We start from the raw sequence: 63,167 nt of genomic DNA, 5'->3' as shown, positions 1-63,167 counted from the left end.
GTAAATTCTGTAAACTGGACAATTAAATATCTGTTCATTTTTAGCAGTAGCAGCCCTGTAGCTATAAGAAATGAGAGATTCTATTTTTTCTATTTTTTAAGTTTATTTATTGTTGAGAGAGAGAAGTGGGGGAGGGACAGAGAGAGAGGAAGACACAGAATCTGAAGCAGGCTCCAGACTCTGAGCTGTCAGCACTGAGCCGGATGCAGGGCCCAAACCCATGAACCATGAGATGATGACCTGAGCCGAAATCAGATGCTTAACTGATTGAGCCACCAAGTGCCCTGGGGAAATGAGAGATTCTTTTAAGGCTGTCATGGAATCCCTCCACCTCTTTGATGAGACTTGAGCAGAGAGTATGAGGACTCAAGGTTGGTACTTTCTCTAAGTGCTTTAGTGTATTCAGAAGAACCTATTTATCACCAGTTGTCATAGTCATTGTTACTGTTCTAACAGTCAAACACGGCAGATAGACTTGTTTCATTAGGCACTTTATCCCAATCAACTACAGGTGATGACTTAATTAATAATGATACTTCTGCATGACATGGGTTACCAGTATTCATTTCCTATTAGCAAGGAGCTCAGCACTACATTCAAGCCGAGCACAAGCCAAGCTAATGGCCAAATCCCACTGTTTAGGGTCTGTTTCCTGGGAGTACTCCTAGCAACAATTTCTGTGCCAATCAGAGTCCAGTTAGGAGACAGAAACCACGCTGGTTATTTGCTTAAAGAGAATTTAATGTAAATAAATACTAACTATGCAAATAAAAGGTTTTTAAAAAATCCTCTAAGGTATCATGGAGATAGCTACTGCAGGAAAGGCAGAGGGAATAAAGGGAAGAGGCTAGAATTATTAAAACCTAGAAAATTAGAGGGTTCCCCCCACATACACACCAATAGCTAAACTCAGACCTCTGAGGAAGAGATGCTGCTTAACTGGAATCTTTGATACCTGAATCTTTGAGTTCAGAGGAGGCTCCCCATAAGCCTGGGATCCAGAGGCTCTGTAGGCTGTGGGGAGCATGTTGAGACCAGCTCTGCGAGTGACAGGAAAACTGCCAACTGCATTCAGCTGCTGCTATAGGAAGGGCTGGCTGCTTCTGGGGGGAAGAATCATTGCTGCAGAAATGCTAAGAGGAAGCAGACACTAAGGGGCATTTCTCCTCCAGCTTTGCAGTCTCCCTAGCACCACCAATGGCAGAGCCTGATGGAGAGCCAGCTGGCGAAGCAGGAATGTGATTTGCAAGTCACAAGCACCAGCTTCACAAAGTGGAATAGGGAAAGATAGTCCAAACCTACTCTAAGGTTTGGAGCTGAGAGACAAAAATTTAATAACTGGCACTCCCATCTTCCTAAAAGGAACCATCATCCACCAAGCTGCTCACCCTAGAAACCCAGTAATGAGTCATTCTTAGGGCTTCTCTCTTCTCTTTGGCCATCGATAAGCTCCTAAATATCTCTGAAGTTTGAACCCGCTGCCATCATCATCATCCCTCACCAAGACTACAAGTTAGAATACAAGCCTATTTAGTCTTCAGGCTCGATAACTACATCTGTGCTCCTGCAGTTCGCTCTCTACACAGGAGTCACACAGCAGCCACAGTGATTTTACAAAATTGCAGATCTAATTGTTAGGATTAAACCCATCTCCTGCCTTATTCTTCTTTTGGCTCTCCTTGCTCTATACTTATGATTGACTTTCTCTAATTCCTCAAACACATCCTCTCATTTCTGGATCCTTGCACCTGCTCATCATTTGACTTATTATAGGTTAATCTTCCATCCCCCACAAACCCCATCCCCCTCTGCTGGCTAACTTCTTCAAGTCTCAAATAAAATAGAGAATCTTCCGTGAGGTCTTTTCTACCCAGAGACTCATTAACACCCATTCCTGCATGCCTCTTAAGAGACATAATCACTTCAGTTACTAATTGAAATATTCTTTTCCTACTTTCTGCCTATTGCCTTCTCCTTACCATAAATGTTCAGACCATAATGCATAGGCTGTTGTTTACTGCAGGTGGTTGCTATTGAAATATACTCAGAACATAGGCTGCAAATTCTCAGATTCTGTGCTTAAAACTCAATGGTGCATAACGATTTTAGAAAAAAAACTTTTTCCCCTTCTTACTCCTTTTAAGCCAGATAAACCCCTTCCAAAACATGTCCTTGTATAGTCTTCCCCAACTGAACTGATGAAAAATCTATTCTTCCAATTGTTTAGGCCCAAAAGCTCACAGCCATCTTTGACTCCTCTCTTTCTTTAGCTGCCCACATCTAGTTCTTAGCAAATCCCATCAACTCTATCTTTAAAATATATCCATATTCCAACATTTATTACTTCTACTGGCATTCTAGTCCAAGTCACCATATGTGCTTGCTAAAATATTATAATTTTTTTTCTGTAATGGTTTTTCTTCTTCTATCCTGGACTCACCTTTCCCTATTAGTCTTTTCTCCCCAAACCACCCAAAGTGACCTAAAAAAATAAATCAAATGTCACACTTCTGCTCAAAATTATTTAATCAACTTCCCATCTTACTCTAAATAAAATTCAAAACCTTACAATGACCTACATGGCCTTACATGATCTGGCCTCTTGTTACCTTTGTGACTTCATTCTCTGCCCCCTCACTCCACCTCTCTTCAGTCAGTCACAGTGGCCTCCTTGCTTAGAACACTCAAAGCACACTATACCTAAGGACCTTTGTACTCATTGTACTCTTCCTGGAATACTGTTCCTCCAGATAGCCTCATGGCTCATGATATCACTTAATTCAGGTCTTAAATGCCATCTTATCAAAGTAGTCTTCTCATCACTGAAGAAGGAAATGAAAGAAGAGCTAAATAAATAAAGAGCTATTCTGTGTTCATAGATTGGAAAATTCAATATTGTTGAGATGTTAATTCTCTCCAAATTTATCTACAGGATTAATGTAATTCCTGTAATTAATGTAATGTAATAATATTCCATTGTAGATATATACCACATTTTCTTTATCCATTCATCCACTGAAGAACATTTAGATTGATTCTATATATTGGCTATTGTGAATAATGTTGCAGTGAACATGAGAGTGCAAATATCACTTTGAAATTCTGTTTTAATTCTTCTCTATATAAACTCATGTCATTGCAACTAGACAGTATTATGCTAAGTGAAATAAGTCAGAGAAAGACAAATACCATATGATTTCACTTATATGTAGAACTTAAGAAACAAAACAAACGATCATAAGGGGAAGAAGAGAGAGAGGAAAGCCAGGAAACAGGCTCTTAACTATAGAGAACAACCAATGGTTATCAGAAGGGCAGTGGGTAGGGGGAGGGGTGAAATAGATGATGGGGATTAAGCAGTGCACTTGTCATGAGGAGCGCTGGGTGCTGTGTGGAAGTGTTGAATCACTAAATTTTATACCTGAAACTCATATTACACTGTATGTTAACTAACTGGAATCTAAATAAACACTTTAAAAATTTTTGAAAATCAAATCAATAACCTAATTTTACACGTAAGGAACTAGAAAAAAATTGGAAAAAATTATTTTACATAAATACTCAAAAGTGGGATTGCTGGATCATATGGTAGTTCTATTTTTAACTTTTTGAGGCACCTCCACACTATTTTCTATAATGGCTGCACCATTTTACATTTGCTTCAACAATGCACCGGGTCCCAATTTCTCCATATCCTCACATTATTTTATTTTTGTTTTGTTTTTTATAATAACCATCCCAACAGGTGAAGTGATATCTCATTGTGATTCTGACCTGCATTTCCCTGATGTTGAGCATCTTTTCACATGTTGGCCATTTGTATGTCTTCTTTGGAGAATGTCTGTTCAAATCCTTTGCCCATTTTAAAAAAAATGTTTATTTTGAGAGAGTGTGTGCATGTACTCAACGCTAGTGGGGGAGGGGCAGAGAGAGGAGAAAGAATCCAGAGCACGTTCCACACGGTCAGTGTGGAGGTGAATGTGGGGCTCGAACTCACAAACCATGAGATCATGACCTGAGCCGAAACCAAGAGCTGGGCTCTCAACCAACTGAGCCACCTAGAAGCCCCAACTAGTTTGTTTTTATTATTGATTAATAAAACACCCAAACTCATTGTAGTGCTGCTACAAATATGTACCCTATAAACCCAGAAATTCTGATAAGTTCTATTTTGTATGATTTCCACCTAAACAGAAAAAATATACAGTTCCTTTTTTAACAGTATACACATTATTGAGTTTTTTGCCAACAAGAGAGAACTTTTGTTTTGACTAAGTATTGAGGAGACTCAAATTCCCTACTAATAATTTTATTTGTCTGATGATTAGAGAAAGGTTTCATTGATAGTTTCCAACTCTGTATGTTTCATATCTTGGTTCTCCTCATCCAGTCACACACTTTTAGAACTGGCCACTGTAGGACACATTTTATTTCATGATACGTCCTCTGGACATGTAACTTTGTGTCACATGGTAGATAAAGTACTATAGTAGACAGGAGAAGTATTCTAGAAGCCCATTCCTACATTAAAACAGCTAAATAACTTTATACGAAAGTGGATGCATACCACCTATATATATCCTACCAAACCCAGACCATATATTTCTCACTCAATTTCTCCATACAAGAATTCTCGAAGTATTTTCTGCCATTCAAATGTCATCTGATACAAGGGGACGCATGATGATGGAAAAATTGAGGTGGAAAGAGACAACATTCTTCACCAATTACAGCTAAAACATCTTCTACAAATTTTATTTTTGGTGCTTTTTTGTTTTTTATTTTTAAGAGAGAGAGAGAGAGAGAGAGAAAGAGAGAGAGAGAGTTCACCAGTGAGGGAGGGGCAGAGAGAGAGCAAGAGAGACAGAGGATCTGAAGCAAGCTCTGCACTGAGAGTGCAGAGCCTGATGTGGGGCTGGAACGCAAGAACTGCGAGACATGACCTGAGCCTAAACCAAGAGTCAGATACTCAACCAACTGAGCCACCAGGTGCCCCTCTTCTACAAATTTTATAAAATTTATAAAGTATATAAAGCAGAGAAACATATTTCTAGGGCCTCTCTTGGAGCCTTAGAAAAAGTTCATACAAATGAAGGGCATGAAGCTAAAGTTTCATGAACTTCATAACTCAGGTCTATAAGAGTGGAGGATTTTGTTTTTGTTCAGAGCTGTATTCTCAGTAACTAGAATCAAAGCCATATTGTAGGCATACAATAAACATATGTTAAAAGAGTGGAAGGAAAGAAGAAAGAAAGGGAGGAAAGGAGGGACAGGAATGAAAGGAAGGAGGGGAGGGAGGGGAAAAGGAGAAAGCAGAAGTGGAGTAGTTCATTGCATAATTTCATTACAGAAACATGTGGTTTCCCCATACTTGGCAGAAAATAACTCATTAGAGTTATTTCTGTTGGAAGGAAAATGCATTGGGACAAACAAGGTAGTCTAGAATCTTAAACTCCACATTTAAGATGACATGTCAATACAAGGAGGTTATCCGGACTCAGAAATATCTGGACTCAGGAATGGGTAGAACTATGAGATGGCCCAGGACAGAAAGGTTCTGGATGGAAACTTGGGTAGAGTCAAAAGAGGAAGCTGAAGTTAACTTTTTAGGTTTACATACATATGTCCATCCAAGCAGGCATCTCTAAAAAAATGTTGGGGTACTGCAGTCTTCTCTTGATGACTCTGGAAAAGCCAATGCTGTTGATAAGTCACATAGCTGTGTGTCCACATTGCCTCCTCAATTCTACTTAGGGTTAATGAATATTAACTGACTAGTAGCCTCTGACCAGTCTGACCAGCATGGCCACTATGTAGTTTGAATATAGATATATTTCTATAAATGCTGGTAAAAAGTAACTTCCCTAGTTTCTCTGAGACTTGACCTACTGCCATGGTCACCCTAGTCTCTCCTCTGGAATCCCCCAGACCTCCCCACAAATCAGCAACCAAAGGAATAAGTCTAGGAGTGACATCCTGCTTCAGCCATAAGTTTCATTGGCCAATGCCTGTACTGTGCTCATCATTAAATATTTTGCATAAAATCCCTGGTTCTACTAAACAATCAACATGCTGCATGGGAGAAATCATGACTTTGGAGGAGGCAGAGTCTTGCCCTCCCAGTGCCTTGTGGGTTAGATAAGAATAGAGCAACACAACCTTATTGCTTGGATTGATTGTTCTCCCTAGAGTTGAGTTTTCCCAGGGTGGGGCATTGAACAGGTAGCCAGTTTCCCCATAAAACTACATCAGGGCATAAGTCAAGTCTATTCTAGTCACTGTTAGATTTCCAGCAACTAGTACAGTGACGGCACATAGTAAGTACTCAATAAACTTTTTTTTTTTTATTATTATTAGAAGATGAAGAGTAAAAAAGAAAGTAGAATCTAAAAGGTCTAGATCTAAAAAGATTATCTAAAATCTTGGGGAAAAAAATCACTGAAGGTTTTCCCTGGTATTCAAGGTGGGTAATCTGAGACTTGACAGATTGAAGGTCTTGCCCAAATAACCATGAGTTATTAACAGAACGGATTGTAGAGACCTGGCCTCTTGCATCTCCATCCAATGCTCTTTTCACTACACTGAGCTGTCTCTCTTATATCCAAGGAATCAGCTATTCCCACTTTGGATTTCTCATAGCATGGAGAAATTCAGACCTGATCAGTACTGCCACCCACATGGGAACTGGAAGATTTAAGTAAACTCCAGAATTACATGAGGAAGTAATCTCATACTACAGCTGCAGCTGATTCTGCTTTCCTCCTATTCTTGGAACTGGTGGGCAGAGTGAAGTCATGATTTTGAGCAGAGTGGGAGAATTTGGAACAGCCACCATGAATTTGTGAAGAGAAGTCAACGGGAGTTTAAAAGATTTCTGAGAGCTGAGAGAATGAGGTTGACATTCATTAGGATGACTGTGTGTGGACCAACTCAGCAAGGTGGTTGAATTTTCTTACCAATCTTGGCAGCAATTAAGAATTATCCAGCCCAAATGTCAATAGTTCTGAGTTTGAGAAATCCTGTCCTGGAAACATTTTAAGTGTATAATGGCCACAGGTGGCTAGCAGTTACTATATTGAACAGTACAAATATAGAACATTTCCATCAGTATAGAACATTGTACTGGACAGCTCTCACCCAGAAGATTTTCAAGATCCTTTTTATCTCTGAAGTCTCAAGCAAATTGGAACAGAGCAAGATAGTAAGGATGATGATGGGGAAAAAAAAACACCAAAAGAATGAACACAATGGTCTTTAGGGGCATCAGTTATAAGTCATTGTCACTAAAGATGGATAATTCATACCTGACACCGAGAGCCCATATTTTGATTGCAGTTCACACAAAAGTATAGTATCGGGATCAAATTAACTATTGATTAAATTTTAACTAAGTATGTTGACAAACTAAATGCCACTTGGGAATCTACATTGTGGCTACTTGTCCGACTAGTTCTTTGTCTCTTTCTTGTTGTCCTCCCACGGCTATGGCTATAAAGGCAGTGCCCTACCTCTTTTCTGGGCAGAGAACATACATAATGAAGGTTTTCTTTAGAGTGAAGGAGGCAGTAAATGGGATTTACATTTAACAATATCCCCTCAGCTTTAAAAATGATTGGTTTTGATTCTCCCTTGGAGAACTGAAACAAAACACTTTCCTGCTCACACTGCACCTGGGTCTAATCCTGGGCACCTGACTCCTGGAGTAAAATGAGATGTGTCCGTATCTTTATATATCCAAAAGGCTTCCAGGCAGAAGAAGAAATGCTTTTCAAAAGTATCCAATATTAGAAATAAGAAAGGTGATTATTGGATATTCTTTTAGTGGAATACTGGGAATTGTCAGATGGATTCTCAATGTATTAATTAATTCTTAAAAGGGTATGCACCCTAGATTGGCTTTCTAATAGAAAAGCGGTCTTGTGGAAAATCAATTGCGAAGCAAATGATTCTTGTGTATAGCACAGATAAATTTTAAATGTTGAGATGTAATTGATTTCCCTCCAGTAGAAAAGATAACCCTAAAGCTTTAAATTTATTGCCCTGTAAGATATTAACCAGTTTTACATTTATTAGCATATTCACTTTAACATTCTTTCGGCTAACTTGACTACATAAATCTGTCTTCACATTTTCCTTTGAACTGGTTTTAACATCTTATTCTTTACTCATTAATGAATGGGTTGAAAAAAATCCTTGGCATATGTTCATTTTATATTTGTAGGAGAGTCATGCCTTTTAACTTTTTGAAATTATACCTAAAAGAAATCTAACTTAGTCAAGTAATCCTGGATCAAGTGGGTTCAGTGGAAGCCACAGATTTTTAACTTACCATAATGAATACCCTGCTAACAGTGTGTGCTCAATATCTTCCAAATGATTCTCAAGTTGACTCATAACCCAGCTCTGTGCCCTGGGAGGTTGATTTCCATGGATTTCATCAGTGGGCTCTCTTCACCCAGGGTTGGGACTAGATGAGGCAAGAGAGGCACCTAGGGCACCACATTTAAGGAGGCACTCACTCTCAGTGCTGATGCTGCATTTGCATGGCCCTGACAGGAAGTATCTCCTTGTATGTTGAGCACTAGGCACCTTGCTCTAGTCACTCCACTCCAGTCTCAGCCCTGTCTTAATGGCAGACTTTTGATTGACTTTAGACAATGGGAAGGGCTATAGGCACAAAAGAGGGCAAAAGGAAAGTGAGGTCCCAGGGTATTTATTATTACCCTGGCTTCCTCCCTGGGATGTTACCATGGGCTAGTATCACATGCTTCTCTCTCTGTCTGCTTTCCTCTATCCCCTCACCCCTTCCTTTCAGCCTGTAGACCTAGGGTGGTTACTAGCTCTGGAGCTCTGCATTATCCCTTGTAGTTTCCTTACACTGAGCTGATACCTTGGTAAGCAGCCCCTTATTAAGTTCTCCTCAAATTATCCAGTTTGTGGATAATTTTGACCATGAGATTCCTGTCAAGTCCCTGGGTGATACACAATTAGCAAGACCTGAAAATGGCATGGGCTATTTTGAGAGGAATGGCTTTATTGTCTGCTAGAGGTGTTCAAGCCAATGCTAGTCAGTGAACACCAAAGCCATGAAGGAGTTCTCTGCTCTGGAGGAAGGCATAATTATGTGACTCTGGTTTTCTAAATAGGGAGACTGCACAGTCTCTCACGCACACAAAAGCTATAGTCTGTGTGTGTGTTTGTGTGTGTGTGTGTGTGTGTGTGTGTGTGTGTGTGTGTGTGTGTGGTGTTTGTAGGAGTCATGGGGATAGGGACAGAAAAGAGAAAGTAAAACAGGAGAAGTTTATTGCCTTACTAACAAATATGTAGTCAAGGGAGATTTGTTGGTGATACCTGGAAGGAACATCGTGGTTAGTAACAGAGAATAGTGGAGTTAAGGGAGAGATTTTGTACTGTCAAAATTAGCAGAATTTTAGGTCTGCTCTTTTAAGATGTGAGTACCCGGCTATGGACTCCTGGTAAGAGTATATATATCTTGTGTTATCAGGTAGAGATTTAAATTGGGCAAGCTAAGTCTCTGTTACTCTATGTAACAGAAGGAAAAGTTTCCAAATGTGGTGCTTACAGTATGGCCAAGATGGGACAATGCCATCTCAGATTTAAAGCACAATATATATTCTCCAAGAAGGCATTCCTTGTTGGTAGATAGCCCAATGCTACATTTCCAGTCACCATGCTGGAACAAGCAGGAGCCTCAGTTCAGTCCAGACTGGTATTTCAGAAGCTGTGGTTGACATGGAAATACATGAGCCCCAGGGTATTATACTCTGAGTTCCAGGAAAGTGTGGCTCAGGAAGAAAGGGGAGATTGATGGCTTGAAAACAGTTTCAATTGCCCTGCCAGTTCTCTCCTTGCCACTCCATCTACATCCACACTCAAAGTTATGTGATGGAATCAATATCCTTGACAACAGAACTTTCAGGAAAGTACACTGGAAAATATATGTTGGAATTGGAGGGGACTAAAAAATAACTCCCATCTTCCTCACTGGAGTTTGAATTTGAAAGCAACAGAGAGATAAATGCAGCAGGCAGATTGATAGCAGTCATAACACAATTTGAGCCATTTGGAGAAAATTGCTTAGGTTTGAGTGCTAAGTGGACTTGTTTAGGACTGTTTTCTCCCTCCCTGCTTCCAAGTGTGGGATTGCCTACCCAATGGAACATTTTAGTCTGCAGAACAGACACACTGCATTTATTGCTGTGTCCTCTGAATTGGGGCAAAGAGGGAAGAAAAGAATAAATTCCTTAGTGCTTATCATCTTTTAATAGATTAATCTTACCCAGTCAAGAAACATGGGCTAATTGCTGCCGCCCCTAATGAGGCATCTCGCTTCTCAACGGGGAAAAGTGAGTAATGGATGGGCCAGAAGACCATAGGCATTACCATAGAGAAGTTCCTACCTCCACAGGGAAACATGAGGAGCAGGGAAATAAGTATTCTTCCCTAACTTTACCTTACCTGTTGAACTTAGTCATTCAGTTTATGGTCAGTCAGGGATGTGGAGAGGAGATTTGCAGTTATCAGGGCAATTCTTCTTACCTTTATGAGATTTCATCTTTTTGAATTCTCCTAGGAATGCTGGTCAACTATGTGAATTTTGCATCCAGAAGACTCTAAAATATACATCAGCCATTATATATATATTTTTTAAATGTTCATTTATTTTTGACAGAGAGAGACAGAGCATGAGCGGGGGAGGGGCAGAGAGAGAGAGAGAGAGAGAGAGAGAGAGAGACAGAATCTGAAACAGGCTCCAGGCTCTGAGCTGTCAGCACAAAGCCTGACATGGGGCTCGGACTCACAGACCACAAGATCATGACCTGAGCCGAAGTTGGACACTCAACCGAATGAGTCACCCAGGTGCCCCCCATCAATCATTACATTAATTAACTCCAAGCCCATGATGTATCAAAATAAAAATTTCATTTCCTGTTTTATTTCCATTCTCACATCATGGCCAGGCCATTGCCCAGCATGATTCATCAGAGGTTCTGTTATGAGATTAACATACTCCATTAATAAAATGCTAACAACACAGAGATGCCCAATTCTGAATTTAAACCCCCTCCCATTATAAAATTTCTTGTGAGAAATTCAAAGATTAAAGTCAAAAATAACAGTGTGTCAGAAGGTAGAAGAGGGTCAGTACTGTGTACTCTGCAGACTTAGATGTCACTTTAATACCAGGTGTCTCCGTGGCTGAGCTGGTTAAACATCTGACTCTGGATCTCAGCTTGGGTCTTGATCTCAGGGTCTTGAGTTCAAGCCTCATGTTGGGCTCTGCACTGGGCATGAAGCCTACTTAAAAACAAAAACAACTCCCCCCACCCCCCACCAAAACTGGTAAAACGAATTTGGGGAGCCTGGGTGGCTCAGTCAGTTAGGCAACTGACTCTCGATTTTGGCTTAGGTCATGATCTCATGGTTCATGGGATTGAGCCCCATGACAGGCTCTGTTTTGTAAGTGCCAGAGACTTCTGGGGATTTTCTCTCTCTCCCCCCCCCCTCTCTGCCCCTCCCCTTCTTGCTCTTTCTCTCTCAAAATAAATAAACTTTAAAAACATTTTTTAAAAAAGTCACTTTAATACCAAAAAACAAAGCAAGCCACTCCATACCATTTATATAGAGTTTTGTTCAGGATACTTTATTGACAGGGGCAATCAGGTTAGTGAACAGATGATCCAAGTGGTACTACACAGCTATTCTCCACTCCATATTTGCTTCCTGCTCTCCACATCTTAACCCCTAGCTTTTATGGAGCAAGGAACATGGTGGTGAGGTCACAGGGTAGTTATCTAAAGTGGTGCCATCTGTGTGCCAGAGGGGAGAACAAGATGGAGGGACAAAGATGAAGTCAGTATTGTCAGATTCCTACATTGCGTTAGTCTGTTCTTGTTGTGGAAATAACCCCATTATTTTAGTGACTTACAACATCAAAATATTATTTCTTGATCATGTTACATGAAAGTCATGGGTGGGCTGATGCTCTTCTGGGCTTTGCTCAGCTGGTCTGAGATCTAAATTTTTTCTTATATGGGCATCCAGGCTCAAAGAATGGCCACTATCTGAGGCATGCTGTTGTGATGGTGGAAGACAGGAGCAAAGTTAAATCATGCTAGTCATCTGTACTCACATTTTATTTGTTAAAGTAAGTAACATGACCAAGCCCAAGTCAATGGAGTAGGGAAATACACTCCAATTATGCAGAAGCATAGCAAAATCATGGAGGAAGTAAGTAACTGTGAACAAATCGGAAGTGTTGTAAATAACAGTGCTCAAAACTTTTGCCTTTATGAAGTCTCCAACCTCAACTTCTAATCCATCCTTCTTACCTTCTCTTCTGCCACATCTTTCTGATTTCTGCATTCTTCTGCTTTTAAGGGATCATGATTACATTGGGCCCACTGATAACTCAAAATATTCTCCATATTTTAAGGTCAGCTGGTTAGTAACCTTAAATCCTTATGTAAAGTCCTTTCACAGCATCATCTAAACTAGTGTTTGATTGAATAATGAGAGGTCTGAGTCTTGGGATGACAACTTTGGAATTCTGCCTACCACACTGGCTTCAATAATAAAGGAAAATGACTTGCGAATTCAATCTGGTTTTGGTGAATGTCACTGTTTTCTGGGAAACTGGTCTATTCCAAATATCCATTCCTTGGGGTCAGTTTTGATCATGTCCTTTTTGATAGAGGAGATCATCCACTTTTTCCTGGATTTTTCAAATTTGTTGGCTTGCATGTAATATTATGATTCTTTTCCTCTTTTCTATATCTATGGTTGTTTCTTTTATCATTCATATTCCTTTTTTCTCCTTTCCCTTAAGTCCTTTAATACCAAAAAACAAAGTGAGGCACTCCATTCCATTTACACAGAGTTTTATTTAGGGTAATTTATACAGGGGAAATCAGGCTAGTGAATAGACGTTCCAGGTGGTACTACACACCTATTCTCCGCTCCATATTCTCCACCCATTCTCTGCATCTTAACCCCCAGCTTTCATGTGTATTTTAAACAAACACACAAAACAACTATTGCTTTTATTTATCCTTTTATACTACATTTTTATTTCTACTTAAATATTTGTAGTGTTTCTCTGTGTTAATTTCCTATTCATACTTTCTTGTGTATTATTTTATGCTTTTTCTATTTTCCTGAGATGAGAACCTTGGGATCCTTTTTACTAAATCCTTTCCAAGAAGAAAGAGAACTAGGAGCGGGTGGAAGAGGGAGAAAAATGAAAACTTTACATTTTCTTTTGAACTAGTTTTTGCTGTTATGCCACAGGCTTTGGAATGAAATGGTTTCCTTTTCATTTTCTACCTTATAATTTGAGTTTTGGCCTCTTCATCCCTTATTTTCAAATAGTAAATAAATTTAGAATTTTCCTTATGCTTATTCTTAATTTTATTGGATTTTTTAAATCCCTATATTTATTTTTAAAAACATTGGGTATTTCTTGGGGTGCCTGGGTGGCTCAGTTGGTTAAGCATCTGACTTCAGCTCAGGTCATGATCTTGAGGTTCGTGGGTTTAAGCCCCATGTCGAGCTCTGTGCTGACAGCTCGGAGCCCAGAGCCTATTTCAGATTCTGTGTCTTTTTCTCTCTGTCATTGCCCCTCCCCCACTCATGCTCACTCTCTGTCTCTCGCTCTCTCTCAAAAATAAACATTAAAAAAGTTTTAAAAAATATTGGGTATTTCTGCATAGTCCACAATACAATCAATTTTCTAAGAACAAAACCCAAAATTTATTTTCTCTGTTGCAGAGAAACTGAGGTCCATATCCATTACATCAACTTTATTAATTAGATTGTATAATTACTCTGCATCCATATTTTTGGGGTTTTGTTTTATTTTGTTTTACTTGTTTAACTCTGAAACAGATGAACTGAGGTCTTCCACTATAATTTTATTTTTATTACATTCTCCTGGGAATTCCAGTAGTTTTTACTTTATATAACTAGCCACTTTCTTCTTTGGCATATACAAAGAACACCAAAGATGCTGTTTTAATATATTGTATTTTCATTATTACATAACATATAAGATCCTTATTTATTGTTTCTAACCTTAAATTTTAGTTTATCTGATATTAATAATTCCACTCCAACTTCTTTTTGTTTCATTGGCTTGGTATCTCTTTCCTCACTACTTTATTTTCAAGATTTCTTTATTGCTTTAACTATATTTCTTATAAACAGTATATAGTTAAGTGTTATTTTTTTAACTCAGCCTGAAAGTCCCTGTCTTTTAATGGGAAATTTCAACCTATTCAAATATAGTATCAGGACAGAGACTTGATTTCAATATTTTTATGATTTATTGTATATTGGTTCTTTTTAAAATTTTCCTTGTTTTTTCATAGTAATCCCATTCCCCTTTTTATTTGGAAATCTTATACATCCTATTCAATTAATCATTAACTCTTCTATTAAGATTATGCTTGAAAGTAATAACAAATCCAACCTATATCTTAAGGAAAATAGTATAGTGAGTGTGCAAGTGTGTGTGTGTGTGTGTGCATATAGTGTGCTATACTTGAATCTCCTTAAGTATTTGTATTATTTTTCTTATCAAATTGTTCCTTGTCTCCTCTAGCAGCTCTATGTGTTCTGTTTATTTAATCGCTGGTTACTGAAAGAGTTGGACTTAGCAGGGTTAGCAAACAGGAAGCAACTTTATTTTTTCTAATGATTTTTCTCATTGCTAATCCTACAAAATTATTGTGTTTACCTATTCCTCCTCATCCCTGAAATGATATTTCTGTCAATTTTCATAATTTTGCCCTTTTTCTGTTACAGTCCTGCGTGGCTGGCCACTGTCTGCTGCTGGGCCCCTTTAGATGAGTTATTACTTTTCTTAGTTGGCTCAGGGAAGTACAGGTCTGTTTATTGCCATGTCTAGTAACTAGAGTACTGTTGAGTGGTGGAAGGTAAAGTCTAACCCATTATGGAATGGTGCTTTAGAAGCAAGCAGACCACAATCCCCTGGTGAAGCATCTGAGGGAAAATTCACTGATCTCTGACTTCCCAGTGTTCTCACAGGCTTGGTGTTTCCTTCCTGGCCTCTTGGGACCAGTGAGACCAGAAACACTTTTATTAGACCAAAGGCAATCTTTCCCTCTGGTAATCCACAGATCCCAACAGCCAGCTGGTCTCAGGACACAGCACAACCTCCGTCATTGCCTTGTGACTCAGAATCTGGTCTCCAGGGCCATAGTCAGATCTCAACATCAGAAGAGAAACCATGTCTAACCTTGCACCCCGCTGCTTGACGATCTCAGCAGCTGTCTGGCTTAGAAGATGACAGATGGAAGCTGAGAGTAGAAGAGAAAGGTACTGAGCTTAGGTCACTACCTTCCCAGAATCCACTGCTCCCAGCTGTCCAGTTGTTTTAATGGAGAATTCTCAGCCAAATGGAATTGTTAAGTTGATTTAGTTCTTCCTAAAAGATAAAGCTCACAAGTTCCAGCAGAAACTTCCAAAAACAACTAACATAAAAATCTTCAGTTCTAATCTGCATCTACTTTGGGCTAAAGTTCAAACACTGTAGTTAGGTCCAGCATTTAATTTAGAAAAGATTGGAGTGAGAGACTTTTGGGAACATCTTTTGAGATGTTATATTAAGAGCAGGGGAAAGGGTGAAGATAGAAAGGGAATTTTTAATGAATGCTTACTATGCTCAAGGCACACCACATTAATTTTTTAACACTGAAAATAATAATACTATAATAAGGTACTGTCCCATCTCAAGGCAAGGATACAGTAACCCAAGGCTCAGACAGTTTACATTGTTTGCTCAAGTTTAGTCATATCTGCCCACATTTCATTACCTTATAGTGAGTATCACGAAAAACTACCATCATTACTTGTGCTATTACTAGGTATGTGTTCTATTTCTTATTGTTTTTATTGTTAGTGATTTAAAAGTTTGTGTTTTATCTTCTGAGCCAGCAGGGTAGTTAGGGATACTGTTTTGCTTTGCAGTGAGCCTGGGAGGAGGGAAAACGAGGATGGGGCGGGAGTGGGGAGTGAAGAGAATGGATGACAGCAAGCCAAGAGAACAAGAGGATCAATCCTTATTTGCTGGAAAAGAGACACATGACTTGAAAACTTTGACCTGCTGCTGTTGCTACTCCTCTAGTAACCAGAAGAAAGGTAAAGAGCCAGGATGCATGTATGCATCTCCTCTACCTCCTATATACCTGAGCCCATCACCCTATCTTAAAGCTCTTGCCTTAGATAAAAGCCCATCATCTTATCCATCACTCTTGCTCTTCCCTCATTTACAGAGTTTCCATTTGTACTTCCCCATCCCCTCCCCCACCTCCATTTTCTCTCCTTGCCATTCTATTTTAGAGCCAAAACCTGACTCTACTTGGAAAGAGGTGCCCAAGAGGAGCATTGATGGAGCACAGTAAATAAAACCTCCAGTCTGAAGTGGAAACAGAAACCTTGAACATATTTACGTCCTTGCCTTTAAAAGTTTCCAGAGACCCCCAAAGCCTTCCTCTAAAGGAAATGTTTCTAATTAAACTTACTTCTCCTCATGTACTAACAGTTCAGATTAAAAAAAAAAAGTTTAAACAAATGGATTAAAAATGAAATTTTGAAATACAACTTCTTGAAAACAGTAGGACATGGTATCAAAAAATTTTTAGCTTATTGTGAATAAGTTATTCTTTTAAATTATTTAACAATTCCAAAAAAAGTCAAAAGTATACTTGAAAAAGGCATTGTATAGGAATGAGTTCAATGTCTATTAACAAAAAGCTATTTTAAATTTGACAAAGTCTTTTTAATTGCATGAATCACTAATGTAATCCTATTTTCCAATGATTATCCAAAATGTTGATATATGATTAATTCCACATGCATCAAGTTAATGGTGCATTTGTCTTATTTGATATTCAATTATTGAGCAAGGTTATGGTTGCTGTTTGGCTTCCAACAGCAAATTTCCAGAGATGGTGAATGCCATTCTTGGTCCCAAATCACACTTTACTGTAGAAATGCTGATGATTGAGGAATCTAATTGAGTTCATAAAAATTCATGTATTAGTCCCTCTTGTGGATAATTATTTCCTAATTTTGTCCTTTTGTTTACTAAAAATTGTTGGCTTTTCTTGAACAGATGACTGTTGATTTATAATTGCAATTTCTATGTTATGCTTTTTTATACCATCCACTAGAATATTATTTAGGTAACAATTTCTTCTATGATCTTGGAGCTTCACTATTTTTCTTTTTGTTACCTAAATATTGCTGTAAAACAATATTTTTTGAGGGGCCTAATTTTCACTTGACTAGTTTAACAAATCATCCAAGGGTGTTACATTATTTAATTTATGGACTTTGAGTATATTTTTTAAAGGCTTTAAACAATATTTGACAGGTAAGGTACTGAATTTGCTAATTGGTTTTACTGTAGAAAACATTCTTTCAAAGTTGCCATGTCTAGCACTCATTTCTTGAATAACAGTTTTATCAAGGAAGCCCATAAAATTTTTTGTTAGGCTGGAAAAAGTCTGTGAGAAATTATAGAATTTACTCCAGGATACGTTTTCAAATGTCTTCTTACTAGTTTTCTTCCTTAGCTTACTCTCTACAACTCTATGGCCCACATCAACAGATATTGCTTGTATATTTCTTTTCCATGCTGTAGCCATAATCCTTTTAGGTTTGGAAGGAATAATAAATTGATCCCTAATTAAAGATTTGAGGGTTTCACAATTTCTTTCTAAGACAAAATCTGCTCTTTTATGTGGGTAAATGTTTTCATCTTCCATACGATGGGGAGGAAGCCGATTTTTTGTCAAAAGTAACATTTGCACATATCCAGTTTCATGGAAAATTATGGGATTTGTGTCATTTTGTTCCTGTGGATTAAAGAAAAGAGTACTTAGTCATCAGTCTAGTGAGACAAGAAGGCTACATATATTTTTAAACGTGAGAATGAAATGGTAAAGTATCCTAAAAATGACTACAGAGACGTTTTTAATGTGAACAATAATGGTAGTGAAACACACAAAAAAGATGTGCTTATATGTGGCACACTTCCTTCTCTTAATATTCTGTCAAGATGTTAGGGGTAAAATCTGAACTTTTGGCCTATGAAAATCCTTTCTGAAATAAAGTGAGATATGACAAAATAAATACATTCCTTAAATGTCTGAGATGTTGTCATTGGGAAAATAGGATCATTGGTGGGATGGGACATTGCTCTGGCATTTCTTAGGTTTCCATGTCCAGAAATAAAAGGCATACCAAAAAATGAATTGAGTCAAAGGTGATAAGCCAAATTTAAGCCAAAATTAAAGTCTGCATACCGTTATAAATAATTCCAGGCATCTAAAAGTATCTTTATAATATTATATTTATTCTGATACTCCAACCCTTACCACAATACTTAGCACATAAAAAGCACTCAATATATATTTGTGTAATAATATAGCCAAAGTAATAGATTGACTTAAAAATAGACTATTTTTGTTACAGGAATAGCAAAATTTGTATGAATGAGCTACTTATTAAACTCTTTCCCATATTTCCATTATAGGGCAAAAAGATTAACTCCAAAGAAACAGGTCAAATATGCATATTATCAGTTTTTACTTTGCAAACTTTAAGTCAGTGATTGCTACCTTTCTTTTAGAAAGACAACTCAAGACATAAGAAACCAGGATCATCTAATTGTACATCAGTATACTTAGTGAGAAAGGTATATTATTGCTTATAATTACTAAAAAGATAATGAAAGATCTGGTTTTCCAATCCATTGGGATGTCAGTGATACCTGTTTAGCCACAGTAGTGAGGATTTGTTCTATTTTTGGTCTGTCCAATGCCTCTGGGAATTCTCCACCTTACAAATCTCTGTACTCTTACATAGAGGCAGAAACTAACTTTATTAGCCTTCCTTGAGGTTAGGGCACAGGCATGTGACCCAGGCTCTGCCAATCAGATACACCTCAGATAGTCTTCAGTTCAGAGAAAGCAAGCACTAAAGGTAGGCTATTTGAAAATGACTCTAGTGAGAATGTAGCACATATATCTGCTTTGAAAGGCAGCAATAGCAAGGGTCTTAGAAATAGCATCTCCTGCCCAGCATCAGAGTCATAAACTGTGTAACAAAAGCATGGGTCTGGGTGAAGCAGTCTAGGGTTACAAATGGGTGACTCCTAACTGGATAGCTCTCAGGCCAGATCGTCTCTCCAGCCTTCCTACAGTCTCTGTGAGCTACCAAATAGCCTTAATGTATGTATTTTCTCATTCAGTTAGCTAAAATAGATTGTTAGAAAAGTGAAAAGCAATGCAGTCATTTAAAAAATACAAAATCTGTTTTATATTTCTTTTATAATCAAGAAAGTTTGACAAAGCCTTTTTCATAAAGAAAAACACAAAATTTTCAGTTGATGCAAAGGCATCCCCAGTTTTGGGTTGGCAGTTCTAAAAAGAGCACTAAGAATCTAAGGGTGGTTGTCACTTTGTAATGCAAAACCAAGAAGTAAAAATAATTTATCAAAGATTCTAGTCACTAGAATATAAGATTCCTGCAAGTAGTACTTATGCACATATTTCCTGAACAATAGTAGGTATTATTACCATGTGAGAAGTTACTGTCTTTGCTGGACTAATGTTGATTATCTTGGCATTTGGCTTTTTTAATTCATCCTCAAAGCATAAGGGGAGCAAGCTTTTCTTTCTTGTTGAACAATATTCACTTAATTGGTCATTTATGATGGTTTTGTTTTCTTTTGTGCTAAAATCATCCATCTGTGGGGGAGATTTTCTTCTGAAAATGAGCACAAGTTCAGCATAAATAAAGGGTTGATTCTAGTTTGTCAGTTCTTGCTTGTCTCCCCGATCCCCGAAAGTCACTGACAACATCTTCCCCAAACTCTCAGCCACACACTTTCAATCTGGCAAGAGTATTCCTTCCTGCCTTTTTGGGGGAATTAGCAAAAATGGGGGGAGAGGAGTATATATATATGTAAATATATATATATATATATGTATATATATATATATATATATATATATATATATATATATATGCGTGCCTCTTTGGCTTTTGAGTGGGGAAGATGTATCTTATGTAGATTGAGAAGAATACCGAAGATAAAGAAGTATTTGCCACATCCTTTGTTGAGATTCTGGGAAACAAGTGTTTTGCAAGGCAGCTTCCTGACAACATAGGGTGGCCCCAACTTTGCTAACAGAATGCAATGGCATGGTATGGTTATAGTCAGAAAGAGGATATAGTTTTCATTCCATATTTCCTATGGTTCACATGTGACATAGGACATTGAGTTTGGCTTACCAAAGTGGTTGCTGTGTCAGGGGTGAGGTAACCCACATCAAAGGCCTGGCACAAGTGAGGCATGGACAGTCTAAGGACAGATGAAAGTCATGATGGAGGCTCAGAGGGTTCTACCATAGTAATGAGAGTTGAGAATGGAGCCTATTCAAGTTCAGAGAGAATAGACCATATATTCATGAACCACAGACGTCAGCAGCCACAGAACACCTAGAAATGAGACCAGCAGTACAAGGACATTGACCAAAATACTTGCTCAAGTACCTTTTCCTCAATGTCACAAAGTCCAGTGAGCATCTCATTCACATACTCAGATAACCATCTTAAGAAAGGAAGAGAAGGACTGGAATAAACTTAAAGAGGCTATACATTATTGCTCCAAAGTTTAAAACATGCTGGATTAATATGATTTTACTCAGAGTCTGAGGATCTGGGAAAGATCAGAACTTTATACAAAACTACAAAGCTGTTTTTCTTAAATCCATATTGTAGTAAAATTAATCTTGTCTATACAACAAAAACACAATGTATTCTCTCCATTCATTTTCCCATGTTCTTCTTTCCATTTGCCTGTCAACTTGAAGCAGATAGAGCATGTGCTCAAGGTATGAATGTATAATAGTAGGATACTCTTAGACCAGTCACTGGATTGTAGTATGGGCCTAAATAGGCCCATACTATAATAATAGGCCCATACTGTAAGTAATAATAAGCCAGAATAAATTCATTCCAGTCCAGTAAAAAATAAAACAAATAACTCTTCCTATTAAAAACATTGAACACAATAAAATATGAAAAATGTTAAAATAAATTACCTTTTATTGACAGAATCTTCTAAGTGACCAGCCAAATCAGATGATTCCCTAGGTTTTTTTCCAGTTTGAGCTGAAATTATAAAAGATTTTCATATATCATGGCATTTAGAAAATACCTTCTATAAAATATTTTACAGTGTAAAATAACAATAGAAAGCTTCCAGTATAGTGCTTGATCTGTACTAGCTACCCAAGTTAAGAATTTCTTAAGTGAACAAGATAGAACTGGAAACAACTGCAGCCAAGGATCTATTTGGCTCAGGCAAATCAAACATAAAACTGGCCTTGGAGATTTTTGTGGAAGAAAGACATTCTCAAATTTTCAAATCTCTCTAACACGTAAGTCATTATTAGCCAGTAGGAAGCCTCAGATGGTTAAACACTGTTGGTAAATGGGGAGGTTGGGTAGCACAGGTCAAACAGATCTTGCCACCTAGCAGGAAGGAAGTGTCTAGGGTTGAACTCTTCCAAATATGCCTGGTGGACACTTCAATATTTCCCTACTTTCTTTGAAGTGCTCCCAGACACCTATGATGTGAGCAGTAAATTCAACTTTTCTCTTGTCCTGAAGTAGTTTGTATTCTAGTGCAGTGCTTCCCAACATTTTCCACATCATGGCAAACATACTAATTAATATTCTTTTATACAGTACACTGAGGACAAACACTTGAGTATTCTTGTAGCCAGACTGACATAAGGCCAACCCTTGCATTCTTGAAGGCTGAAGGATTAGTATTTCAGCATAACAGGTTACCACAGAAGCTCTATTCTAGAGAAAGGAAATAGTCAACAAACAAGCAAATAAACAAACACAAAAATACATAAAATAATTTCAACCACTTGTAAGTATTATAAAAACATATACCCATGGTACTTCACCTATGGTGGCTATAGAGGCTTCTCTCAGGAGGGCATATTTGAGTTGAAGTCTGAGAAAGAAGAGGCAGCCAGGTGAAAAGCTGGGCAAACAGACTACTAGACAGAGGAAAACAGCAAGTGTAAAGGTTTCAGTGTGAAATCAGCTTGGAATGGTAAAGGAGCTGAAGGCCAATGTTGTTGGAGTGTAGTGAATGAGGGGGAGAGTGGAGTAAGATGAGACAGGTAGCAGGAGCCAAATTATAGAGAGCCACATAAGCCATACCAAAAACTTAAGACAGTATTCTGATTATAATAGAGGTGATTTAGAAGGTATTAAGCAGAATAAGAAAGTAGTTCGATTTATGCTTCAGGAAGATCACTCTCTGTGCTCTGCTCTGAGCTCTGCTGGCTTCACAGAATGAGTCTGGAAGTTTCCGTTTCTACTTTTCTGGAACAGCTTGAACAGAAGATGTATTTACTCTTCTTTAAATGTCTGGTAGAATTCCCCTGGGAAGCTATCTGGCCCAGGACTCTTGTTTGTTGGGAGATTTTTGGTAACTGATTCAATTTCTTCACTGATTATGTCTGTTCAAATTTTCTATTTCTTCCCATTTGAGTTTGGGTAGAGTGTGTGTGTCTAGGAGTTTGTCCATTTCTTACAGATTGTCCAGTTTGTTGGCATATGATTTTTCACAGTATTCTCTTATAATTGTATGAATTCCTGTGGTGGTGGTTGTGATCTCTCCTCTTTCATTTCTGATTTTATTTATTTGGGTCCTTTTTCTTTTATTTTTGAGAAGTCTGGCTAGGGGTTTATCCATTTTGTTTAGTCTTTTAAAAAAATCAACTCTTAGATTCATTGATCTGTTCTACTGGGGTTTTTTTTTTTTGGATTCTATATTTTTTTATTTCTGCTCTAATCTTTATTATTTCTCTTCTTCTGCTGGGTTTGGGGTTTCTTTGTTTCTGCCTTTCTAGTTCTTTTAGGTGTGAGATTTGGTTATGTATTTGGGACCTTTCTTGCTTCTGGAAAATACAATGTATTTTCTTCTTAGGACTGCCTTTGCTGCATCCTAAAGGGTTTAATGCCATGTTTTCATTTTCATTTGCTTCCATGTATTTTTAAATTTCTTCTTTAATTTCCTGGTTGACCCATTCATTCGTTAGTAGGATGTTCTTTAACCTCCATGTTTTTGGGGCTTTCCAAATTTCTTCTTATGGTTGATTTCAAGTTTCATAGCTTTGTGATCTGAAAATATGCATAGTATAATCTCAATCTTTCTGTAACTGTTGAAAGCTGTTTTGTGACCCAGTATGTGATCTATTTTAGAGACTGTTCCATGTACACTTGAGAAGAATGTGTATTCTGCTGCTTTAGGATGAAAATTTCTGAATATATCTGTAAGTCCATCTGGTCCAATGGGTCATTCAAAGACGTTATTTCCTTATTGATTTTCTGCCTAGATGATCTGTCCATTGTTGTAAAAGTGGACTATTAAAGTCCCCTACAACCATGGTATTGTTATCTATAAATTTATTTATGTTTGTGATTAATTGATTTATATATTTGGGTTCTCTCACATTGGGAGCATAAACATTTAAAACTGTTAGCTCTTCTTGATGGATAGACCCCTTAATTATGATATAGTGCCTTTCTTCATCCCTTGTTACGATCTTTGGTTTAAAATCTAGGTTGCCTGAGGGGCGCCTGGGTGGCGCAGTCGGTTAAGCGTCCGGCTTCAGCCAGGTCACGATCTCGCGGTCCGTGAGTTCGAGCCCCGCGTCAGGCTCTGGGCTGATGGCTCGGAGCCTGGAGCCTGTTTCCGATTCTGTGTCTCCCTCTCTCTCTGCCTCTACCCCGTTCATGCTCTGTCTCTCTCTGTCCCAAAAATAAAAATAAAAAAAAATAAAAAATAAAAAATAAAATCTAGGTTGCCTGATACAAGTATAGCTACTCCACCTTTCTTCTGATGTCCATTAGCCTGATCTATGGTTCTCAATCCCCTCACTTTCAATCTACAATTGTCATCCAGTCTAAAATGAGTCTCTTGTAGGCAGCATAAAGATGGCTCTTGCTTTTTTTTATCCATTCTGATACTCTTTTGATTGGGGCATTTAGTCCATTTACATCAAAGTGATTATTGAAAGATATGGATTTAGTGTCATTGTGTTATCTGTAGATTTCTTGCTTGTGGTGATGTCTCTGGTCCTTTGTAGTCTTTGCTGCTTTCCACTTACTGGGTCCCCCTTAGAATCTCCTGCAGGGCTGGTTTAGTGGTCATGAACTCCTTTAATTTTTGTCTGGGAAAACCTTTATCTCTCCTTCTATTCTGAACAACAGCCTTGCTGGATAAAGAACTCTTGGCTGTATATTTTTCCAATTCAGCACTTTGAATATTTCCTGCCACTCCCTTCTGGCCTGCCAAATTTCAGTGGATAGGTTTGCTACTACCCTTATATATCTACCCTTGTAGGTTAATGCCCGTTTGTCCCTAACTGCTTTCAGAATTCTCTTTGTATTTTGCCAGTTTCACTATGGTATGTCATGGTGTTGACCTGTTTTTGTTGACTTTGGAGGGAGTTCTTTGTGCCTCTTGGACTTGGATGCCTGTTTCCTCAGCTATAATTTGTTCAAATAAACCTCCTGCCCCTTTCTCTCCCTCTTTTTCTTCTGGAACTCCTATGATAAGGATACTATTCATTTCATTGACTCCCTTAGGTCTCTAATTCTCCCCTCATGGTCTAATAATTTCCTTTCCCTCTTTTTTTTCAGCTTCATCACTTTCCATAATTTTATCTTCCGATTCTCTCTTCTGCTCTTCCGTCCTTTCTGTCACTGCATCTACTTTATTTTGCATCTCAGTTATAGCATGTTTTAATTCATCGTGACTAGTTCTTAGGCTTTTGATCTATGAAGCACTAGATTCTCTGCTGTCTTCTACACTTTTTTCAAGCCTGGCTATTAGTTTTATGACTATTATCCTTTTCATATATATTTTTTATATCTGTTTTGAGCAATTCTCTGGATGTCATTTCTCCCTGGAATTTCTTTTGAGGAGAATTCTTCCGTTCTGTCATTTTGGCTAGGTTTCTGTCTTTTACGTGTGTTAAATGCTTGTTATGTGTCCTGCACCTGTGAGAACTACTGTATTATAAAGGGGTCATACACTGCCCAGGGCCTGGCACTTCAGGAAGTGTTTTTGTAGTGTATTGCGGGCACTCTGTTGGCTGCTCTATCCCACTGGTCAGTCTTCTACAAAGCTGCTTCTTACTTATAGTGGCAGATTGTTTAGACCTTCCACCAGACGTGCTTTGATTTGTTCATTGAAGTAACCCAGGAAGAAAGGAAAGGGCCAGGGACCTGATCCCATACAAAGAGAAAAATGAAAGGGGTGAAGAAAAGACCAAGCAGAGAGAATCAAAGAAACTATAAGGCTTAATCCAGAGAGAGAGAGAAAGGAAAATAAAGGAAATAGAGAAAAGGTGTGAAAAGAATAGAGTAACAATGCCTGATTACACAGACAAGCAAAGCACAGAAAGAAAGAATATATATTTTATATATAAAATAAGAATTGACCAAAAATCAAATCAGAAACTTTGAGACTGATTCCAAAGGGGGGAAAAAAGAAAAGGGTAAAAAGAAAAAGAAGAGAAAAAAGAAGAGAAGGAAAGAAAAAAGAAAAAAAAGGAGCAACAGTCTAACACACAAAACCACAGGACAGTTATCTGTTGGTGCCTGGGACTGGTGGTTGTGCTGGTCTGGAGGAGAGGCCATCTGGTTCCCTCTTTGTCAGTCTCACTTGACTAGATAAACAGTTGCCAGGCTCAGAGGGGTGGGGTTTGGTGTAAGTGGGTCCCGCCTCCACTGGGGGCTGCTGTGCTGCTCCCTGAAGCCCCACCCTGTTGGTGATGGGGAGAAAAATAGCGACACCCCAATCTCTCCTCCCCAACCAGGGGGATTGCCCTGCTCCACAGTCTCCCGTGCCTCCTAGGCACTCAGCTGGGATTCAAAACCCCATGTTTTAAAGGATCCCACACTGCACAGACCCAGTTCTGGGGTAGCACCAATCTGCCCTGTAGATGTGGCAGGTGCCTGCAGGGTCTTTTGTCCTTGGGGGGGCAATATACACTCTTCCCCCAGTACTCAAGGGAGGGCACTGTCCTCTCCCTATGCACCCCTGAGGTCGCTCCCGTGCCCTGGGGCTAGCTCTCCTCTCTCCTCCCAAGGCATGCTCACACCGCTACAGCAGCTTCAGTCTGGAGAAAGCCACGCACTTTTGAAAACTCCGATCTTCAGCTCCTAAGGCTGTTTGCAAAGTAGAGACTGGCACCGATTATATTTCTCGTTCCCCAGTCCCTGGTCCCGAGAGATTTTTCTCTTGTTCCAACACAATACCGCAATCCACAGTTTCTCTCTCTCTCTCTCCCTTTTGTCTCTCCACAGAAGGGGATCCCTGCCCTCCATGCCCACTCTGTTTTATCTCCCCCAATTCACATACAGGTACCTCTGTCCCGCCAAGCTGTCACCCTCCACCTCTGGAGATTTTTCTGTCACTCCAAGGATAGATTTCCTGGGTGTTCCAAGTGTTCTGACCTTAATACAGCTAGGTTTGAGGGACAAGGGAAATCCTGGTCCCCCTACTTCTCTGCCATCTTCCTCCTCAGATTATTCTAGATTATTATTAAATAATTTTCTTTCAGATCACTTCAGATATAATAGATTATTTTGGAGTTTTTGACTTTTGCAGTGTTAATCTTTTGCTTTCTTTTTAACTTAACTTTATTGAAGTATGATTTGCATACAATTAAATGCATGCATTTTACATGTATAGTTTGATGAATTCTGATAAATATATATATATATATACTTATATAAGCATCAACAAAATTGAGACTTTGACTATTTCTATTATTTAAAGATAGTTTTCCTATGCCCTTTTGCAGCAAGTTCATTCAATTTGTTCTGTTCTCTTTTTCAAACACATTGTTTATCTCGGTGTTGGTTACCTCAATATACTATCTTGTCTGATCCAGTCATAATTCTGTCCCTTCACGTTGCATTCTATGTGATTTTCCTAAACTTGCTCTTCAGATCTTTGATTTGGTTTACTCCAATGTTTATTCTACTCTTCACAACTTTTAATATAATTTTAGGTTCTGCATTATCATTACTCATTACCTTAAAAATATTTTTATCTCTGAGGCGCCTGGGTGGCCCATTCGGTTATGTGCCTGACTTATAACTGATTTTGGCTCAGGTCATAATCTCAAGGTATGTGCACTGACAGCTCAGAGCCTGCTTGGGACTCTCTGTCTCTCCCTGCTCCTCCTCCACTATCTCTCTCTCTCTCTCTCTGTCTCTCAAAATAAATAAATAAACTTAAAAAATATTTTTAGCTCTCACAGCATCATTTCATTTTTGACATGTATCTTTTATATCTTCAAATCTTATTTCACAGAATCCCTTATGTTCTTTAATCTCTTAAACATATAAAAATATTATTTTCTAAATTTCTCCTGTTTCATGGGGTACAATTTCTGTCAGAACGTGACCATAGCTATCTTTAAATTATCTCCTTTATTTGCTATGTGATATTTAATAAGCCCCACGTTCTTGTTTTTCCTACTCACCTTTGAATCCGGACACTTAAATCCAGGTTTGATCCTAGTCCAAATATAAAAGAAGTAAATTTCTTTGGCTACTCTCCCTGCTTATCTGGATACTGTTAAATTCTCCCCTTAGAAATTGACAGGCAAATTCACATGTTGTTACCTTGTAAGTTCAGGCATTCAGCTGCCTGAGCTGCCTGGTGAGGGAGCCGGAGCCCTGAAACATTATGGGGAAATTTGTTCCTGTGCACTGTATGTTTTGTGAAACCTCTTCATGACTCTAATGAGGTGGTGATGGTGATGGGTGATCTGGTGAAGTGCCACTTGGGTTAGAGTCCTTTACATCTCTCTTGGGGTAAGCAATTCAGTTTGAGGAGACATTTAGTCAAAGAAAGGCCTCAAAGTTCTTAGAGTGTTTTATGGGATCATATATTTTTTTCTTTACATAATTGTCTTTGTGGCTATTATTCACACTTGCAAAGATGGTTCCTAGGAAATTGCATCTTGTCTCTTCTGTTGTCAACTCCCCTTTCAAGACCTTGCTCCTCCAAGTTAGGAGGTTTTCCCCCCTGAGTCCATATGAAGCAATACTAGGAAGCCAAAGAAAGAAAGGGCTAAGTATGGTCATCACATTTCTTTAAAAACACTGCTAACACAGACTTGGACTGCTATTGACTTGCAGTGAGGAAAGGGATCCCAAAAGGGAGGAATTTCCATCTTTCTGTGACCCATCATTAGTAACACACCCCTTTTCTTTGAGTATTTGGGTGGTGGGGCTAGGGAGTGGTATTAAAAGAAGAATTTTCAGAATATCTTCTACTGGCTTTTTAAATACTCTTCTTTCTCTTAGGAAATGGAATTGTGAATCAACTTCTGGAATCTTCTTTCAAACTACTTCATGTTGTAATATGTAGTAGATTTCCTTTCAGTTTGAGATAAAATGTCTTAGTTTCAATTTAATGAATTTTTCTTGTCTATTTTTCTTATTTTTGTTATTCATTTTGGCCAGGATAAATTTGTATTTATGTTGCCAACTTTCCCAGAAGTCTTAATTTGGGACTTTGATAAAAGAACTGTAATTTTTCTTCTGTAGAGAGACTCAAGAAATTTTATAAAGGGAAATTTGCTTTGCTGAAAGAGTAGAACAGTCTGCCCCGCTGTTAGGAAATACTTCAGAGGCGACTTATGTGGTAAACAGAGGATTGCCTACTTAATAGTCCCCTTTCTCCCTTTTATGCTGACAGAGCTCTGATTTTATTTATCTTTCTCCAAACAACCATATCTTCCACAGGAGGCTGGGCTCCTTCCTCACCCAAGGGAGTGAATCTTTAAATGATCTAAGCCTGTGCTTTTAAAAATGTGAGCTATAACCCATCAATTTAGACACTAAATTAATTTAGCATACTTTGACCAACATTTTAAAAAACAAAATAGAACAGCATACAGTGTATTACTTGTGTCCTTAGTAACAGCTGTACAAAACACTAAAATACTGCAATCAAAATTCAACTAACAGAGAAAAAGACAATTAGGACACCATGAAGCTAAATCTTCTGCTCACTCTGTATATCATAAAATATATGTGAAATAGTTTATATACAATATATATATGTATACACCATGTTTAAAGCTGGAAAAACTTACCTAAGCTGATAATGATTTGTTGGTTAAAATATGGGTGCATTAAGCTATTCTAGTAAGGAGACACCAGGGAAGGTCTGCTGGAGGGCTTTGAGGAGCATTTTCCTCATTTTTACAAAGGAACGAAAGAGCTTTTCTCTTTTTCAGTGGATGTTGTTAGCCATACAAGTTATCTTGAATAGCAATCACCATATTGTACAGCAAAACTAGGAGGACAGGCTACTTACTAAGAAACTTGAGAAAAGACAGAGGGACCAGGTATATCTCATCAAGACTCTGAATTAACCATGCCTGGAACTGCCTTACTGATAGACTTCTTATTTGAGATATAAACATCTTTATTGTTTAAACAATATATAGTCAGATTTTATTTTAATTAAAGCTGTATGTCTCCTAAATATTAAAGATGAGTAAGAATCTATCAGGTGGAAAAGTCAGTTCTGAGTTATAGAGGCCAGAATGAATCATATTACACTGTATTTGGAACAGACTGTTCACAGTGACTAGAATCAGTAAGGAGAAAGAGACAAAATAGAAGGCTAGAAAAATCTTGTATACCATAATAAGCAATCTAAATTTTACCATTTTTGTAATAGATATCATTCAGTTATTAAGTAGGGAAATAATGTGGTGATAAGATAAGATATGATATTCTTTAAAGATTTTCTTAATGCTTTTAAAAGTTAGATACAGTTAATTTTCAGCAATTTCAATATAAACACACAATGTGTATACCTGCAAATAAAGCAGAGTCTTTTTCCTTCTTATAAGCCTTAGATTGAATCGTGGGTATAGGAGAAATGGTTGTAGAACCTAATGTTCTTCCATGCTCTTGTTTATTCTGTGAATAAGATCATGAAAAGGCTTAGAATTTTTTTTTTTACCTGAACATTAGGAAAACTGGAAAACTATCTCAGAAATTATTTCTCTCTATGTATATTGATAAATAATTTAAATCTGATTATTCACACTTGGAATATATAATTATAATAACTAACAGCTGTATAGTTCTTTAAATTATTTTAAATGTCAATTTATATTTGAGAGAGAGACAGACAGAGTCCGCATGAGGGAGGGGCAAAGAGAGGAAGACACAGAATCTGAAGCAGCCTCCAAACTCCAGTTGTCAGCAAAGAGCCCGACACAGGGCTTCAGCTTATGGACCACAAGATCATGACCTGAGCCAAAGTCAGATGCTTAACCTACTGAGCCACTCAGGCACCCCCCCCACCCTCATCTAGTTCTTTAAATACTTCCAAATATAGTATTTATTTAATCCTCAAAAACAAAACCCTATAAGATGGATGTCAGTACCAGTTTATGAGGAAGAAACAAATCTACAGAAATTTAAAACTTGGACTATGTTCACACTTTTTACTAAATTCTATTTTCTTTGCCTCTAAAGCTTAGCTATTATACTCATATAAAATTTATTTCTCCAAATGCAGGGAAAATCTAAAATTCAAATACTGAGGGGGGGAAAAAGCCCTCTTAGTTTAAAAAGAAACTTGACTCATTCATTGAGTAGATATAGCAGAATACCTCTGAGTAGAATAAGAGAACTGGAAAAAAGATCCAACTTTTCCCAGGTTAGGGTCTCAGATTGGCTCTAATGTGGAGAGAGACTTTGGTGAATCCATTATGTCACTAGAAAGATTATTGATGCTTTTATTTTAGCAATTAACTTAGTCGGGTTCAAAATACAAACTGTCTCTGGAGCAGCAGCTCACATTTCAGTCCACTTGTTTTATCCTTAGCTGGGCTGCTTGCAGTCTCCCTAAACATGCATGGTTCAGGGGGCAATGAGATACTTGGATAGGGTTTATACATGGAAGATGGGGCTGCCATCTTTGACTTTCTTCTTTCTATTACTCTCCACTCACTTTCCAGAAGCTTGGGTTGCCCTGAACATTGCTCTCTAGTTCTCCTGGCCAGGAAAAACATGTTTCCTATCGGAGGTTTCGATGCCCCATGCAGTGCCAGCTTCATCTACCCTTCAAGCTAAAAGTCATAAAAATAGCCCTGTGTAAGTAAGTTATTCCAAGTTTCTATGCTTTTTGTTGTCACATGCTTTTGGTTACTTACTCTCTAGGGTCTTCAGATAATATGTGTGTGCGTGTGTGTGTGTGTGTGTGTGTGTGTGTGTGTGTTTTCTGAGTATCTTGTCTAGAGTTTACATTTATTGTCTGAGACAGGGTGGGTGTAATAGGGTTTACTCAGCCATACTGAATCATATTTCTCCAGAGTTTTTACTACCTCTATTGTCTTTTCCTATTGCATTGTTCAATACTTCCTAAACATCTATAAATAATAGTGGAAATAAGGGTCACTCTTGCCATGCCATAGACTAGTGTATTGTCATTAATTATGAAGTTGGCTATTTTAAGGTATAATTTTTAAAATTTTGCTGGGGGTGCCTGGGTGGCTCAGTCAGTTAAGCATCCAACTCTTGGTTTGGGCTTGGGTCATGATCTCACAGTTCATGAGTTCAAGCCCTGCATCAGGCTCCAAGCTGCCAGTGCAGAGCCTGCTTGGGATTCTCTTTCCCCCTCTCTGCCCCTTGCCAACCTTGCTCTCTCTCTCTCTCTCAAAATAAGTAAATAAACTTTAAATTTTTTAAAAACAAAATTACGTTGATATTCTTTATCATACAGCAAGTATTTTTTGTAGTTTTATCAATGATGGCTGTTGAATTTATCAATTATATTTAAAATCTTGCAGGTATTAAAATAACTACATTTTTTCTGATGAAATTCCAGGCATAGAGCTGGCAGATATTTAGGGTGAGGATGAAAACAAAAGTTGTAAAGAGACAGGTTAACTGCAATTCTTTGGACTTTCTGAACCAACTGCCACCTCTTCCATTTCCCAGTTACCTTCTCCTACATACAGTTATAGAAAATTGTATTTAATTAATCTCAGGCTAAAATAAGTGCCCTTCTCTTAATAAACTTACTGCTAATGTTTGGTTCTCTGGAGTGAAACTCTCTTCATGCTAGCATTTGGAAGAAAGGCTACCAGTCAAATTACCTGCTCCCTGCCTTCTTATGCTAAAGTAAAGCTAGCTGGTTGAGAACTCTGATGTATACACAGAACAGCTGACTCTCCACTCTGGAGAGATACTTATTTATAAAATTAATGACAGTTTCATAGAAAAATTAACTTATATCTTTACTCTTAAATATGAACAAATGAAGATTTATTAGGTATGATAAAAATCAGTAACTTCAAAAATATCTATCATGTTAAACAAAAGGAATACTGACACCAGAAAAAAAAAAGAGATAATTCAAGAAACAGAAAATAAGTTAAAAGAAATGAACTCTAACATCCTCAGAAAATGTTGAGAACACATGTAACAGGAGTCTGCAAAAAGAAAAACAACAACAACTAAGGACAGAAAAGAAACTTAAAATATCATTACTGAACCAAAATGCAATCAAAGGACTAGAATAAAAGGTAAATTTTCAGAAACAAAAAATAGAGAATAGCAATATAGAGAATCAACCCAAGAAATCTAATATCTGACCATTAAAGAACACAGAAAATAGTGGAAAGAAATTGGAAAAGAAATAACAGAGATATTTTTTAAGATCTAAAGAAAGACATTTGCTTTAGGGTGGGGTCCACAGAACACTGAACAGAATGAATTGAAGTAAAATTACCACCCTTCGGCATATCCTCAAGACATGTGAAAACAATATTGATAAAGAGAAGATCCTAAAAGTTCCAAGGGGAAAAATAAAATAAAATCAACTTACAAAAGACTGAGAACCTTTCATTAACAATACTGAATGGCATAAGACAGTTTAGCAATGTCATCAAAGTTTAGGGAAAAAAATGAAATTAACATATAATTGTACTCAGCTAAATTATCAATCATATAATGGGAAAAATAAATATACACCCAGACATCTATGAACCACTTCTAGGGATGTTCCTTGAAGACATATTATAGGAAAATAAAGGTGAAATCCCAGAAGAAATAACAAAACATGGAGTACTAAAATCTGGCAACTAAACCAGGAATGGAATGACCCAGTGAGTGACAACTGCAGAACAGGCTTAAAATAGGTCAAATTTAGAACAAAAAGTCACTGGGATCCTTGAACAATTCCTCCAAGAAGATTAAAATAGATTCTACTCGGGGCGCCTGGGTGGTGCAGTCGGTTAAAGCGTCCGACTTCAGCCAGGTCACGATCTCGCGGTCCGTGAGTTCAAGCCCCGCGTCAGGCTCTGGGCTGATGGCTCGGAGCCTGGAGCCTGTTTCCGATTCTGTGTCTCCCTCTCTCTCTGCCCCTCCCCGTTCATGCTCTGTCTCTCTCTGTCCCAAAAATAAATAAAAAAAAAAAAAAAAAAAAAAAGAATAGATTCTACTCAATAGAATAGATTCTACTCAATAATGAGTAAGAAAGCTTGACTATATTCACATATAATGATAAAACTGTATATTTCTTTTTTAGAGACTGCATATCTTACAGGCATAGAGCATGTATCAGACTGTTAGGTTCTTCCTAGCTCTGCCATTTATAATTTGATCTCGGCCAAATTACTTATATCTTCTTTGTACCTCTTTTTTCTTATCTATAAAATAGGAATAAAAATAGTACTTCCTTGGGTTGTTAGGGATGTAAATTTATATATATACATATATATGTATATTTATACTACAAAAGTACTGTAAGTACTATATAGATGTTTGCTATTATTATCATCCTCCCACAAGAAAAAAAAAGGCAAATTGAATCTTCAGAAAAAACCACAAAAGTGTATACATGACAGTAAAGGTTTCAATATGAGGCAAACTAACACATGGCATTATTTTTGAGTAACTGGTGGAGAATAAGAAAGCATTCTGCTTGTACATTTTACCCATTGAGAAGAATTGAAATCCTACAACATTACTTTGTTGCACATTCATTACAATGAATATTTAGTGTGATCATAACATAGATACTATTTATAGCCTTGAGTTTTAGAATTAACCTATAGACAAAACATGAGGGCTTAATCAGAGTTGCAAGACTGAATATAATCATTGACGTCAACAATGCAAAAGTAAAGATATACCTGACTTGGGGAAGAAGGTGTGAAGGAGAATGGGAGAAAAGGATAGGGCTGCTAAGTTCTTCATTTTACAAACAGGGGAATCAGGAGGTAGTGCTTAAAGTTAATATAAAAGAAAAAATATTTAGATATGTTATTTATAGGTACAAAAGTTAACAACTGAGGAAACAAAAAAGTAACTATCAAAGATCCAGAAGAAAAAAAACAGGGGGAGAGATGAAATACACAGCAGTATAAATAAGCTAATTCAAATATATTTTACTGACTATACAATATTAAATGTTGAAAAGCAAAAAAGTAGTAGTAGAAGCTCATTCTTTAAAATTACGGAGTTAATCATAAAGGGAATTAAACCCCCCCCAAAAGTTAAGTATGGCTCCCTTTGAAAAGAGGAAATTAGAACAAGAAGAATGGGATGGAAGTGCTTTGTATCCTTATTAGACTTTCTGAATTATTTAATTTTTTAAAAATTCATATGTATATTTTAACTTATTTTTTAAAAATTAAAATGTTGCATATTTTATATAAGATACTAGTAAATTTATTATTATGAGTAAACTTGTGATGCTACAATATGTATTTCTTGAAAGGTATTTATTTAACATGAACCTAAATAAAAGATGTAGTTGAGGATAATACTAATTATCTGGACAGTGGATCCTGTAAATTTTCTTAAAAATTATAAAAGGGGAATATGCAACAAAAATTATAATGTCATTAATTATGGTCCAAAGTATGTATTTCTTCATGCTTCCTTTTCCATATTAGCAGTAATCAGGGTTAATAATAAATTAATATCTAAGAGACTCTCTTAAATGACTTTCCTTTGCTGATTCTCTGGTTAACTTCTCTCCCTAGTTTCCTAGATAAAACCTAATGAACAATAGCCAAGGCATGCTCAGTGTTCAAGGCTAGTCAACTACTTTTCTGGATGCCCATGAACCTCTCTGCTCAAAAGGTTATCAAGAGTCAATATTGTTGTCAAATCACTATGTTGTACACCTAAAACTAATGTAACATATGTTATACTTCAATACTACAATTATGCTGCAATTTAAAAAAAGAATCAATACTGCTGGTCCCAAGCTTGTTTATAGTAATTGTGACTGTAATTATATAAATAACTATAGTATGCTAAAAAGAAATGGTCTTGGCTATACCTCAAAAGATTACAAATGGATGCATATTTTCATATTTTAAATTAAAATAAAATATTTAATTCATGCATGTATTTTTTTATGATGTCCTGTTTTAACTAACTTTATGATAACTGTTAGTCCTTATCATATTCAAGGAATTTCTGCTATATGGACTGTCAAGCAAATAATATATTATTTTCTGTATTATCCTTTCACATAAAGTTTTACATAATATCAAAAATGAAATCACTTTAAAATTTTACACTTTGAATCCTAAAATAAATGTGAATTTGGGATTCATAGAAGTATATACAAAATTGTTAGTGCTAATCTGAATTTCTACAAAGTAATTGTTAGGTACACAAATTAAACCTACCTCAGCTGTATCCTTAAGATAAAGAAAAGGTCTAAAAGATCTTGAATTCAGATTTTCTTTCATTGGCTCTAAAGAAAGAAATCGAAACATAAATGATATTTCTATACTATTAGGCTACTTATAATTTAACTATCAATAAAATATTTTTTCTACTTCTAGTCAACTTTAGAAACGTAATTTGATAAACTTAGGTGCTTATATATGCATTACATTTTCAGAGCTAAATATATTCTAGAGTAATTTGCTTTAAAAGCCAATTCTATTAGGGGCGCCTGGGTGGCTCAGTAGGTTAAGCGTCCAACTTCGGCTCAGGTCATGATCTCACAGTTAATGAGTTTGAGCCCCGCGTCAGGCTCTGTGCTGACAGCTCAGAGCCTAGAGCCTGCTTCGGATTCTGTGTCTCCCTCTTTCTCTGCCCCTCCCCCACTCATTCTCTGCCTCTCAAAAATAAAGATATGTAATAAAAAATTTTTTTTTAAAAAGCTAATTCCATTAACAGAATTTATAACTTTTGATTATTAACTCCTGACTACTTATCAGAAACTATGGAGGTCAGAACTATGACCTCAGAACACACAACAAAGTGGTATGTTCTTGGAAAAAAATGGATTTCTAAACAAAATGGAATCATAATTAAAGGAATCTTTTCATTAATTCCTTTGAAAAGAGAAATATTCCCCTCAACCTGAACCCCATCTCAGCTCTAATTATTTATTAACCTGGGTTATCCTTTAATGGATTTTCTTAAGGTAGGTATGGTGTTAGGTCAAGCATACAGACTTTGGATTTAGATAGCCTGGGACCAAAGCCTACTTTTTTGTCTGTAAGTCATATACCCTTACATAAGTTATTTAACTTCCATGAGCCTTAGTTTTCTGATCTGTTAAGGGGAAATAATAGTACTATCTTAGAGGAATGCTGTGAGGAGGAAATGAAATAATAGATGTAACTAATTTAATAGTATCTGGCATTCATTCAGTCAACAGTTATTTATTTATTTTTAATTTTTTTAATGTTTATTCATTTTTGAGTGACAGAGAGAGAGTGTGAGTGGGGGAGGATCAGAGAGAGGGAGACAGAATCCAAAGCTCGAAGCTGTCAGCACAGAGCCCAACACGGGGCTCAAACTCACAAACTGTGAGATCATGATCTGAGCTGAAGTTGGACACTTAACCGACTAAGCCACTCAGGCACCCCAACAGTTACTTACTGATCACCTACTACATGCCAGCACTGGTGTTAGACACTGTAATTGTGATTCCTGTGCCCAGTGATACATACATTTTAGTGGGTAATACAGATAATAAACAAGTGAGACAAAGAAGTGAATAATTATAAATTAAGATACCTGCTGTGACAGAAATAGATTTTGGTGAGGGAGAACAACAGAGTGAGGTATATTTTAGATAGGTTCATTGCTATGGAGTGAATCTATTCCCCCCAAAATTTATATGTTGAAGCACTAATCCTCAATGTGATGATATCTGGAGGTGAGGCCTTTGGGACGTACTTAAGTTTATATGAGGTAATGAAAGTGAAGACCCCTATGATGGGATCAATGTCCTTATAAGAAAAAACATGACAGAGAGAATCTCTCTCTCCACCATGTAAGGAATCAGGCAAGAGGACAGCTGTCTGCAAACCAGGAAGAGGGCTCTAACCAGAACCTGACCATACTAGCACCCTGATCTCAGACTTCCAGCCTCCAGAACTGTGATAAATAAATATTTGTTGTTTAAACCACTCAACCTATAGTAGTTTATTATAGCAGCCTGAACTCACTAATAGAGAAATTGGCACTGAGAAGTGAGGTGCTGCTATAACAAATAACTAAAAATGGGGAAGTGGCTTTGGAACTGGGAAATGGCTAGAGGCTAGAAGAGCTTTGAGATGCATAGGAGAAAAACCCAGTATTTCCATGAAGGGAATTTAAAGGAGATTCTGGTGCGAGTTCTCTAAGATTCTTTTACCTTCTTAAAGAATACATAAAGGGGCACCTGGGTGGCTCAGTCGGTTGAGCGTCTGACTTCAGCTCAGGTCATGATCTCACGGTTTGTGAGTTTGAGCCCCGTGTCGGGCTCTGTGCTGACAGCTCAGAGCCTGGAGGCTGCTTTGAGTTCTATGTCTCCCTCTCTCTCTCTACCCCTCCCTGCCCCTGCTCACACTCTGCTTTCTCTCTCTCTCAAAAATAAATAAACATTAAAAATTTTTTTAAAAAGAATACATAATCAAGTACAGAAATGTTGGTAGATCTATGGATGGTAAAAGCCATTCTCAATGAGGTCTCATAGAAATTAGGCACATATTATTGAACAATGAAGAAAAGGTTATCCTTGTTATAAAGTGACAAGGAACTTGGCTGAACTGTGTTTGTGTTCTACTGTTTTGGGAAAGGTAGAACTTGTGAGCAATGAAACTGGATATTTAGCTCAAATTTCTAAGCAAGCATTGAAGGAGTGGCTTGGTTCCTCCTGACTGCTTGTAGTAAAATTCAAAAAGAGAAAAACGAATTGGAAGACTGAACTGTTAAGCAAAAATAAATCAGAACTTAAGGATTTGTAAATTTTTCAGCCTGTCCACATTACAAAAAATAAGAAAATTTTCAGCATGTCCATGTTTGAAAAAGAACACTAAGAGTGTGGTAGAATGACTATTTGATAAGGAGATTGGTATGGGTGTGAATCACACACCTAAATAGATATCCCAACAGTGACACTGCCAGTTTGAACTGAAGGGGATGGAGATGAGACAAAAATGAATGAAATCTGTTGGACTTCTTGGGTTTTACAGGATAGGACCACAGAGCTATTCACTGCAAATATGTGTTATTCTTCAAGACAGGGAAAGAATGACCCTGAAGGCAATTCAAAAATCATCAGAGCTGCCTCCTCAGTTTCAAATGGGGTTACTAATGTCTCAGTTTCAACAGGCCAAAGAGCCTCCACTCAACACCTTTGGGGTAGGGCATCCCAGAGTCTTGGAGTCATGACCCCTACCTGGCATGCTATAGAGGCAGGACCTCTGCCCCAGTGGTTCCAGAAGAATATGCAGCCAGAGAGAATTATTCTTGAGTCTTAAAATCTTAGGAAGTTTACCTTGCTAAATTTTAGACTTGCTCAGGACCTATCACCCCCTGTTTCCTTTTATTTCTCCATTTTGGAATGAGAATGCCTATCCTGTGCCTGTCTGACCTTTGCATTTTGCAAGCACATATACTGTTTGGTTCTAGAGGTTCACAGGTAGAGAGGAAATTTGCATCAGGCTGAATCATTCCTTGAGTCTCACCTATATCTGATTTAGATACTATTTAAATAAGACTTTGGATTTTAACAATAACATAAAAGTCAGACATCGGTAAAATAATTTAAGTGTTCCAAAATTCTTTTATTGTCCAGAATGAGGATAATAATAGATTTTGAAAGGTTACATGTTGTAATTTCTAGAGTGATCATTTAAAGAATAGAAATAGAGTACATAACTTCCAAATTGATAAAGGGGAAAAGTGAAACTTAAAAAACTCAATTCTAGAGAAAACATGAGAGGACATAAAAAGAAGTATAAAATCAACAGGGCAAATGAAAGAACAAAAAAATAAAATGGCAAAATTAAATCCAAAGATATTAGTAATTGCATTAAGTATAAATGGACTAAATGCTCCATTTCAAAGACAAAGAGTATGATAGTAGATTTTTAATTTAATAGTATGATGTTTATGAGAGATAAATATAGATTACAATGTTACAAGAAGGTAATAAAATGATGGAAAAAGATATACCATGCAATGGTACCCAAAAGAAAGCTGGGCAACTACAGCAATATTAAATAGTAAGACAATTACTTTATAATGAAAAAGGGTTCAATTCACTAGAAACATAATTTGAAATATTTATGTAACTGATAACATGGCCTAAACTATATTAAAAATCTATAAAGCAAAATTTGACACTGCTTAAAATTTCAACAGTAGAATAGATAAGTTGGGATATACGGTTGATCCCTGAATAACATAGGTTTGAACTGCATGAATCCACTTACATATGGATTCTTTTGATAGTAAAATACTGTAAATGTATTTTCTCATCCTTTTGTTTCTCTTAATAACATTTTTCTTTAGCTTACTTCATTATAATAATATAGTATATAATACATATAAATACAAAATATGTGTTTATGTTATTGTAATGGTTTCTGGTCAACAACAGGCTAATAGCTGTTAAGTTTAGGGGAATCACAAGTTATATGTGGATTTTTGACTGTGCACTAGAGTCAGTGCCCCTAACCACCCTGTTGTTTAAGAATCAGGTGTACAGTATTTTATTTTATTATTATTATTTTTTATTATATGAAATTTATTGTCAAATTAGTTTCCATACAACACCCAGTGCTCATCCCAAAAGGTGTACAGGATTTTAATGATGGAGAAAATAAATTAAGAAGAGAGACTGAGGAGTAAAATAGCAGGAAAACAAGAGATATGGGTTCCCAAACCCCTAAGAGGAAAATTTTAAGAAGGAAGGAATGATTGACCTACTATACTTGTTATTAAAATGTGGAAGAAAATAAAAACAGAAAAATATTATTTGGATTTAGCAGTGGAGATCATTGGTATTCTTGATCAGTGCAGCTACAGTAGGATGGTGGAGGCGGAATCCAGACTGTAGTTGTCTGAAGTTTGAACAAAAGAGGAAGTAGAGACAGATGAAGAGTATCAGAGTAATGAGGCAGTATGGAGCAATGTGGAGTCAAGGAGCCTTACCCAAAGGGATCGATGAGAATGATGCAATCGAATGGTTTTTTTGATAATTCCAGAGAAAGAAAAAAAAAAAGGCAACACAAAACACTCAAATTCTCTGAAGATGTGGAGAATTTAATGCGTTTACATTAAATATTCATTTGTTCATTTCGCTTATTATCTGTCTCCCCACCTTATCCTAAAACATAAATTGAGGGCAGATTTTTTTCACTCTTGTATTCCCAGCACCTAGAGTAGAGACTGACACATAGTACGTGTGTAATAAATATCTGTTGGGTGCACAAATTTTCCTGGTAAATTTTTATTAAACTTTCTTACAATATTATAAGTGCTTGTTCCTAGCTTACAGATTCCTTAATGTTCTAAGAAAGTAAGTTCCTTTACACTTTCTGTAAATAAGTTTTTATTAAGCAAGATGTCCATACTTGATTGATTTCTTTTTTTTTTTTTAACAATAAGGAAACTCTTAGGGTAGAGCTGAAAGGAAACTCAGAGCTTTCTTTCAAGAAAAATAAATAAACATAAAAATATATTCTTAATTTGTGAACTGCATAAATTGTCTATTCTGATATTTAACGTCTCTACTGCTTAGGAAATTCTTTATAGTTCACTGAAATCTTTCACACTGCAGTTATACACCATATACTTTCAAGAAAATTCTTTCCACAGAGACATCCAATGGTCAAGAGCTTTTAAGATATACATTAATAAATAATAAAGTATATATTACAAGCAAAACCACTCATTAATAAGTTAAAGGAGAAGTAAATATGGTACGCAGAGCATTACCTATTGACTTGCTTTCTTGATTTTTTATATTTGTTGGTACAAAGTGTGGTCTTAAATTTAATGTTTCAAAATCACTCTTTGTAGGTTCAGGCTCATTTTTAAAGGAGACATATCTAGAAAAAATAAAATTAATCTAAGTTAAAGTAATCAGAAAAATCTACAAAACTAATCTAAAAAATAAATTTTGAGAAATGTGGTGAAATGCAGATTAAATGTTGTTGTATTAGTACTATTATAGTACAAAGTGTAAAGTGTTGGTACTAAGCCAGAGATGAAAGTATTCGTGATAATCACTTGAAGTAGAGACAGATAGTAAGCTACTGTTGTCATAGGATTGAGGGCACTCTAGGAAACTATAGTTCACAAGCTGATTAACCCTTTAAAAAATATGCTGGAAATTCATTAAATGAGATATTGGAGACATTGTCAGACCTGAGTCAAAGTGGTGGGACCCAGAGTTAGGGTCACTTCAGATACCAAAATAATATACTAGATAGGATCACAGCGTTTATTTACCATACAGGAAATTTTCTCCACTAAATCCTTTGACTACTGATAGTATGTAATAAAGTTAATAGTATTACATAATTCATGATATTTCTGACCTCTGAATGCTGGGGTAATCCATGACTCAGTCTTCTGACCTCAAACACTCAGCCTCAGTTGATATCTAATCTCACATCTTCACGTATTATCTATATGCTCATGTCCCTGAGATTTATAAATCCAGGCCCTCAAACTCTTCCCTGAGCTCCAGATTTATATATCCAACTGCTACATGACTTCGGCAGTTAGGTATATCATAGGCATCTCAAACTTAGCACATTCAAAACCAAATCTTTGCTTCTGCTTTCTTCCCAATCGTTGAGGCTTCCCCATCTCCATTCAACCAAAGGCTTAAGCCTAAAACTTGACAATATCTTTGATTTCTTTCTCTCGCTCCTCATTCCCATCTGTTGGCAAACCCCACTGGATATTTCTTTGAAATACATCCCAAATCAAACTACTTTATTTCTTGTTACTTCTACCCTAGTCCAAGACACCTTCATCTCCCATCTGAGCTACTTCTATGTGTCTCTCGCCTTCTATCTGCTCTCTCTGCTATCACTCATCCCCTACAGTCTATTCCTAATGCAACCATGGTGGCATCTGTAAACTATAAATGTGATTGCCATTTCCCTCCAAATGTCTCCTACTGGACTCAAATAAAGTTCAAAATCCTCACTCCAAGACAGAAACTGTCCCCAGTTCTCATGTTTCTAAGTAGAGGAACTTCGATTGAATGTCCTTTCAGGCCTCTCTGTGCACCTCCCCAAGCCCCACCTCCACATGGAAGCAGAGTGAATTTTCCAACTGTTTGGTTTGAGGAAAGGAATTTAAGCTCCCACTTGAGGACCTTGGTACTTGCTCATCCTTCTGCCTGTAACATTTCCCAGTGATTGCCAAGGGTTACTCCCTTAAGTTATAAGAGAGCATTTTGTAAGACTCTGCTCAATTTCCATCTCTCCACAAAGGTTTTAACCTGCCCCTTTCTCTATTTAAAATAGTAACCCCTATCAGTCTTAATTCCTTTAATTTACTATCATTTTCTTCATAGTATTTATCACTAATGGATTGACATTAAATATTCATTTGTTCATTTAGTTTATTATCTGTCTCCCCACCTTATCCTAAAACATAAATTAAGTGAGGATTTTGTTCACTCGTATTCCCAGCACCTAGAATAGGGACTGACACATAGTACATGTGTAATAAACATCTGCTGAGTGTACAAATTTTCCTGGTAAATTTTGACTAAACTTTCTTATAATCTTATAATTTCCAATGAGATTTTAGTGTATTCTCTTTGGATTTTTCAGTAAACATTCATTTAACCTTCATAAAACATTTTATCTATCCCTTTCAAAACATTTATATTTTTGTATTATGTTCTTGTTTAATATCACTGGCAAGCACTTCTAGAATAGTACAGTATATTGGTGAGAATGGGCATCCTTCTGCTTCTAATTTAAATGGAAATGCGTCAAGGCTTCCATCCTAAGGATGAAGTTGGCTATATAGTCTTGTTAAGGAGTAATTTTTTTTATCCTTATCTTACTAAAGTATTTTTCAAATATGTTTACAGAGACTATATAGAGATGTTTGGATATGGATTTCCTCATGGTGAACTAGAGAGTGTGGACTTTGGAGTTGGACCTTACTTTGCATCTTGACTCTACGTGAAGTTCTGCAGAATACTGATTTCCTCTGAATTTGTCTTTCACAGGCCAAATGCAGTAATAGCTATCTTATAGGGTTAGTACAAGAAATACGTAAAATAAAGTTCAGAAGTTGCTTAGCAAAATGTTTGGGACATAAGAAGAGGTCAAATTTCAGTTCATTTGTTTTATCCTTTGCTGGGTTGGTTTACAAGATTGATTATACACAAACTCTGTCCACAACTGACCTTGACTTTCCTTTCTAGTTTATATAGCCTCTTGTCATATTGTTTTATTTCTTAAAAACTTTATTATATGGATTGATTTTAAGGATTTAGTTGACTAATAACTAAAATATAAATCCTGATGCCCAGAAGCAGATAGACTTATGGGATAGATAAATGGGGTATAGAAATAGAGTTCTTCTAAGCTCACAGGGACCTGGATAAGGGTGTTCTCCTACTCATTGAATAATGAGCCTAACGTATTTTACCACTCATTTTGCAAAGGAAAGGGAGGAGGGTGGTCACAGTTTCTGTCATTCTAGCTTCTTCCCTAAAAGTAGGTGTGAAAGGTCTGAGATTTGACATTACTTACAAGCTAACGAGTTAGGCTGCCACAGTTTGATCTATGCTCGCAAAGAAGTAGACTCCTGAGTCAGAGACAAAGGCCTATTTATTACTCACCATGATAGGAATAGCATTTTCTGTATCAGTTCTCTGAGCCTCTATTCCACAGGGCAACAAGCAGAGGGCCAGAAGACTTCTGCACACATAGTGCGTTGTTACAAGAGTGGAACCCTGAGCTTACAGAACCCAAATTTTTTATAATGAATAGTAACATACCTGCTCTTGCTCAAAGAAAAGCACTACCTCTTTCAAGGCTATTTGTTATACAAAAATCCTTGAGAAGCTAGGAACAAGGTAACCAGTGCCTCTTCTCATAAGATGTACAGAAATATAAGAGATCCATGGAGAATTTTTTTCCCAGCAGCAGGAAGAACAAATGGGAGGCTAAGAGCCTAAGAATAAAAATTGAGTTCCTAGCACTAGATTCTTATGTAATATAAATAATTAAACTTGGATTATAAATTTTATGGTTTAATTCACTAGCATAAAATCATAAATCTTCTCTTTATAAGTTGTATTGGTTTTGAGCTGCTTGTAATTTTTTTAATTCATCCACCTTCATTCCCTCTTTTATGGTCTTATATTTAGAAAAATACCCTGTGAAATTATATCCTGTTGCAGTTGAGTTAAAGGAATATAGGTAAAGGCCTTGATTTTGTGCTGCATGGGCTGGAGTTAAAGGAAGGTTACTGCACATCCATGGAATGGATATGAAATGGCACTGGTGCATAAAGGGAAGAAACCCAAGAGCAGGACACAGCTCAGATGGAAGTATGGGGATTGCTTCAAAAGCTGCCTCTTCCCAAATAGGAATCTGTTATGGATAACTTCCCTGCTTTGGAATGTTTTATGTTTTTACAGAACAGCCACTGTGAAACGAAGGTCCAGAGCTTTCGTTCTGGTATCATGGAAGAATTCTAAATACATTTTTTGTCATAAAGACATCCAGTTTGTATCTTTATTTTAATTATATTTGATTTTAACTTGCATAAAATATTTCTCCAGGTAAATGTCTCAGAAAGAATATATAGGTGGATTACCTTCTAGTTTTTCATATCCAAAAATTTCTCTCTTGTTCTCATATATAAATGATGATTCATCTAAATAGAGGATTCCTGGATTGCCATTCTGTTCAAAAGTTTAAAATTGTTTATTGTTTTATAGCCTCAGAGATGCAGATGAGACATATAAAACTCATTTGACTTCCTTTCCTTTGTAATTAACCACTATTTTTCTGCCTTTGGACTTAAATAATTTTACTGTAAGTCTAGCGGTTGGTAACCCTTTTGATCTGAAAATTCAAGTCTGTCTTCAAAAAAAGGTCATTTTTCCCTAATATTTCTTTATTTCTTTACTATGTTTCTTACTTTCCTGATTTATGTATTAGGTATATATTTCCAGGTTGAATATCTTGAAATCTTAGTATATATCTCTTTTCAATCTGATTTCCTTTTTTTTGTATTTTCATAAGATATTGCTTCTATTTGACCTTCTAGACTGTCAATCCTGTTTTTAACTGTATTCTATTTTTATTTTCCTACTCAATTTTTGATCCAGAAATATTTTTAAATCCCTTTTCCCTGATTATTTCTGTCCTTAAGATACATATTCTCCTGGGGCACCTGGGTGGCGTAGTCGGTTAAGCGTCCGACTTCAGCTAGGTCACGATCTCGCGGTCCGTGAGTTCGAGCCCCGCATCAGGCTCTGGGCTGATGGCTCGGAGCCTGGAGCCTGTTTCCGATTCTGTGTCTCCCTCTCTCTCTGCCCCTCCCCTGTTCATGCTCTGTCTCTCTCTGTCCCAAAAATAAATAAAAAACGTTGAAAAAAAAAATTTTAAAAGATACATATTCTCCTAAGTTTTCTTCTGTTTCTTCCATTATCTACCTCATCATGAGTCACTTGTTTTGATTGTCTTTATCTCCCTCCTTCATATGAGTCCCCTTAAATGAGGGATTTCTCTTCAACCTCTCATTTCAATGAGTGTGAGTTCCCTCAGCACATATAAAGGTGAGGCTATTTGAGACTCAGGTAATATCAGTCAGTGACAGATAAGATTCTTTTGAAGAGTATCAGTGGCAAACAAGCTGTCATAAGAGGGTCTCTTGATTAAAGGAGTGACAAATGAAGAGGTCTCTAGAAATGTTTCTTAAATTTTTAGATGTATACTAGAATCATCTAGGGTGCTCTGAAAAAACACCGATGTCCAGACTTCCCCCCTACCCCCCCACCCATAGTTAAATCAAGATCTCTAGGCAGGGTTCAGCATATTTTCCAAAAACTCTCATGTGGGCAGTTACTGTAAAGAGGCCCTGCTCTAGAATGTCAGGTTCCTCTAGGTATGAGCAATAATGAGTCCTCTTCCAGCTACAGAGAAGAGGCAGTGTTCAGCCTAGTAGCGAACCTCTCCCCATAGAGAGCTGGAGTTGACGTTGTTACCTTCCCAGGATCCTCCTGGGGCCTTGAAGGAGCCTGTGCTTACATAACTGAGAAATGGTGTGGGCAGCAGGAATGAGGCATGAATCTCTGCGTCCACTCACATAAAAGCCTCCATCTTCTCTATCCTTCCTGTTCCCAGGCCACCCTACCCTACTTACCCATAAGTCATACTTTACCTAAGATTTTAGAAATTATTGCCATATGTAAACATGGCTTGTGTATCTCATTTACTATCTTATTTTTAATGATTAGAATATATGATTGCATATTTCAAAAATACAGCTTATTTATTTATTTATTTCAGTATTGGTTTTGGGAGTAGAACCCAGTGATTCATCATTAATATATAACATCCAATGCTCATCACAAGTGCCCATCCCCCACCCAATACCCCTCCAGAAATCCTTGGTTTGTTCTCTGTATTTAAGAGTCTCTTATGGTTTGCCTCTCTGTTTTTATCTTATTTTTCCTTCCCTTCCCTTATGTTTAATACAGTTTATATTTTTATTGCTGGGTTTTGTTCTTGTTTTGTTTTTTTCTGAGTGACTATTGTATGTTGGGGAATTTTAAACTCTTCACACATGTCAATACATTTAATTTGCAAAACAACCCTATGGAATACATACTATTATTATCCACACTGTAAATATGAGGATACTGAGACACAAAAGGTTATGTAACTTGTCCAAGGTCACAATTAGTAGTAAGTAAAGCTAAGATACAAACCTGGCAACTGGCCTATAAACCTCATCCTCTTAATCTCTGTGCCAGTCTAATGTCACACAGAGTATAAGACATGCATATTGAACTAAAGGAAGAAGGAATGTGGCCAATTAAATTTCACTATAGGCTGCAAGAGAATCCTTCATTAATATTTAACTATCTTTTCTGTATGCAAGTTTATCCTATTGTCATAAAACTATTTCTAAAAGGAATATTCTTTTGACAGGTCTCATTATAGATTTATTTTTAGGACAATAATTCTTCTAATGAATAGCCCCTATTAATCTATTAATCTAAAGGAAAATATTTTTGGGGAGCCTAAATGGCTCTGTCAGTTAACTGTCTAACTCTTGATTTTGGCTCAGGTCATGATCTCACCATTTTTGAGTTTGAACCCTGTATCAGCTTCCACACTGAGAGAATCCTGCTTGGGATTCTCTTTCTCCCTCTCTCTCTGCCCCTCCCCTGCTTTTGCTCTCTCTCTCAAAATAAATAAATAAACGTTAAAAAAAAGAAAAATATTATTTTTTGTAACTTCAGTAGCCTTGAATTATTTACTGAGCTAACTTTCAGTGACAATTTAAATACCCTTAATCAACCTCCTTATTCCTAACTTGTTTTCTATTTCTTACCACTTTATAAGTGGTAAAATTGCCATTTTCAACTGATAACGCAGCACTAAATGCTTAAGTAATAGAGAAATCACTTTGTCTTTCCTTTATTTTTTTTAAAGGAGAGAGAGAAAGAGAAAGAGTGCTCACTCACCACTGGGGGAGGGGCAGAGAGAGAGAGGGAGAGAGAGAATCCAAAGGCGGTCTTGCACTGTCAGCACAGAGGTCTTGCACTGTCAGCACTGGGTGCTTGATCCCATGAATCTCAGGATCATAACCTGACCTGACACCAAGAGTTGCACACAAACAACTGAGCCACCCAGGTGCCCCACTTTATCTTTATTCCAGGTAATTTTTAAAAGGGAGTTTTGCTAAAATGAATTGACTCTTTTGTAAAAGGTCCATTTATGAAAAGTTGCAGAGAAGAGTATATTTGGTGTTTAATGAGAAATCTTAGAGACTATACACAGATTAACTGAAAGATATCTTTAATATTTTATCGGTTCCCATTTATCCCAGAAAAATGCTGAAATCCTGAACTGATAGTTACATGGGACACATGTCTCTGGGAGTAACTGAGAAAAAAAGCCCTAAGAATTTGAATAGTTCTCATTCTTAGTTTTATGTAAGAATCTTTTGGGGAATCTTAAAAATAGTAATGCCTGGGGTCTACTCCAAACTAATTAAAGTAGAATCCAATTATTTTAAAGCTCCCCAAGTAATACTAATGTGCACGTGGGTTGAAAACTACTAGTCTGAAGGCAAAGCACAGCTACAAATAAACCTGGGAAGGTTTACATCAATTAGGTGATCACAGCACCGGGCTGAGAGGCACTATGATATTCAGCAAACTATGGAAGAAAACTGGAATGAACAGATGTTGGTGATGGGCAGCTAGATCAGCAGGACATAAGCTAGAGCAGAGACTCAAAGGATGGTCCCTGGACCAGCAACACCAGCATTACCTGGAAACTTATTAGAAGTACAAATTGTCAGGCCCCACCCAGACCTACTGAATCAAAAATATTAAATCAAAAACTCTGCAGGTGCAGTCCAGCACTCTGTGTTTTAAGGAGCCCTCCATGTTTGAGACCTACTGGGCTAGAGCAGTGCATCTCTGTCATTAGTGTTCACAGGAATCAGCTGTGTGAAGTGTATCTGCGATCACAATTCAGTGTAGGAGTGAGGTTTAAGAGCACTGGTGGAGACTGGCATCCTGAATTATAATTAACAAAACTTACAAGTCCAGGAACTGTATCTCCAGATACAGAGGAACTGAGTTTATCCAATATAACCCATATAACCAGGATATCATTGTTGATATGAGGACAGAAACGTTCTGCCTTATGCTCTGTTACTTAAGCAATCATTCTGTTACAGCTAAAAAGGACTTCTTGCCAAGAATGGATTGCTTCCTAGAAGAAGAATGCCCCCTCCTCAATGCCCCACAGACATCTAAAACTTAATATATCCAAAATGAAACTCAGACCTTATCACTGTAATCCTCTTCTCTACCCCAATCTGTGTTTCATCATATATTCTCTACCTAAGTACAAAATGTCATAATGCACTTAGTAACCAAGCCCGAAAGCTGCAAGCCATTCTACATTCAGAATGGGGCAGTGATAAATTTGCCATCCAACATTCATCCAGTTGCATGAGTGATAAAGAGCACAAGTCTGAAATCGAACCGCTAGAGTTTAAATCCAGTTTGAGCCACTCACCTGTGTGACCTTGGGTAAGTTATCTAACCCCACCGAGATGGGCTTCTCATCTATAAAACTGCACTGAACACACTGAATGTTTACACAGAATAAATGAGGTAAGAACAGTGTCCACACTACCATCAAGGTACGATAGAAGTTCTATTGATTCTACATCTTATTATTTCTTTTGTCTGGGCTCTCCTCTACATTTATGATGCCTAGAAAAATTATATAGCATTATGCATGTCCACAATGCCAGTGAAAGACCAACTATGACATATTCAGGCTATCTCTTATAAGTACATAGAGAAACTGCCTTACTTAGTTTTCTAGGTAGACTTCTTTTGGCAGTCTATTGGTCTAAAATTTGAAATAAATCCTGACATTAATCTGGGGCAATGTAATAGAATTCAAGACAAGTCTTCCTTTAAAAATCCAGAATTGTAATTACTATCTAATAACCACCTGTAATAATAAACTACAATAAATATTTTATAAACTAATTTATTCAGAATGCTGAATAAGTATGGTGTAACTCATAAGCACTATGAAACATGCCTATGTTTGACAAAGCTTACATTTAATACAGATTACATAATCTAAAACAAATCTACAGTAATGCTTTAAAACGTCCAACTGAGGGGAGCCTGGGTGGCTCAGTCGGTTAAGCGGCCGACTTCGGCTCAGGTCACGATCTCGCGGTCTGTGAGTTTGAGCCCCGCGTCGGGCTCTGGGCTGATGGCTCAGAGCCTGGAGCCTGCTTCCGATTCTGTGTCTCCCTCTCTCTCTGCCCCTCCCCTGTTCATGCTCTGTCTCTCTCTGTCTCAAAAATAAATAAACGTTAAAAAAAAAATAACAAAACAAACAAAAAAAACCGTCCAACTGAAAGTTTGAGGTAGTTAGGATGGTTACCTTTTTGGTTTTTTAATACCAAATGACCTGTCTTCTGTGCTCCTGGATACGTTCTTAGATGTGGATGGAGCAATAGCCTCTTCAAATTCCAACTGAAAATCAAATGTCAGTGGTGTAACCAAAGTCTTTTTCTTTACTTGACTCTGAAGTCTGTTTTTCTGCAATAAATCCAAAGTACAACACTGAAAAAAAAATGAGCACTTTTCATATAGGAAAAATCCTGTATGGAAAGGATGAAATTAGTCTCACTTTATGCATTCACACAGAATTTATGTGCCAGTCACTAATAGCAAAATATTACAGATTAAAAGCTGGGGGGCCTGTGTACCAACATTTTTTATACCATTGCTGTGTGACCTGAGCTACTCTTTTCCTATTGATGAAATGATAGGATGTTGGACTAGATGATCATGAAGGCTCCCTCCTAATTCTAAAATTCAGAATTTAAGAGTGACCTATATATTACACAAAGAAAACACTGATACATAGAGTTATTGGAAGGAGAGCAAGTTGATCTCTAACCTGCTGCTCTTGCTGTCCCCATGCACGTGGTGAATCACTCCAACATTTGTCTAGTTGCGTAAGCCAGAAATGAAGTGAAGAAAGCAATCAAAAGACTTTGTTCAAATATTTATATAGATGGACTGAAGAGGGAAAAGGATATAGCTAACAAGTTAGTTAAGGAGCCAGAAATCTTTTCTAAAAAATTATCTCAGCATTGCCCAGAGGAATAAAGTGGTGAAAAATTTGACAGCAAGTCAAAGGATAGGAACTTCTGCTTCTGCCAGGAAAGGATTAAGCGCTACAGGAATTGCCCTCCTGCTGTAAACAACTAGAAACCCAGACAAAACATACGAAAACAACTGTAATCAGGCATTAGAGAACAGGCAGAGGGGGAACCATAATCCCTGAGAAAAGGGAAACAAATGAGGTAAATCCCATGATGGCTCAGCTTGCTTATTGAAGGTAGTTTCCTGGCTGAGAAGCAGTGAGGGGGAACTCACATCAAACCTCGTGGCCTTGACTTTGTTGTGTTTAAGAGATGGAAATTGCACCAACAATTACACTCTTGGGCATTTACCCCAGAGAAATGAAAACTTACGCTCACACAAAAACCTGTACACAAATATTCACAGCAGCTCTCTTTAATCTTTTTTTTAAAGCAGCTTTATTTTTAAAAGCAAAATACTGAAAAAAACCCAAACATCCTTCAATGGGTGAGTGGTTGAAACTCTGTGTATTCATATAATGGCATACTACTCAGCAACAAAATTTATATATTATTTATAATAATAAGGCTATTGATTCATGCAAAATCTTAACAGGGCCTCAAGGGCATTATGCTTAGTGAAAAGTCAATCTCAAAATTCACATACTGAATGGTTCCATTTGTATAACATTCTCAAAATTACTGAATTTTAAAGATTGGAGAACAGATTAGCCATTGCCAGGGATAGATGGGGAATGAAGTGCGGATATGGATACAAATACAGAAAAATAACATGAGGGAGTTCTTTCATGGTGATGGGTATGTGCTGTATCTTGATTGTGGTAGTGATTACACAAATCTCTTATGAGATAAAATTGATAAACCTATACACACAAATGAAGGCAGGTTTAAAAATGGTGAAAACTAAATGAAATCTGTAGTCTGGTTAATGGTAATATGCCAGTGTTAATATGGGCTGGGATTCATACTGGTTTTGATATTGTACACTACCCATATAAGATGTCACTACTGGGGGCAACTGGGTGAAAGGGACATGGGACTCTGTAGTACCTCTGCAACTTCCTATGACTTGTATTAATTTCAAAATATAAAAGTTAAAAAAATAAAGAAGCAATTACCAAAGTGATTTATATATTTTCATCTCATTTCGTGGTCGTTAAAAAAGAAAATAGAGATAATTCACCTTCGTAAATGTATGTAGGTGTATGTATGTGTATGTGTACCTGTATATTTATATTTTGAGTATATGTAAAGATAAATGGGTTTATGCATACATAGATAATATTTGTATATCTTTGTAACAGCACAAAATAAGATATGGACGGATAAACCCAAAGTGCTAAATTTTATTTGTCTCAAGGCAGCAGTTGAGGAGGCCAAAGACAATTTTTCTTTATGTAATTTCCTTTAAGCATAATTTATATATATAAATATGTATATATGTAAAACTGCTCCTAGGGTCATGGGATTGAGCCCACATTAGGCTCCATGCTCAGCAAGGAGCCTGCCTAAGATTCTCTCTCTCTCTCTCTCTCTCTCTCTCTCTCTCTGCCCCACCCCCGCTCATGCTCTCTCTCTCTAAAATAAAAATAATAAATAAAAATAATAAATAAAATTAAGAAAAAATTTAAATTTGATTGTATATACTTAAAAAGAATTTCCAGAAAATCCTCTATTAGTAACACATGAACTAGACATAGTAACACAAAATGAGAATATTTATGGAAATGGTTTACACAAAAGAAGACCCTAGTAAAAAAGGTAAGAATTATTATTACTAATCATAACTTAAAATTCATATAAAAGGGAATTTCAGGACAAATTACAAAGATTTATCTCTGATTATATTTTCTAAAATACATTTCATTTTAAACAAGAAAATTAAAAAGGAGTGAACTTTGGGGTGCTTAAGTCTAATATGGTTGCATTAGTAAGTTACTCCTGGTTTGCTATTTCAAAATTTGGGTAGCAATGACAGAAAGAATTTATTGGTTTTCCCAATATTTCTCTTTTTTTTTTAATAAAAGGAGACAGTTATGAAAAAAAGAGAAAGATTATTATTCAAACATTAACGTTTTCATTTTCAGGTTCACAAATATGTTCAGTCACTTCAGAGTTCCTCTTTGTGCTGTCTTCCTTGATTTCTGAGACTCTATGCTCTTCGTGCCTCATTTATCCACATTGTTAAATTATTTTGCAAGTCTTTGTGTAACCAAATTAAATTGCTCATATGTGCTAAAAATCTAGTTTTTGAAAATTATATTCTTTATTAACATTTTATATTGAATTTTATAAAAGTCTCATGTTATTTAATTTTTATGACCTTTACTTTTAATTTGGTAACTATACCAAATATTTTCTTCCTTTTAATAAACCAATTAAATAACTTTTTATATGTTTAACATATTAATGAGAACTATAGAAGTAGTCACATTTACTATTTGGCTGCTTATTTGATTTTTTATCTTAATCACCTTAGATACATTATATCCTAATATAATGTGGCAGCTATCCAGAAGTTACCTTGTATATCTAATTAATTCTTTATAGTATACACTTACCTAGATGACTTTTTGAATATAATGATTTGCTTTTTACAAATTAGTTTACAACTCCATACTACTGCATCATTAACTAAAAAATAAAGATAATCATTCACATTTGAAATAACATTTTAATGATTAAATTTTATTTTAGCTTTTATTTACAAACCTTTGCTCTTCTGGCCAAGAGCATCTTTGCCTGCTCATCCAGAATATCTAACTTCTCTAAGATTTTTTCTGCCATTTTCAGTCAGTAAATTCCTATTTAAAAAGGAGAAAAAAGAAAAAATCTCCAAAACAATTAAAATTTAAACATATAATTGAATATTTAGGCATAAGAGACCCACATTTACATTTCTGTTTGGGGTACAAAATAGAACTGTAGAGATCATGGAGTAGGTCATGGAACTGTAGGGGTACCCAAGTTTTTTAGACAAAAAGGTCACATGATCAGAACTCCCAGATGTGTGTGAACCTTAGGAATTTTTAAATGTATGATAAAGGGAAATTGAACCAGAATTGACTCATACTTGAAGCAAGGACATGTGGCTTGATTTATATCTATTTTCTTTTTGTTGTGATATAATTTTAATGAAAGTAAATGTGAAGAGCTCACATTTGTATAATTAATTGCATTCAAATTAAATTGGTCAATGATCCAAGACTGTTAATACAGCACTTAGAAGGCAATCAGTCACACAGAAGGAGCAGCTGTCAAGCTGGTTGGGTCCTACTGCCGTAATAATAAATATTCTCTAGTCAATTAATATTGCTGAAAATTACATCTGGGGTCAGGCAGTCCATATTAGGCTTGGGGACCTGAATGTTAGACATCAGGACACAAAATACCTTTCCAATGCAACACAAATAACTAGGAGGAGCTGAGTAGAGGCAAGAATCAGAGTATTAACCCAAAGCTCCCACTATATTTTTGCTCAGTGAATTGAATGGGTTCCAGTGGCATTTAAATGTAGAAGTTGTATGGTTCATAGGAAGTACTGAATTCATCAATATTTCTAAGACACATCAATGTCAACACTAAGGTTCTTTCTGGCTCAAAAATGTCTACGCTATTTCTCCCATATTGCATATTATTCAATCAATATCTCACAAAGACACAAAGACAATAATACATGAAAAGCCAAGGATTAAGGATTCTATGCCAAAAGCTCACATTATTTAGTACTTGATTTCTCTTAACTATCTTTTCTACTCTTGGACTCTTCTGAGCCATGGGGCTGCAAGGCAGATTGTTTGCCTTGTTACAAACATCATAACTTGAAGTTGCAAGTTGGAGATGGGATGTGCAGGCAAGGGTGTTAGCACAATGATGAGTACCTTGGACTTTCTGGGTCTCCTATTGAAGAGTAAGGGACAGATTTTGGCAGACATTTTAGATTATCTGGATGCTATGTGTTGTCTTTTGTGATCCAGGAACCAATCCTCTCATATATCCTAAAAGCAACTAAAGGAATTTTAGTTTCTGTGTTTTTCTTATGCATAATATGAGTTCAAGGTGGGGTGGAGAAGGCTCCCATATTTCTCTCCAAAATTTCTTTTATTGGAGACAAAAGATTTCTATTTCTCAATCAGGGAAAGAAAGGCTTTCCTAACTGTAGGAACCAGCATATTGAAGTGAATGGGTTTCCCAATTTGGGGAAGGTATAAATGACACAAGGGACAATTGAGACACACGGCTTCCTTGTGAGAGGGAACAGAAAGCAGGTATTTTTAAAGAGTAAGATGTCCTACACCTCTCACTTTCCACACATCTTCAACATCACAACAGACATTTTAGGATGCACCATATCATCACATTTTACACACACACACACACACACACACACACACACACACACACACACAGCTGTAATTTGAAGGAATTATGTTGTTTATTTAAAATTATCAATTATTTAGCTATGATATGATTCCTGGCAAATCACTGTGCATATCATGAGGTATTTTTAATGTTTAATTATTTTTGAGAGAGAGAGAGAGAGAAAGAGCATGAGTAGGGGAGGGACAGAGAGAGAGGGAGACACAGAATCTGAAGCGGGCTCCAGGCTCTGAGCTGTCAGCACAGAGCCCAATGCGGGGCTCGAACTGACAAACCGTGAGATCATGACCTGCGCCGAAGTTGGACGCTTAGCCAACTATGAGTTTTTTTGTTTTGAAGTGAGAAAATCTAATTAACAAATTATTTTTAAGGGTCAATGACAGTTTTATGAATACTAAATTTGAAGTTAATGAAGTTGACAGAATGTTATTAATTTCAGTTTTGTAGTTTTATTTTCATATTTTGAAGCCTATCCTTTTTTTTCAGTTTGCAAATGTTTTCATAAGTCTTTGGCAGGGTTTCTAATGGCTAAATCGCCCTGGGATAAAGTGGAGGTGAGGAAACACTTTAGACTAACTTGCTTACTTTCATCATTATACCAAGGGTACCAAGGGCTTAGCTGTATCAGGCAGGTCTAATATGACAGTGTATCCCAACTGCTTTGCATAAACTAAAAACTAATCCTTTAATGCTAAATTCTGCATCATATGTTCCTCGATATGACCTTCCAAGTTTCAGTCCTTTCTTGATTCAATCATTTGCACTTTCATTTCATTTCCAGAATATTGGCTTCATACTTCTACTTCATACTTCTTTTTCTATGGGCACATATTCTACTTCATGAATTCTATTTCTGTGAGCATATATTATCATTTGATGGCATACATTTATTTGTTCATTTCTTCATTTGGCTACCTAGCTGTATTACAAGAGAGATATGGTGCTAGGTACTCCATCAAATTTACTGAGGAAGTTGGACCTGATAGATATTACCTTCCTGGGCAAGGCAGATGGGCTCTCCTGTATCACTAAGAAAACAGAGACCATCAAGTAAGAACTTCAACTTCTCTCTCTCATGCCAAAATCTTATCTGCGTCCATTCCCATCTCACTTGTATTTTAATTTTAATGGAATTGTTGTCTCTCCTTTTCAAAGTTAACCCCTCCCAGTGTACTCTAGACTCTATTACCTCTGTCCTAAAAGAATTATTTCCATTGGTGTAGCCTCTCTCTAGTATCTGTCATTCTCTTTTTTTTACCAGTTGCTTCTCCTTAGCATGCTCACACCTCTTCTGGTTTTTTAAAAAAAAATTCTTCTCCTAACCCTACTAGCTGTTATTCTCTCTCATCTTCCCTTATTGACAAATTTCTTAAAATGCTCATCTATACTTACATCTCTTTTCCTTCTTAATTTACCATCATTTGGCTTCCTTCTATACTATATCTGCTCTGGTCACCAGGGTCACCATCTTATAAATAAGTGGGCACTTTTCTGCTCCTATTTACCTTATTTGAATGTCTACAACTCTTGTTAATGTTAGCCACTCCTTTCTATGGAAATTCTGCCCTCCCTTGGTTCCTATGACAACAGTCACATCTTCTTACTCTCTCTGAAGATTCCTTCTTCCTCAGATCACTCCTTAAATACTAATGTTTCTAAGGGCTCAGGCCATCTTTTTCATTATTCCATATTTTCTTCAGGATGACCACCCAAACTCCTGGCTTCATCTACCACCATCTATTTTCACACAAAAATCTCTCTTTCGAGTTCCAAACCTATGTTCCTAGCTCAACCCAGATTTCCTACAGGTAACCCAAATTAATCTAAAAGCAAACTTGTCCACACCTTTCCTCTTCTTCAGTCAAAAGTCTCTTCCAACCTTTATTATCACATTAGTTATCTCTTAGGCACCCAGCCCATAAACTTAGGCATTGTAATGGTTCTCAATCCTTCTCAATGACAAATGAATTCAGAAACTTCCAAGGAATCCAGATTTCCAGTTGTCACCCCAGTCCTGCTAAGTCAGAATTTATGGAGCTGAAGGTGCGGAATCTGTTTTTTAAAGCCATTCTAATGCAGCTATTCCCCAAAACAGGATTTGGTCACCACTCTTCTGGAAAACTCCTTCTTATCCCCTCCCTAAACATACACAATCACTTTATCTTGTATATCCTACATCCTACATATCCTCTCAGTTTTTCTTCTCTTATCCATTCACATTGCTACTGCCTCGGTTTAGGGTTCCATCATTTGATGCCTGGATTATTGCCATAGTTTTCAAAATATGTCTATACATTTGATCCATTCTATCCTCCATTCTATCCTTCACATTTGTCTGCCTTATTTTCTCAAGAAAACACACACACACATACACACACACACACACACACCTCTCCCTGATGAAAGCTTCAATCTATCCCTACTGCTTTCAGGACAAAGGGTCAAGCTCCTTGATATATCATGTGCGAATCATAGTTTGGCCTCTAAGTCTTTAACCCCATCTGCTCCTTCCTCATATATACTTGATACCCCAGTCCTAATGGACTGTGGCACCTAATGAACAGTGCCTCCAATGTGTTGTATCCTCTTTTACTTGTTGCTTGGCTCTTGCTGTTTCCTCTATCTACCATGTTGTTCTTCCATTTCCTATATTTCTAAGTTCTATTCATCCTTCAAGACCCAAACAAATAACACCTCTGCAGGGAAGCCTTCTCTGGTACACTGATTTAAATGTCCAATGTCTGTGCTCACATCATATCCTATATATACTGCTATCCAAGTACTTATCACTCTCTATTAAACCATTTGATATCCTTATTTTATTCCTCCTCTAGGCTATGTGTTTTTTGAAAGCAGGAACCATGTCTAATTCATCTTTTTATCCCTATTGCCTAAAAATCTGAATGAATTAGCCATCAGCCATAATGGAAATGGACAACTATAAATGTTATGACAGTTTTAGCTAGCATTTACATTTATGAGTTTGCATAAATAATTGTCCAAATCTTGTTGAGGTTCTTCTAGATCAACCCATAGCATTAAAAAATATTACTTTTTCTCCCACCTTCAAGCTTAGAAAGGCAGCATAGTATTTTGGTTAAGAACATAAACTCTGGAGTCAGACTGCCTGGGTTTGAATCCTTGGCTCTGCTACTTATAAGCTGTGTGACTGTAGGTTAATTGCTTAACTTCTCTGTGTCGCCCAATTGGTAAAATGGAAGTAATGCAAATACCTACTTCATGGGACTGTTACAAGGTCCAATTGAATGAATATAAGTGACATATAAGTGTTTGGTAAATAAAATAAGTAGATACAAGTAATGAGGCACTTACCTATTAGGGATAAGATGTGTGAGATACTTATAAATCCTGCAAAATCCATATTCTCCATCTCCATACCATTTCATTTTTTTTCTGCCATACCTGCCATCATGCAATCACCAATGGTCTCCATATGTCTAATTGCCCGCTTGCTTCTTCCACAGTATACTTCTTTAATTTTACCTACACTAACCCCTTGGGTCTTGGTAAACAACAAGACTTTATTCAGCAATTCAGTATCTTCTATTTTAATCTGGCTATTCTGTATCTTCTGTTTTAATCCAGCAATTCAGTATCTTCTGTATTGTATCATATGATTATCTTGTTTCCTTTCTTTCTCTAATTTTTTCATAGTTTTGTTCTCAATTTTCTATTAAATTCTTATTCTGAGTTCAGTGAGAAGAAACTAAAGCTCACTTTCCTATAAAGCACAAGTGTAAGCCTTAAAAATATGGTAAGTATTTAGGGAAAAACCCTGATAAACATTACTATGTCTCCATACTAGAGACTCATCAAAAATGCAAAATTAGTTTGTACTCAAGGAAATAGATCTAATCATCCCCCTTTCAACCAACACATTAATTGGGTTGGGAGAGATGATCTCACTTCTTAAATATATACAGATACATCTGAAGTGTTCTTATATGTACTTACACTTGTGAGGAAATGCTCTCTTCTGGAATGTAGGGATCTTATGTGGTCACAGAAGCCTAACTCACAGAATCTTGGGGGTAGAACAGGTCAGTAGTCTCTCACAAGATTTTATGAACCATGAGGCAACATTGATCCCAACTGGACAAGACTTTTCTGATTCTTGCTTTTATTTCACTGTCATTGTCTTCCCCAGGCCTTCAGATTTCACTCTTCCTTCCAGGTGATTACTGCACTATACAGCCCCTAAATTTTTCTGTCCCAATCTTCCTCTTTATCCCTCAAATACTGATTTTTCACAGTCATAAGAACTGTATTTTTGATGATACTGAATTGTTGACCAAGTCCAGCTCCACAAACCTTAACTAGCTCCCCATTACCTGCAGAATAGCATGCAAGCTCTTTTTAGATGACATATGAGATGTTTCAAAAAAGGCAGTCCAGGCTTTGGCTCAAGCAACCTTTGGAATTAATCTCCCACCACATCTGATCTTCTGCCAAACTCTACAACTCCTATTCCCTGGACACATCCTGCCTTTTCCCCAAGCATGTTTTTCCCTCATGCGTTTCCTTTCCCTGGCAATGTTCTCTCCTCATGTCTTCCACTCAAAAGACTATTCTTTATCAGATCCTAGTATGAAAGCTACCTCTTTGGTGAAACTTGCCTTGATATCCTCACATGCCTTGTCTTGGTGATAGTCTCTTCCTCACATGTGCTCCTATAAGTACTTTGTCTTTCACCACAGAATTTGGTACACTGCACTACAGAAATTCACTCTTTGACAGATCACTTCTGCAATGTGTTGAAACTCATCTAAAACAATGCTTACCCACTTCTGAATCTCAGCACCAGGCAAAGAATTTTACACCTAACTGAGATCTGAAAACTCCAATTTAATTTGGAGATGTCTCTGACAATATCATTTTATGGGGAGTAATCCCAGTTTATCTGTAATAGATGATGTTGATTCGGGATGATTTACTGCAGGATGAAACACAAAGTTGAGCAAATGGTTATAAAATGTGGCTCTTGTCAAATCTAAATTCAGTAAAATTATTTTCAAAGGAAACTTGGATTTATGTTCTTAATTACTGGCTCAATAATGACAGTTTTTGCAAAAGAACACAATGAAACAGAGAACTTGCCAACTAGGGCAGAACGAAATTCCCAGTCACTCTTGCAGTAAATCTCCCACGGATCTCACTGTGAAGACTTGGCTGCATAATGAACAATTTCAAGGTTGTAGGGCCAATGTTATAAGCACATCAGAGGCTGAGTCACACTAAGAATAATGACATCAAACTAAAAAGTTACTTTGAAGAGCACTACTTCATTTTTAACAGCACCTTTGGGACTAAAAAAAACTCAAAAAGAAAACACACAAAAACCCCCAATTTAATAACTACCAACATAATAGGCTCTGCTAAGCAGTCTTCATCATCAAGTTCCAAATGTCTCCTATTAAAGGAAGAGCTCAAGAAAACCAAAAGAGGCTCCAACTCATCAACCAAAGACAGGACTGAGTAATTATCTAGAAAATGGAGGCTTAAATTAAAATTTACTTCCATTATCTGGTTTCATCAGTTCAAACATTTACTCCTTGAAAACAAGGCCTCTGTCTTACACTTTTATCTTACACATTCACTAAACACTGTATTGAGCACATAGTAAGCACTCACTGTTCAATATTACATTTTACTTAATGAGATAACAGCCTGAATTTCTCCACCTCCTATTCCAAGTATGGACACCAGGAAATCCTTTTCTTTAAGTCTAAAATATCAATAAATAGCCCATATTATGGGCTGAATTATGTCTCACCAAAATTCCTAGGTGGAAGCACTATTTCCCAGTACCTCAGAATGTGGCTGTTTTTGGAAACAGGGCCTTTATTTTAAGAGGTAACTAAGCAAAAATGGGGTCATTAGACTGGGACTTAATCCATTTGACTTGTGTCATGTAAGAAGAAGAGATAAGGACACAGACATCATGTACAGAGGAAAGTCCATGTGAGGACACATCAAGGCAGCCATTCCCAAGCCAAAGAAAGAGGCCCAAGAAGAAACGAACCCTGTAGGCACCTTGATCTTGACCTTCCAGCCTCCAGAGCTATGAGAAATAAATTTCTGTTGGTTAAGCCTCCCAGTCTGTGACATTTTAAAAACTTTTAAAATGGTTATTTATTTTTGAGAGAGAGAGAGAGCGAGCATGCGCACAAATGGGGGAGGGACAGAGAGAGAAGAAGATACAGAATCCAAAGCAGGGTCCAGACTCTGAGCTGTCAGCACAGAGCCCGATGCAGGGCTCAAACTCAGGAACTGCAAGATCATGACCTGAGCCGAAGTCAGACACTTAATGACTGAGCCACCCAGGGGCCCCTGTGGCATTTTGTTATGGCAGCCCTGGTAAACTAATACAGCCCACAAATTATGAGTACTAAGTTTAAAATTCACTATCAGAAGATTTAACTATTAAACCTGGCCCATGTGCTTAGATCTATATACCACACATTTTCTTGTCTCCTTTTTGTTTTTTCAAAAAATTTAATGTTTATTGTTTATTCTTGTCTCCTTTTTGTTATGAGAGAGGGAGAGAGAATTTACTCTTCATTTTGAAACTTTACTAAAATTTGCCTGTCACCAACTTGAGGATGGATAGGAAGCTTTGAAGGAAATACACCAAGGAAGTTTTAAAAGTATGATGTATAGACTCTGGGGAGTATTGTGAGCAACCGATCAGATAACAATTGGAGGAATCTCCAAATTCCACAATTATTGCAAGAGTGATCAACTCCTACCAGCCCATTCCAGGTTGGTTCTGTCTGGCCAGTTTGAAATGCACCAGTTAGGCCCCCTCAAGCCAGCTCACACCTTGTGCCCACCCCATCCCACTCCCTCTCACCCCCTCCCCAGGGTCACCTTCCAGGTGGTAACTCTACTCCCTTGGCCTGCTCTGGTGGAGGGGGGGTGGGCAGCTAGAAAATAAGCACACCAACTCAAAGGCTCTATGCTTTTCTTCTAAAGGGAAGTCAAAACTAGGGGGGGAAAGAGGAAGATCCTTAAAAGTAAGCATAGAAGAGGCAGAGGTTGTTTTCAAAAAACCTGGAAGAGCCCCAGACTGGCCTCCCACCTCCATCCCAGACTCACCTGAGAAACCCTGGTGGGAGCAACCCTCCAGCCCTGCTTTATACATGCCCCTTTGTGCATTTGCTCAATCTCTTTCCCCAACCAGATGCGGCTGGAGATAGTTCCACCAACTGGGAGGACAAAAAGAGCCTAAGATTTAATAAAACTATGTCTTTCCTATTTCATTTCCCATCACTACACAAATTTTAATTTCCAGTCTGTCAATACCTCTGCCTGTTCTTCTTTCTTTCTCTTCTGGTTCTGATAGTCATTTTCTCCCCACCCAGTCACCTCCAGCCCTATTACAAAACATCCTGTGTCCATGGAAAGTTTCCAGAACTCTCCATACCTTG

General features: G+C 37.0%; 1 protein-coding gene across 1 annotated transcript; it reads right to left on the bottom strand.

Moving 5' to 3' along the window:
* Positions 1 to 16,800: 16,800 nt before the first annotated feature.
* On the bottom strand, positions 16,801 to 59,850 carry CC1H1orf141 (chromosome C1 C1orf141 homolog). The gene is made up of 9 exons (XM_049617044.1): positions 59,050 to 59,850; positions 54,049 to 54,140; positions 50,607 to 50,764; positions 41,392 to 41,504; positions 35,850 to 35,917; positions 30,003 to 30,108; positions 21,159 to 21,228; positions 19,629 to 19,818; positions 16,801 to 17,903 (listed from the first exon to the last, which is right to left on the bottom strand). Exons 2-9 carry the CDS (start codon positions 54,121 to 54,123, stop codon positions 17,331 to 17,333), a joined length of 1,353 nt encoding a protein of 450 aa, XP_049473001.1. The 5' UTR covers positions 54,124 to 54,140; positions 59,050 to 59,850; the 3' UTR covers positions 16,801 to 17,330.
* Between the last annotated feature and the right edge of the window lie 3,317 nt (positions 59,851 to 63,167).

The sequence above is a fragment of the Panthera uncia genome (genome assembly GCF_023721935.1).
Source record: "Panthera uncia isolate 11264 chromosome C1 unlocalized genomic scaffold, Puncia_PCG_1.0 HiC_scaffold_4, whole genome shotgun sequence".
Classification (NCBI taxonomy): domain Eukaryota; kingdom Metazoa; phylum Chordata; class Mammalia; order Carnivora; family Felidae; genus Panthera; species Panthera uncia.
This window is presented reverse-complemented; position numbering and strand designations above follow the sequence as displayed.

Excerpts from the sequence above, each read along its gene's own strand:
- CC1H1orf141 (XM_049617044.1), bottom strand. The coding sequence starts at position 54,123 with ATGGCAGAAAAAATCTTAGAGAAGTTAGATATTCTGGATGAGCAGGCA. Across the intron at positions 30,109-35,849 it reads ATCTTAAGGATACAGCTGAG|AATAAACAAGAGCATGGAAG; the intron begins GTAGGTTTAATT and ends TCTTATTCACAG. Across the intron at positions 17,904-19,628 it reads AGACAGTAACTTCTCACATG|GAACAAAATGACACAAATCC; the intron begins GTAATAATACCT and ends TTTAATCCACAG.